This window comes from Spinacia oleracea, chromosome 4 (genome assembly GCF_020520425.1).
Source record: "Spinacia oleracea cultivar Varoflay chromosome 4, BTI_SOV_V1, whole genome shotgun sequence".
NCBI lineage: Eukaryota > Viridiplantae > Streptophyta > Magnoliopsida > Caryophyllales > Amaranthaceae > Spinacia > Spinacia oleracea.
Window position 1 is genome coordinate 110,481,709 of NC_079490.1, and position 72,089 is coordinate 110,553,797.

Here is a 72,089-nt window from a genome sequence, read left to right on the forward strand (position 1 = left end):
TTTTTCCATTTAATTTGTGGTTTATTAAATGATGAGTCCCTTCAATTTGACGATATATTCAAGATAGACTGTCAGGACCAGTCCTGTGACTAAGAAATGTCTATCAAGTGAACTTGAATGTCAAAGGTTGAAAATGGTCCCTAGTCGGAGTTTTCTATAAAATTGGACGCATAGAAAACGTTAGACGATTAGAATGCAATATGACTAGTAGTTCTGTTTCTTGAACTATGTGGACATGGCAATGTCATAATCATTTGCATAGATACTTACTTTGTGAAGACTAGTATCGGACAAGACCTATGAAACTTTACTGTAAGAGTTGAAAATCTGTCATAAGTAAATTTCATTAAAATTATTAGACACTAAATCCTCAATACCTGAGTGATTTGAGATTACTTGTTTGAGAACTGGTTGCTTTGACGTTGACCAACCGTCGCACCGTAAAAGGAGGCTATAAAGGCAACGCTCAGGTAATCACCTATCAAACGAAGTCTAATCTCAAGATCGCAAGATTGGGATTGTCCTCCCATAAATCGGGATGAGATGCTTAAAAGTTGTACAAGGCCACTCGGAGAGCTAGAAACTGTGAAATGCATGGCCGTGCTCGGATGAATCATAGGCTATGATTATCTGTTTATTTGATCAGTTGAACTCTGAAACCGAGGAACACCTCTGGACATAATAAGGATGACAACTCTTACCTTATGTTCAAGAGCAAGCATCGAGCGACAAAAGAATTAGGAAATGCACACTTGTCCCTAAGGACAAGTGGGAGACTGAAGGAAATAATGCCCTTGGTCCAAGTATGCATTCAATGATAAGTCTAATAAATGCGGTTCAGTATTAATTAACAAGTTAATAATTCAGTGAGATCAAGTGAGCTGAATGCCTAGCTAGAGGCCGCTTCAGTTCAAGTGGAATTAATGATATTAATCCACAGCTTACTCTTGACTGAACCCGTTGGGTCACACAAATAGTACGTAAATGGATCAAGTATTTATTGTCATTAAATACTCCATCTATGGATATTCGGAATCGACGGATCTTGGTTTCAGTGGGAGCTGAGATCGTATCAGGCAAGAAATGAATACTCCGGAAACGATGATATTGCCGGAAACGGAAATATGGATCGTATCGGAAATATAAATATTATCCAAGTCGTAGATGTTACCGGAAACGGAAACATGGTACGTATCGGAAAATATTATCGGAAATGGAAATATTGCCGGAATCGGAAATATTACCGGAAACGGAAATATTGTCTGAATCGGAAATATTATCGGAATCGGAAAATAATTCCAGAAACGGAAATATTAAATATTTGTTCGAAACGGAAATTAATTCCGGAATCGGAAATGTTAAATATTGTTCGTATCGGAAATGAATTCCGGAATCGGAAAATTAATCGGAAGCGCGTCGTACGAATTAGCATCGGACGAGCTTGCTAGACGAAGGCCCAGCACGAAGCCAGGCCCACGTCCAGCAAGGGAAACGCGCGCCACAACACGCCAGCCCAAGGCTGCGCCAGGCCCACCGCAAGGCAGGCCCAGCGCGCGCCCAAGGCTGCGGCAGTCGTGGGCTGCGATGCTCGGGCTGTGCGCGCGCGCATGGCGCCCCTCGTGGGCTGCTGTGCGTGCGTGGGTGTTTGTGTTCACATACGAAACCTAAAACGTACAGGATTCGTTTAATGATTAAAATTCCTAATTCTATTTGATAAATTAATTAAATAAGAGTTTCATTATGATTCTAATTTAATTAATTCGTATCCTAATAGGATTCCAATTCTCTTTCCATACCCCTATAAATATGTGGCCTGGGTTCACAATTTATAACAAGTTTTCAAGTATTCAAAAGTGAGTTTTGAGAGAAAAAATTCAGTCACATTCCTTGCTCAAAAGTGCCGAAATTTTTAGTACCTTAAGGGCGATTCTAGTTGGTCAATCTTAAGGCGGATCCGGACGTGCTGTGGACTATCTACGGAGGGACGACACTTGGAGTCCTAAAGACTTGTTCTTGTTCGGTTCGGGCGCAGCTCGGGAAGGCACGCAACAAAGAGTATGCATCTAAATTATGCTATATGATTATGTGTAAATAATATGTATTCCTGGCTAAATGGTTTTTCCGCATGATTTATGAATTGTCATATGTATCATAACCTAACACAATACAACCAATGCTTCCATCAAGAGTACCCGAATAATATAGCGTATCTGTTAGTTTTATCATGGCTTGGGTAGCATTGGGTTTATCGGATGAAGCAGGAAGCATTTGCAATCGCAGGAATTTCGTCACATGGGCATCGATATGAAATTCAGCTCTTGAAAGAAGCTTCTGTCCTTTCCAACTCTCAAACAGGTTTGGCGCATAGTAAAATACCTATTGGTGGAAAAATATTAACAAATGAGGGAAAACAGGTGTCACGATTAGATGAAGACGGTCTTATATAAGTTGCATGACAAAATAAGAAAGGCAACAATATCAGGTAAAAGAAAAACCATAGCCGTGTAGAACATATGAACAGCAATTCACTGCTCAAGCAGGAACTACTCGTGCAAACAATTGCTTTGAATGTTCCAAATAAAAATTAAATAAACAAATGCTTCATCACATGGAGCATGATTAAGAATCAACACAGTCGAGTATTGCTCAGGTGTATTCTACTCCATTTCAACAAAACATTACCTACAGTCGCCTGGAATCAGAAAAGAGCTATAAAAATACTCGTGTCAGATGAAGAAAACAAGAAATAATAGTTCTAGCTATCATGATTCATGCCCACCCCTTCAGCTATATGAAAGCAGGCCGAGCTCTATACACGAGCTCTTTTGTGCCTAAAAAGGAAGTTGTAAATGACAGCTAATGTCTGAAATTGACAGTGCCGAACAGAAATTGAAACACCAGTATCATCATGCAACACATTATCTCCCCAGAACATTCTTTCCAAACTCTTCGAGCATCCATCTATGAGTTGTTTTGAACAAAAAAATACAGTGTCGAAAAATAAAAGTTTGAGTTCCAATAAAAAAATATAGCATAACTAGCATGTCAATGTATTTATTTCTCTCTATTTCAATGGTGAATCAAGAAATTATCACCAGACAATATTTTCAAATGACCGAGACATGCTCTTTACAGATCTTTTCTTCACTCTCTCCAAATGATTCACCTCAAATCATCTATTAAAAATATTCATGAACACCAAAGTTTCAAATACTAATGCAGGCTATCAAGCATTGACTGAATATAGCTCAAATATCCTATAATTAACACATACTAATAACTTAAAAAACTTAATCTAAGAAAAACCATAAAACTCAAACACAAACACTAACTGAAGAAAAAATCAATAACAAATAGACACATAGAGAACAAAAAATATTCAAGAATTGGAGTACCCTTTGGTGTAATCAGCTACAAGAAGGTCAAGGTAAGTGTCCCATTTGTTTCATATTTTCGCAAAGTAATCAAAACGTTGAAGCCCAAAACCAATGCAGAAAAAACTTGAAAATTGAATAACTACAAAACCAATGCACAAAACTTGAAAATTGAATAACATATAAAAAGTGTAATTACATGGGAAACTTGAATTAAGAAGAATCGTTGAACGATTTCTTCAAATTAGAGCAAAACAAAGCTTCTGGTTGTGTGGGTGGATGGGGGGCGAATCAATATGGAATAACCTTGAGACTACATTCTTCATCTTAGAATCAGCGATGGAAGAAGCAGCGGCGGCAATGGCGATGGAGATGGCAGAAGCAGCGGCGACGATGGTATTGGTTGAAGCAGAACATAAGCAGAGAAGGGGAAGGGGAAACTGGAAAAAAATCACCGCTTTTTTTTGGGAAACTATTTTGTGTTCTTTATGTTTAGAGAAATTTTGTGTGGGTCATTTGTAAAATGAGCCCGCACTTGAACTCAAGTGCTGCCAATTTCCTAAAATGAGCCCGCACTTGTGAAAATGTTTTTTTTTTAGGTGTTCTCAAGTGCTGCCAATTTACTAAATGAGCCGCACTTGAAGGGAAGCACATGGCGATTTTTCTACTAGTGCTTGTCTTGTTGGCACACGAGACAAGTCTTCGTATAGCCCATCACATCTTCTTTTATTCAGGGCCAGTAATAGCCCAACGAGAGCAAGCTGAGAGTTCTCTGCCAACCGGGGTGACCTGCCCACAAGGTATCGTGACATTCTTTCAAGAGAATTCGGCGAAGGCCTCCATATTTCGGGATGAACAGTTTGTAGTCTTTGGTGTATATGAGATCATCTTCTATCCAAAAGCGTCTGGTCTTCCCCTCTTCTATCATCTTCTTTATGGTGTCCGTCATAGGATCCCCCGCAAGATGCTACTTGACTTAATCTTTGACAGATGTGGCCACGTTGCTTTCGGACAACGGGGCAAGTCTGCGCAGAGGAGCTAAGTCGGCACGCCGACTTAGGGAATCTGCAACCTTGTAGCTCACTCCAGTTCGATATGTAAATTCTACATCGAACTCTGCAAGTAACTCCTGCCATCGAGCTGAAAGAAATAATGCCCTTGGTCCAAATATGCATTTAATGGTAAATCTAATAAATGCGGTTCAGTGTTAATTATACAAGTTAATAATTCAGTGCGATCAAGTGAACTATATGCCTAGCTAGAGGCCGCTTCAGTTCAAGTGGATTAATGATATTAATCCACAGCTTACTCTTGACTGAACCCGTAGGGTCACACAAATAGTACGTAAACAGATCAAGTATTTAATGGCATTAAATACTCCATCTATGAATATTCAGAAACGACGGATCTTGGTTTCAGTGGGAGCTGAGATCGTCAAAGGCAAATAAATGAATACTCCGGAAACGATGATATTGCCAGAAACGGAAATATGGATCGTATCGGAAATATAAATATTATCCAAATCGTAGATGTTGCCGGAAACGGAAACATGGTACGTATCGGAAAATATTATCGGAAATGGAAATATTGCCGGAATCTGAAATATTGCCGGAAACGGAAATATTGTCGGAATCGGAAATATTATCGGAATCGGAAAATAATTCCGGAAACGGAAATATTAAATATTTGTTCGAAACGGAAATTAATTTCGGAATCGGAAATATTAAATATTGTTCGTATCGGAAATGAATTCCGGAATCGGGAAATTAATCGGAAGCGCGTCGTACGAATTAGAATCGAACGAGCTTGCTAGACGAAGGCCCAACACGAAGCCAGGCCTGCGTCCAGCAAACCCGCGCACCACACAAACAGCCAAGCCCACACCAGGCCCAGCGCAAGGCCAGGCCCAGCAGGCCGTGGCTGCGAGCAGTGGGCTGTGAGGCTCGCGTGGGCTTCGTAGCTCGCGTGGGCTGAGCGGCCGCGTGGGCTGTGCGCGGGCATGGCCTGCGCCTTGCGGGTCATGCTCGTGAAGTGTTTGTGCTTTCGTACGAAACCTAAAACGTATTGGAGTCGTTTAATGATTAAATTCCTAATACTAATGGATAAATTAATTAATAAGAGTTCTAATAAGATTCTAGGTAATTAATTCGTATCCTAGTACGATTCGATCACTTTTTCCATAGCCTATAAATATGAGATTAATGCTCACAATTCTTAACGAGTTTTAAGTATTCTAAAAGTGAGAATTTTGAGCAAAAAATTCAGTCATCTACTTTGCCCATATAGCCGAAAATAATAGTACCTTAAGGGCGATTCTAGTTAGTCAATCTTAAGGCGGATCCGGACGTGTTGTGGACTTTCTACGGAGGGACGACATTTGGAGTCCTAAAGACTTGTTCTTGTTCGGTTCGGGCGCAGCAAGGGAGGGCACGCTACAAAGAGTATGCATCCTAATTATGCTAATTGTTATGTGGCAATTAATTTGGAATCCCGGCTTTTATGGTTTTTCAGCATGATTTATATTCAATTATATGTATCATAACCTAACAGTGGTATCACGAGCCTCTACTTTATTCCATAATAATTTCTTAACATGGTTAAATTTTATAAGTTTGCAAAGAATTAAAGGGGTGATTAATTTTCGTAATTGTAATTAATTGCAAATTTGCGTTTATTTAATTATATGTACGCAATTTTTCGGCAGTTTCTTCGTTACTCAACGAAATCGAGTGATATTTGTGTCAATTCCGCATGTAAAAGGCATTTTAAAATTTTGAAAAAAGTAAAAAAACTCGGCCGAACCCAGAATTCCCAAATTCGAAGCTTAACTATGACTTTTCGAAGGTTTTAGTTTTTCGAATGCAAAGTTTGTAATTTTAAGATGTTAAATTTAAATATTTGCGATTCTTGTTGTTAAATCATAAATTTTTGATTGACCTACTGTATATGTTTAACAATTATGAATGCCTAAGCTTGTTAAATATACAACCTAATTTGTAATTGTAGTTAATTTGTTGAAATTCGAATAATTTAGAATTGATTTGATTTTCATAATTAATTAACAATTTAATTAGGTACCTATGATTAAAACCACCATAAAAATTGTTATTTTATGATAAATTTTAAAATTTTTATGACCTAGATTTGAATCCATGATAATCGGAAATTAATTGATTAATAAATTTTCGATTTTTCGCCCTAAAATTATGAAATTAATATGATTTATTATTTTTGATTAATTTTGAATTAAAAAGTTTTAATTTTTATAAAATTGCTCATAAAATCTTGCACGCACAAAGCAATGGATGCTACGTGTTACCCTTAAGGGGTGTTGTATAGTGCGGGCATGCGACGACGAGCAAGGGAGCTCGTCGCCAATGCGGTACAATGCAGCGAGCAAGGACCATGGCACACAAGCACAAGGCAGCACGCTGCCTTATGTCGAGTGTTGTGTGCAGCGTGGGCGAGTGGGCGAAGGGCAAGGCAGTGCAGCGAGCAAGGCAAGCACCCGTGGGCAGCGATGGATGTTGCGCCACAACGTGCGTTGCCTCGCCAAGCAAGCACGCCAAGGCAGCGCCAAGGCAACGACGTGAACGGCAGCGTGCCAATGCGATGGGCGAGTGGGATGCGCGCAAGCGTGGCTCGCTGGGCCTGCTGCATTGGTGCGTTGGTGTTTGGGCTTTGTCTTGACACAATTGGTTCGTTTTAATTTTAATTTTGAATTTTCAGTTCAAAAACGATTTTAATTAATTTTAAAATTCATAATTTAAATTGTTTTCTCGGAATTTAATTTTGAATAATCTAATTATTATAAATTCTAATTTATACTAATTATTTTACTAAAATTAAAACCTTTAATTAATTTAAATTTATTCAATTAATTCAACTGAAAATAAGTTAAAAGGATTCAATTATAAATTTATATGAGCTTTAAATTTTAATTAAATTTGTATGTTTCCGGTTAGACTAGGAAATACATTTTTATGTTTACAATTAGTAAAGCATGTAAATTTATTGGTTTAAGTGGGAGCGTTTTAGTCATAAACTCTTGATTAGGTCTACATTCGTTTAAGGTTAAAACAACTTGATTAGAATTAATAAGGATTGAATAATTGGTAGATTATTGGAAGCCTTGATTAATTGCTGCAAATATTTATGTGATGCATAACATGTTCTACTATCCAGCTATGTGGGCCATTCGTGATAATGAATGGGTGAATGGTATATATTGTATATGTACTGTTTTGCAGGTTATTGAAAAGTGACTAGTATGGCCCAAATAGGATAGAAAATATGGTCTGCGTACCATTAATTTGAATGTAATATTGGTATAAAGTACCAAAATTTATTGCTTTTAAATATGGTCTGCGTACCATCAAATAGTTGTAATTAGTTTAATTATAGCTCATCCTATTTGAAGAAAATGGCGCCTCCCATGGAGAATTCAAGACGAAGTTTCCAATCCATTGTCAAGACGGACTTTGAAGTTGAAGCTTCAAGATGAAGTCGGGCCATACTAGATCACATTTATATCTTATGCATGTTTTCAGTTATTTTTTGCTTTAAATATGTCTTAATTATGCATGAGATTATGGCTTGATTATGTTGCATGATTAAGGATTTTAGTTCACTTAAAATCTAACCAACATAGTAAGAGCCTTAAGTTCCAAACATAAAAATTGAGTTAAAAGGTGCCATGCCAAAATAACACTTACTTAGTTAACCTTTACATCAATCATAGTAATAGTTTTCCGCCATAGCGAGGTGTCACTTGTTGATTCTAAAGGGGTAAGGTACACAAATAATTGTGAGTACATGTTAGTTTTGGTGAAACTCAACGATATAAGAAAGGAGTCCTTTTATGTCGTGGCAAATGCGATAGGTTTACCTAATAAGTTCTTAGACGTACCTATCAACCAAGAGTAGTTTCTAGACTATTAGCAAAGGCTTTTCTTACCTAAAATATTTTAGAATTGAGTCTAAATACATATTGTGCTTAGTTCTTCAATGATTTAAGGATCTTGGAATCATTTTATTCACACCTGCCGGAACACATAACTTGAATAAAATGCTTAATAAATGATAAATTATGCGTGTATGCTAGAATTTAAAGTTTATTAAAAGAAACTGTGAATGCTTATTTATTTGTTTATTCCTTTTCAATTGTAGTTTTAACTATGGCAAACAACAATTCATTCAACATCCGATCAATTCTCGAAAAGGAGAAGTTGAACGGGAAAAACTTCCTTGACTGGCAAAGGAACTTGCAAATAGTTCTTATTCATGAAGAAAAGGAGTATGTCCTGGAAGAGGCGATGCCCGAAGCCGCAGGCGACGGGGTCACTCAGGCAGCCCTCAATCGTTGGATTGATGCCAACAAGGATGTGAAATGTCTAATGCTTGCAACCATGAGTGCAGATCTACAGAAAACGTTCATCAACTCAGATGCTTTCACGATCATCAGTGAGTTAAAGAACATGTTCCAAGATCTTGCTCGAGTCGAAAGATTCGAAACTCATAGGAAAATTCTTGAGACTAAGCTTAAGAAAGGCGAGCTCGTAAGTCCACATGTTCTCAAAATGATTGGACTCATTGAGAATATGAGTCTGCTGGATCAGCAATTCTCTCAGGAAATTACTGTAGACACCGTCCTCCATTCTCTTCATAGCGGGTATGATCAGTTCAAGCTGAACTACAGTATGAATAGTCTGGACAAAACGCTCACTGAGCTTCACGGTATGCTGAAGACCGCTGAAAAGACGCTCAAAAGTGATAAGCAAGATGTGCTTATGGTGCGTGGGAGAAAGTTCAAGAAATCTGGCAAGAAGAGGAATGCTAAGAAAGGTGGCAACAAGGCCAGCCAGACTAAGCAACATGGCGGCACCAAATCTGAAAAGAAGAAGGTGAGTCAACCCACTTCTGAATCTGAATGCTTCTACTGCAAGAAGAAGGGGCCTTGGAAGAGAGATTGCGTGAAGCTTAAGGAAGATCAGAAGAACGGAACAGTCATTCAATCTTCAGGTACTTTCGTTATAGACGGTGTACTTGCTATTTTAACTTCTTGGGTATTAGATACAGGTTGTGGCTCACACTTATGTTCCAATTCGCAGGGACTAAGAAGAAGTAGAAGGTTAAGCAAGGGTGAAGTCGACCTACGAGTGGGAAATGGAGCACGGATTGTTGCATTAGCTGTAGGAACTTATTATTTGTCGTTGCCCTCTAGGATAGTTTTGGAACTGGAAGACTGTTTCCATGTTCCAAGTCTTACTAAAAACCATCATTTCTGTTTCTTCCTTAGATGCTAAGGGATTTTCCTTTTCAATAAAAGACAATAGTTGTTTGTTTTATTTTAAAGAGATGTTTTATGGATCTGCTAGATTAGTCAATGGACTTTATTTATTAGATCGCGACAAACAAGTTTATGACATAAATACCAAAAAGGCCAAAAAGGATAATTCAGATCTCACCTATCTGTGGCATTGTCAATCAGGCCTTATTAACTTGAAACGCATAGAAAGACTTCAAAAGGAAGGAATTCTAGAACCATTTGACTTAGAGGATTATGGTAAGTGCGAATCATGTTCACTTGGCAAAATGACAAAGCAACCTTTCTCTAAAGTTGGAGAAAGAGGAAATGAACTATTGGGTTTAATCCATACAGATGTATGTGGAGCAATGAGTACAAGTACTAGAGGTGGTTTCAGCCACTTTATCACTTTCACTGATGACTTCAGTAGATATGGTTATGTCTACCTAATGAAGCATAAATTCAAGGAATTTCAGAGTAAAGTAGAGAATCAATTAGGCAAGAAGATTAAAGCACTGCTGTCTGACAGAGGCGGTGAATATTTGAGCTATGAATTTGATGACCATCTGAAAGAATGTGGAATTCTATCAGAATTGACTCCTCCTGGAACACCTCAATGGAACGGTGTGTCGGAACGGAGGAATAGAACCTTGCTAGACATGGTTAGATTAATGATGGGTCAGGCCGAACTTCCAATAGAATTTTGGGGAAATGCACTAAATACAGCTGCACTCACTATAAATAGAGCTCCGTCTAAAGCTGTTGAAAAGACTCCATATACGTTATGGTTTGGAAAGCCTCCAAAAGTGTATTTTCTTAAGATTTGGGGATGTGAAGTATACGTCAAACGATTAACTTCAGACAAACTTCATCCAAAATCTGACAAATGCATGTATCCTTGTGGGCTATCTAAAGGAAAGAAAGGGATATTTCTTCTAAAATACATCTGAGAACAAGGTGTTTGTTGCTCGAGATGGTATCTTTTTGGAAAGAGATCACATTTCCAAAATGACAAGTGGGAGAAAAGTAGACCTCGAAGAAATTCGAGTCGAACAACAAACTCTAGAGAATTCTCAAGATGACATTCAAGATCAAACTCAGAGATCTTTAGAAGTATCTTGTGAAAATCAAGGACCATCTAGAAATGTAACCCCGCGTAGATCGCAGAGATATAGATCTCAACCGGAAAGGTACTTAGGTATTTTGACGAACGAGAGCTATGAAGTTCTATTACTTGAAAATGATGAACCTGCGACTTACAAACAAGCTATGACGAGCCCTAGCTCCAAGCAATGGCAAGAAGCCATGCAATCTGAATTAGACTCCATGTCTGAAAACCAAGTTTGGGATTTGGTCGATTTGCCAGATGGCTACCAAGCCATAGGAAGCAAATGGGATTCAAACTGAAAAAGGACAAGGATGGGAAACTTGAAGTTTTCAAAGCTAGATTGGTTGCTAAAGGTTACAGGCAAGTCCACGGTGTGGATTACGATGAAACCTTTTCACCAGTTGCAATGCTAAAGTCTATTCGGATAATGTTAGCAATCCCTTCATAATACGATTACGAAATATGGCAGATGGATGTCAAAACCGCTTTCTTAAACGACATTTTAACAGAAACTGTGTTTATGACACAGCCTGAGGGTTTTGAGGATCCAAAGAATGCTAAAAAGGTATGCAAGCTTAAGAAATCAATCTACGGATTGAAGCAAGCATCAAGGAGCTGGAATATACGTTTTGATGAAGCAGTCAGTGACTTTGGTTTTATCAAGAACGCAGACGAATCTTGTGTATACAAGAAGTTCAGTGGGAGCAAAATTGCTTTTCTAGTATTATATATCGACGACATATTACTTATCGGAAATGACATTCCTATGTTGAACTCTGTCAAGATTTTGCTTGGGAAATGTTTTTCGATGAAGGATCTAGGAGAAGAAGAGTACATACTGGGCATCAAGATTTACAGAGATAGATCTAAAAGGATGATTGGACTCAGTCAAAGCACTTATATCAATAAGGCGCTTGAAAGGTTCAATACGGCAGACTCCAAGTGAGGCTACCTACCCATGTCTCATGGAATGACTCTAAGCAAGACTCAGTGCCCAAAAACACTTGATGAGCGTAGATGAATGAGTGGGATTCCATATGCATCATTGATTGGTTCAATAATGTATGCTATGATATGTACACGCCTGGATGTTGCGTATGCACTCAGTGCTACGAGCAGATACCAGTCAGACCCAGGAGAGGCACATTGGACTACTGCCAAGAACATTCTAAAGTACCTAAAAAGGCACAAAGATGACTTCCTGGTCTATGGTGGAGATGATGAATTAATTGTTAAAGGCTATACGGACGCAAGTTTCCAAACTGACAAAGATGATTTCAGATCACAGTCTGGGTTTGTCTTCTGCCTCAATGGAGGAGCAGTAAGCTGGAAAAGTGCTAAGCAAAGCACCATTGCGGAAAGGAAGCTATATGGCTAAGGAAGTTCATAGGTGAACTTGGTGTAGTCCCCTCCATTAAAGGACCAATAGCTCTGTATTGTGATAATAATGGAGCTATTGCACAAGCAAAGGAGCCTAGACACCACCAGAGAGTCAAGCATGTACTTCGTAGATTTCACCTACTAAGAAAGTTCGTTGAAAGAAAAGAAGTCGAGATAAGCAAGATTGGAACTGATGGCAACATCTCAGATCCATTGACTAAACCTCTGCCGCAAGCGAAGCACAACTCGCACACTGCAGCTATGGGAATCAAGCATGTTGGAGAATGGCTTTGATCTCATTATTTAATGTTTTAAAGTTTTAGAGTTTAATACTTGTAAAACATTATTGGTTAATCATTCACATTAATGAATAGAATTCATTTTTCCATTTAATTTGTGGTTTATTAAATGATGAGTCCCTTCAATTTGACGATATATTCAAGATAGACTGTCTGGACCAGTCCTATGACTAAGAAATGTCTATCAAGTGAACTTGAATGTCAAAAGTTGAAAATGGTCCCTAGTCGGAGTTTTCTATAAAGATGGACGCGCAGAAAACGTTAGACGACTAGAATGCAAGATGACTAGTAGTTATGTTTCTTGAACTATGTGGACAAGGAAATGTCGCAATCATTTACATAGATACTTACTTTGGGAAGACTAGTATCGGACAGACCTATGAAACTTTACTGTAAGAGATGAAAATATGTCATAAGTAAATTTCATTAAAATTGTTAGACACTAATCCTCAATACCTGAGTGATTTTAGATTACTTGTTTGAGAACTGCTTACTTTGACGTTGTCAACCGTCACACCGTAAAAGGAGGCTATAAAGGCAACGCTCGGGTAATCACCTATCAACCGAAGTCTAATCTCAAGATCGTAAGATTGGGATTGTCCTCCCATAAATCGGGATGAGATGCTAAAAGTTGTACAAGGCCACTCGGAGAGCTAGAAACTATAAAATGCATGGTCGTGCTCAGATGAATCATAGGCTATGATTATCTGTTTATTTGATCTGTTGAACTCTGAAACCGAGAAACACCTCTGGTCATAATAAGGATGACAACTCTTACCTTATGTTCAAGAGCAAGCATCAAGTGACAAAGGAATTAGGAAATGCACACTTGTCCCTAAGGACAAGTGGGAGACTGAAGGAAATAATGCCCTTGGTCCAAGTATACATTTAATGGTAAGTCTAATAAATGCGGTTCAGTGTTAATTATACAAGTTAATAATTCAGTGAGATCAAGTGAACTGTATGCCTAGCTAGAGGCCGCTTCAGTTCAAGTGGATTAATGATATTAATCCACAGCTTACTCTTGACTAAACCCGTAGGGTCACACAAATAGTACGTAACCGGATCAAGTATTTAATGGCATTAAATACTCCATCTATGAATATTCGGAATCGACGGATCTTGGTTTCAGTGGGAGCTGAGATCGTCAAAGGCAAATAAATGAATACTCCGGAAACGATGATATTGCCGGAAACGAAAATATAGATCGTATCGGAAATATAAATATTATCCAAATTGTAGATGTTGCCCGAAACGGAAACATGGTACGTATCGGAAAATATTATCGGAAATGGAAATATTGCCGGAATCTGAAATATTGCCGAAAACGGAAATATTGTCGGAATCGGAAATATTATCGGAATCGGAAAATAATTCCGGAAACGGAAATATTAAATATTTGTTCGAAACGGAAATTAATTCCGGAATCGGAAATATTAAATATTGTTCGTATCGGAAATGAATTCCGGAATCGGGAAATTAATCGGAAGCGCGTCGTACGAATTAGAGTCAGACGAGCTTGCTAGACGAAGGCCGAGCACAAAGCCAGGCCCGCGTCCAGCAAGCCCGCGCACCACACAAATGAAGGAAATATATCCTTCAACCAAGGGTCCAAGGTGCATTAAGTCTAATACCAAGGTTCAGATTAATTGCGAACAATTAATTCAGTGAGATCAAGTGATCGGAACAGCTAGCTGGAGCAATATGCTTCCGATCAGTGAGTTCTAATGAATATTAAGCTCACAACTTACTCTTGACTGAACCTACAAGGTCACACCAATGGCATGTAACAGATCACCGGATTAAATGAATCGGAAATTCATTTAATAGCTTTTCGGGAAATTAGTTCGGAAAACATAATTATACGATTTATACGATTTAACATTGGATCGTGAAATCGTATATCGTGATTGCGTATATTCGTAAGCTAGGCGAAACGAATAATCTTATCGTACGACAATGGATCGTCAAGTACGAAACGATAAATAAATTATCGGATGATAATTAAATGAAGCAAACACGGAAGCAATCCCACGAGCAAAGCACAAGGAGCAAGGGCCCATGGCCTTGCTGCCTCGGCTATGCCCGCGCACAAGGAAGCCACAGCAGCAACAGCAACGTCGGCCCAAGCCCAAGCGCTGCAGTGCTGTGCGCTTATGCGTGTCAGCGTGCTTTTGGGCCTTCCTGGCCGGTTGAGCCTTGTGCTTGGCCGGTTGGCTTGGCTTACTAGTTAGGTTATTATAATAACCTAATCTACATGTTTTCCTTAACCTAATGCAAAAATCAGATTCTAACCTAAGGCAAGAGAAACCCTAAACTCTGTGCCTCCATTAGAATTGTTCTTCCCAAAAGCACAAACTCTTGAATGATTGTCTAAGCTACGGTTGTCAAGACAGATCTGAGCATGTCGGTGAACCAAGTAGAGAAACGACAAGTGGAGTTCTTTGTTCGTGTTCGTTGAGAGATTACTCGGGAAAACACGCTTTGAATGTAAGTTTGCTTAATCTGTGCTTTATACATGCTTCCTGGCTTTGGGGATTGTTTCCGCACATGTTATTATGTTTAACTGTATTCCCCTACAGTAGTATCATGAGCCTTATGTATTCAAAGCATGTTTTAGCATGATTTATTTGTTTTTGCATCTGTCGAAATTTTAGAATTTTTTGTTGAATTTTCGGAATTTTTATGGATTATTGGATGAATTGCGTAATAATCTGTTCCGAAATCAAAAAGATTCTTTTTTTCGATTTTTAAAACCCTAATCTGATTGAAAACGATTTTCTAAGATCAATTAATGGGAACGGAATTGCAAAAACAGGCCTCGAAGTGTCATTTTTTGGGCGTTTTTGTTAATTTTTTAATAAAATTAAAAGTGTCAGACAGTAATTCAATTAAAAGGTCGACCTAAACTACTCGGAATTACTTGAAGTTTTGACACAGTGTTGCTGGATATATTCTTGATCTATGGTAAAACTTTCAAATTTTTCCGATAAGTATAAACCCTAATTTTTCCTTTCCCCAATTCGTAGAATTTGGAACCCTAATTGAATTTTAATTAATTTTGGTTTAATAATTCGGTTAATTGGGAAAGGGGATATAATTTCATGGGCCAGTGGCTAATTTTAAAAATTATTGGATTAAAATTTTGAATGGTTTCGTTAATTTTAATCGCACTTAAACCTAATTATTAAAATCTGAAATTTAAATGTTAATGAACGATTTAAAGTTTTGGATTTTATTATTTAAAAGTTCAAATTTTAATGTTCATTCATTCGTTCTTAAAAATTTGAATAATGTTAGCCTTTGATTTAATATTTTACGAAATTGGATTGTCGTTGAAGTTTATTAAATCGTTAAAAATCGTTGTTTTTCGAAAACAAAAATCGTAACTTTTTCAAAAATAATATTAATGCAAGTTCGTGCGAGCTACCATGCGCGACCGAGTGGCAGCGACGCGGGCAGCAGCATGCACGCTGCGTGTCGCGCGCGCTGGGCGAGAGGTAAGGGGCATGTGCTGCACGCAAAGCAAGGCGCAAGGCCTTGCGATGGTGCAGCGATGCGCTGCGACGAGTCGAGCAAGGCACGCAGGGGCAGCACTAGCGATGCTGCGGGTACGTGTGTACTGGCTGCGATGGCTGCGGGCTATGCTCGTATGCCTTGTAGGCCATGGGATGGCTGCGATGGCTGCGATGGATGCGGGCTATGCTCGTGTGCCTCGTAGGCCACGCAATGCTAACAGGCTGGGCGCAAGCCTAGCCCAAGTAAGCACATGACATTTTTTTTGTTGGGCTTGACTTATTTAAATTAATTTGGGCTAACGGGATATATAATTTAATATTTTATTTGCTTGGGTCGGGCCGTGAGTTTTACTTTAATATTTCATAATTAATTATCCGGAATAATTATTGGTTTGAGTGGGAGCCACTAAATGAAATTAAAATGAAATAATTATTTTTAATTATTTTCGTAGGTCGCATTATTTTAATTAAATTCAATTTTATTTAGAATAAAGTCTAATGATTAATAATTTGGAAATTGATTAATCTTTTAGGACGCGTTTATGTGAACGTGAATTTTAATTAATTCACGTAAATACTTGCATATTTATATGGGCCATTCGTTTTAGCGTACGAATGGATGAATGCATAGAATATATATATTTTATGTAATGCAGGTACTCCAAGTGACTAGTATGGCCATTTAGGATAGTTAAATACGGTGTGCGTACCTTTCTATCTTTGAATGTAAAGTTTTAAATATGGTCTGCGTATCATGGAAATTTTGATGTAATTTATTATTTTCACGAATTTCTAAGTTTAGAACTTTAAGTTAGCAATTGAACGAAGATTCAAGACGATGCCAAGCTAACAAGGAGGTGATAAAGATTGGATGCTTCAAGAAAAGATGTTTTGGGTCATACTAGATCACCATTTATTTATGCAATTTGATATATATGTATATTATGCGTGAATGTATGAATGTATGTATGCTTTGCATGAATAGGTTGTTTCATATGACTCGATTAGATTAAGTTCACTAAATAATCGAACCAACATAGAAACAACTAGGTCCTAAGTAATATTGAGTTTAAAATTGCCTTCCAAATCAAGCACTTACAAAAATCTAAGGATCTAAGGTAGTAGGTTTACGCTAAAGCGAGGTGCTATTTTAGTTGACTTAGGTGGTAAGGCGTCCTAAAGGAGCACGTTGATTGTGGTTTCAACTCAAACAACAATGGCATTATGTTGTGGCAATGGGATAAATTATGGTATTAATTTATTAACCAAGAGTAATTTGGAGATTACTAGCAATAGGTTTTGCTTACCTAAAATCTTAAACTACTTAAGACATGCTAAAGGTGCTTAAGGATTTAAGACTTTTGGGGTCTTGGAATCGTTTCATTCATTTTTGGACCATGTTTTTGCTTTTGCATGAATGAAATGTTTTAATAGCTTTGATGATTGCGTGAATGCTTTTATTTCAAGTTATTAAAGTATGATGAATGTTTTCTTTGCTAGTTCATTGTGTAGAATTGTAAATCTTCAACTCTATTGCGTTCGAATGATAGAACTGCGATATTTCCTCGATCGATTGGTAACAAATTTTGAGAGCGATTCTCAAAGAAAAGGAAATGAGAGCGTATCTTGAATGCTATTTTCTTATAGTGATCTTCATGGTTGTTTTCAAACTAAAATTTGAATGGTAGACCAATTGGACCTCATATATTCAGAATACTGGGTAGTTTTGAAATAATGAAGTATTGAGTTAAAGACTCATGTATAACCAATGGTTAACAACCAATTTTCTTTTGATTCGAAAATGAACTAGACTCATTGGATGCGGTCATTCAAAGTGAATAAAAGAAAGGGACTTTTTACGCATAACAAAATAAGAAGATCAAGCAAAGAGTAAAATCTTTAGGACTATAAGAAAACGTGCTAGAAAGGATAGGAAAGGGGAACAAAAGAAATGAATTCAATAATTCAATTTCTACCTAAAAGTTTGTGTTAAAGAGAAACGACTTAGCAAATAAACTCCTATGGTATTAGATTACCGCTTGAGGTTCTAAACTCTTGTTAAGAACTCAAATTCCGGGAGCTAAGTCTGGTTATTGACCTACAAGTGCGTAATGAAGCAAAGTTGTGCTACATTAATTGTAGGGTCATCATGTTTGTTTTAAAGTCCTTCTAAAGGCTGGAACTTAATGGTATTATGTTCCATTAATCATCATAATCAATTTCTGTTTGGACAACGGAAAGACTCACATTCAAAGTAAACAAAAACATTCGTTGAGTGTTTATTTGAATGAAATGGTCAATTAAGGGTTGAGTCATATGATTGATTAATAAACAAACGAATCTCTTCACACTCAAACTTCAGAAGGTTCAAATCAAACATTTTGATTTGTGTTCCACATATCTTTGGCAATGTCATACGACCATATCAACAAGACAACATTCTAAGATTCCATGGCATGGATTTCTGAAAGTTGGTTAATTTAAGACACGTGGGTCTTGCTTGTTGAACATGACATAGAAATGGACTATTGTTAGAAGTTTCTAGACAATGAAGTTCATGGGCCAAAGATGGATTTTATGACCTACCTATTTCACAAGAATTTGAGAAAATATGGCTATATTTACTCAAAGTGAAATATGTGAAATACTTCAATGTAATTCACAAAAGGGTATAAAATCAACTTGGCAAGAATTTTGGAACATCTAGGCTGGGTCAGGGTGATGTTTGCATGAGCCAAGAAAGATTATCTAGATTGTTTATATGGCATTATGACAATCGAAGCTCCATAAGAATATGGTATGTCCAAATGGAGAAATCGGAATCTATTCGATTAACGATAATCATGACTATTTTCCTATATAGTTTCTAAATGATACTCTCAAGTGACTATCACACTAAACAAAGTTTTCAAAGCTAAGGATAAGATGTCATAAGGATTGAACTTCGGTTCAGTACATCTTTTCAGTACATATATATCTAGGGTTGTCGAACCCAGTGGGAGTTAGTGTTTACATCAAACAAACTCAAGAATAGATATATGTTTCTTTATGAGCGACTCATAGAAACAAAAGGTATTGATTCTACCACAAATCTGAGAACATATGGTTGTTGCTTAAGATAATGTCTTTTAGGAAACCATCATATTTCCAAAAAGGCAAGTGGGAGAAAAATGACCTCGAATGGACTTCGAGTCAAGCAACAAACAAATGTAGGATACTTAGGAGTCTTTGGAAAAGCTCCTTACTTAGAAGCCTTTGGAAGAGCTTCAGGAAGACTTTAGAAGTGCTTCAAGAGAATCCTAATACTCAAAGGACTTGAGTAATGTCTTTATAGACACTAACGTTTGATGTTCAATACCTAGGTAAATCGTATAAGGAATAGAATTCAACCAAGATAGATACGTAGTTATCTTGAGGAATGAAAACTATGAAGACTTTGGAAAGTGCTTCAAGAACTTACGACTTACAGTTTAGCTACGACGAATTAAAAATTCCCAAGTATGGTTTGAGGCCATCAAAAACATAAGTATGGTTCGAGGCCATACAAAATGGTTTGAGGCCATTTCATCCAAAGTACATTCATCATAAAGAATCAAATCTATGATTTGGTTGATTTTCATAAAGGGTTCACTCCCATTAGTTGCAAACATGTTTTCTAAACGTAGAACGTTGATTTGCATAAAGGGTTCACTCCCATTGGTTGCAAACATGTTTTCTAAACATAGAGCGTTGATTTGCATAAAGGGTTTACTCCCATTGGTTGCAAACATGTTTTCAAAACATACAGAGATGATATTGTATACTCATACAAAAGAGATGCTAGATTGGTGGTTAAAGATTGTAAACAACTTCACGGCGTTGATAATGTTGAAATCTTTTTCACCAAGTCGGAATGCTTGAACTATTTTGGATAAATCTAGCAATCATTGCATATGGCAATATGGCAATTGGAAAACGAAACACCTTCCTCAATTGGACTTGTAGAAAGGAATTGTGTACATCACACAATGTAAAAGTTTTGGATGCTAGATAAAAGAGCAAGCTTAAGAAATCTATTCGTAGATTAAAGCATGCAAGTGGGAATTGGACCATATTTTTCTAAAAGGCTATTGAGCAATCATAGCTTTATGAAAATATGGATCATCTTATAGATGAGGAGTTTAGTGGGAGCTAAGTCATGTTTATTGGTTCTATATATATGAGATACATATCTCTGTATTGAAAATGACATTCAAATTCTAAATGGTTAGATTTGAAAGTATTTGTCAATATTAGAACCATGGCGAAACTTAGAACATACTGGGTTAAAGATCTATTGGATAGGATCTAAAGCGTTGTTTGGATTCTGTAAAAGTAATTACTAAATCAAACACAATGGAGAGACTCAAAAGAGACTCTCAACCCATATGAGTAAGTCTAAGTTATGAATTCTTTAACTAAGTATAAAGCTAGGCTGTTATCACTAGAGTTAAGCATGAAGAACCTTGAAGAGGTGCCTTCACCTTATATCACATGGCAATGCCAAAATTTTAGCAAGATTCAGTGTCTCTTGAAACAGAATGAAGCTAAAAGTTACATGGATGGATTTTAAAATGCGAATGGTTTTTGTATTACAATCAATCATGTATAATGTGATATATAGATCGCCAAGATAACTCGTGAACATTGGATCGTGACGAGTTTATACCAATCTCCATTGATCTGGATCAAAAATCATTGGAACAGTATCAAGAACATCCAATACATTTGGATATGTAGGATAAGCACTTGATAAGAGGAAGTGAAGATAACTAAAGTTTTGATGCTACATGCATTTGCCTAAGAAAAAGTTGAATCTTGTTGTTAGGCAAACCACAAACAAACACGGGCAATTAGGCGTCGTGATTAAAAGGTGGTTACATAGGTTCTAAACCATATGTGATGCATGGGAAACTGAATCAATGATTAGTTTCCAAGTTCTCAGTTGAAAGATGTATCTCCCACATCTATGTGAACTGGTTGGAGCATTCCAAAAGGAAAGCATCATTTGAAATTCTACATAATTGAAATGAATTCATTGTTGCCTAAGAAGAAATAATAGGGAATTGTTTTTAGTGGGAGTTCTTCAATGAACTCAGGTTGATCACAAGTCTGCTACCTGGATGATTTTCTATTTTAGATATGATTATCATTCTAAACAGAAACGAAAGACTAGATCATTCTAGAAACATATTCAAAGATCTTTTCATCTTACATCGAAAGGCTTTCGATAGAAAAGATACTAAGGATAGCAAAGTATGATAAACTAAACCTCTGCATTGAATGATACACAACATTCATATGCAGATATGGAATCAAGTTTGAGTTCCATGAATGTTTTAAGTATTGGGTGAAAGGCCTATATCTGTAAAACATTAAATGCTTGATTTGGGTTAGAGGCCCACAAATTGGTAAGCATTTGGTTTAAACATTTATCATTTATGAAATCATATTTCATAGATCATTTAATCTTGGTTTAGTATTAAATGATAAGTCCATGTGATTCAAATCATTCAAATGGGATGTCTATTGAAGTCATTAAGGATCCCTAATCCAGGTCATTGAAAGGTGGACGACCAATGACTAATAAAGATTAGATTGCAAGTAGATTTCTTAGTTCTGTTTATTGAACTAGAGTGACTGGATGTCAGAATCTTTTGCATAGATACTTATTGGATCTTGTATCGGATTGACCATGAGAACACTTTAAGAGATTAAAGCCATGTCATAAGTAGTTCTCATTAATGGTGATTAGAACCATTCCTCAGAACATGAGCGATTATGTTTGCTCGTTTGAGAATTAGTTCGCTTTGATACTAGCTAAACGTCGCGCCGTAAAAGGAGGCTATAAAAGCAATTATTGGGCGTACTATGATTCAAAGTGAGTGTTCATAGATTGCAAGAATGAATTGTCCTCCTATCTTTGATAGGATATGGTGTTGTTGTGTAACAAGGCCTCTCGGAGAGTTAGATACTGTAAAATGCATGGCCGTGCTCAGAATGGTTAAGGCTTAACCTTCTGCAAAAGTTTAACAGTTGAGCTCTGTACGAGAAACACTTCTGGACCTAATAAGGATGGCTTGGATCTTACCTTATGTAAGTAAGTAACACTGAGTGACAAAGGAATGTGAATGCACACTTGTCTGAATGACAAGTGGAAGACTGAAGGAAATATGTCCTTCAACCAAGGTGCATTAAGTCTAATACCAAGGTTCAGATTAATTGTGAACAATTAATTCAGTGAGATCAAGTGATTGGAACAGCTAGCTGGAGCAATATGCTTCCGATCAGTGAGTTCTAATGAATATTAAGCTCACAGCTTACTCTTGACTGAACCTACAAGGTCACACCAATGGCATGTAACAGATCACCGGATTAAATGAATCAGAAATTCATTTAATAGCTTTTCGGGAAATTAGTTCGGAAAACATAATTATACGATTTAACATTGGATCGTGAAATCGTATATCATGATTGCGTATATTCGTAAGCTAGGCGAAACGAATAATCGTATCGTACGACAATGGATCGTCAAGTACGAAACGATAAATAAATTATCGGATGATAATTAAATGAAGCAAACACGGAAGCAAGCCCACGAGAAAAGCACAAAGAGCAAGGGCCCATGGTCTTGCTGCCTCGGCTATGCCCGCGCGCAAGGAAGCCATAGCAGCAGCAGCAACGTCGTGTTAGGTTATGATACATATGACAATTCATAAATCATGCGGAAACAACCATTTAGCCAGGAATACATATTATTTACACATAATCATATAGCATAATTTAGATGCATACTCTTTGTTGCGTGCCTTCCCTAGCTGCGCCCGAACCGAACAAGAACAAGTCTTTAGGACTCCAAGTGTCGTCCCTCCGTAGATAGTCCACAGCACGTCCGGATCCGCCTTAAGATTGACCAACTAGACTCGCCCTTAAGGTACTAGAATTTTCGGCACTCTTAGGTAAGAAATATGACTGAATTTTTCTCTCAAAACTCACTTTGAATACTTGAATTAATCTCTGAAAATATGTGACCCTAGGCACGTATTTATAGAGTTATGGAAAGGGAATTGGAATCCTAGTAGGATACGAATTAATTAAACTTAGAATCCTATAAGAACTCTAATTAATTAATTTATCCTTTTAGGAATAGGAATTTAATCATATACTAATTCTAATAGTTTTAGGAATCGTGCATGAACACAAACTCACACACACACGCGGCAGCCACGATGGGCCGCCCATGCGTGTGCGTGCGAGCAGCAGCCCACGCAGCGAGGCCATGGCCTTGGCGCGCGCTGGGCCTGCCTTGCGGTGGGCCTGGGCGCTGCCTTGGCTGGGCGCGCGTTTGGCTTGCTGGGCGATGGCCCGACTTCGTGCTGGGCCTTCGTCCGGCAGGCCTCGTCCGATGCTAATTCGTACGATACGATTCCGATTAAATTCCCGGTTCCGGAATTCATTTCCGATACGAACAATATTTAATATTTCCGATTCCGGAATCAATTTCCGTTTCGAACAAATATTTAATATTTCCGTTTTCAGAATTATTTTCCGATTCCGATAATATTTCCGATTCTGACAATATTTCCGTTTCCGGCAATATTTCCGATTCTGGCAATATTTCCATTTCAGATAATATTTTCCGATACGTACCATGTTTCCGTTTCCGGCAACATCTACGACTTGGATAATATTTATATTTCCGATACGATCCATATTTCCGTTTCCGGCAATATCATCGTTTCCGGAGTATTCATTTCTTGCCTGTGACGATCTCAGCTCCCACTGAAACCAAGATCCGTCGATTCCGAATATCCATAGATGGAGTATCTAATGCCATTAAATACTTGATCCGTTTACGTACTATTTGTGTGACCCTACGGGTTCAGTCAAGAGTAAGCTGTGGATTAATATCATTAATTCCACTTGAACTGAAACGGCCTCTAGCTAGGCATTCAGTTCACTTGATCTCACTGAATTATTAACTTGTTAATTAATACTGAACCGCATTTATTAGACTTAACATAGAATGCATACTTGGACCAAGGGCATTATTTCCTTCAGTCTCCCACTTGTCCTTAGGGACAAGTGTGCATTTCCTAATTCCTTTGTCGCTCGATGCTTGCTCTTGAACATAAGGTAAGAGTTGTCATCCTTATTATGTCCAGAGGTGTTCCTCGGTTTCAGAGTTCAACTGATCAAATAAACAGATAATCATAGCCTATGATTCATCCGAGCACGGCCATGCATTTCACAGTTTCTAGCTCTCCGAGTGGCCTTGTACAACTTTTAAGCATCTCATCCCGATTTATGGGAGGACAATCCCAATCTTGCGATCTTGAGATTAGACTTCGTTTGATAGGTGATTACCTGAGCGTTGCCTTTATAGCCTCCTTTTACGGTGCGACGGTTGGTCAACGTCAAAGCAACCAGTTCTCAAACAAGTAATCTCAAATCACTCAGGTATTGAGGATTTAGTGTCTAATAATTTTAATGAAATTTACTTATGACAGATTTTCAACTCTTACAGTAAAGTTTCATAGGTCTTGTCCGATACTAGTCTTCACAAAGTAAGTATCTATGCAAATGATTATGACATTGCCATGTCCACATAGTTCAAGAAACAGAACTACTAGTCATCTTGCATTCTAATCGTCTAACGTTTTCTATGCGTCCAATTTTATAGAAAACTCCGACTAGGGACCATTTTCAACCTTTGACATTCAAGTTCACTTGATAGACATTTCTTAGTCACAGGACTGGTCCTGACAGTCTATCTTGAATATATCGTCAAATTGAAGGGACTCATCATTTAATAAACCACAAATTAAATGGAAAAATGAATTCTTTTCATTTATTGTGAATGATTAACCAATAATGTTTTACAAAGATTTAAACTCTAAAACTTTAAAACATTAAACAGAGACATCAAAGCCATTCTCCAATATGCTTGATTCCCATAGCTGCAGTGTGCGAGTTGTGCTTCGCCTGCGGCAGAGGTTTAGTCAATGGATCTGATATGTTGTCATCAGTTCCAATTTTGCTTATCTCGACTTCTTTTCTTTCAACGAACTCTCGTAGAAGGTGAAATCTACGAAGTACATGCTTGACTCTCTGGTGGTGTCTAGGCTCCTTTGCCTGTGTAATAGCTCCGTTATTATCACAATACAGGGCTATTGGTCCTTTAATGGAGGGGACTACACCAAGTTCACCTATGAACTTCCTTAGCCATATAGCTTCCTTTGCTGCTTCATGTGCAGCAATGTACTCCGCTTCAGTTGTAGAATCCGCAATGGTGCTTTGCTTAGCACTTTTCCAGCTTACTGCTCCTCCGTTGAGGCAGAAGACAAACCCAGACTGTGATCTGAAATCATCTTTGTCGGTTTGGAAACTTGCGTCCGTATAGCCTTTAACAATTAATTCATCATCTCCACCATAGACCAGGAAGTCATCTTTGTGCCTTTTCAGGTACTTCAGAATGTTCTTGGCAGCAGTCCAATGCGCCTCCCCTGGGTCTGACTGGTATCTGCTCGTAGCACTGAGTGCGTACGCAACATCCGGGCGTGTACATATCATAGCATACATTATTGAACCAATCAATGATGCATATGGAATCCCATTCATTCGTCTACGCTCATCAAGTGTTTTTGGGCACTGAGTCTTGCTTAGAGTCATTCCATGAGACATGGGTAGGTAGCCTCGCTTGTAGTCCGCCATCTTGAACCTATCAAGCACCTTATTGATATAAGTGCTTTGACTAAGTCCAATCATCCTTTTAGATCTATCTCTGTAAATCTTGATGCCCAATATGTACTGTGCTTCTCCTAGATCCTTCATCGAAAAACATTTCCCAAGCCAAATCTTCACAGAATTCAACATAGGAATGTCATTTCCGATAAGCAATATGTCGTCGACATATAATACTAGGAAAGCAATTTTGCTCCCACTGACCTTCTTGTATACACAAGATTCATCCGCGTTCTTGATGAAACCAAAGTCCTTGACTGCTTCATCAAAACGTATATTCCAGCTCCTGGATGCCTGCTTCAATCCGTAGATTGATTTCTTTAGCTTGCATACCTTTTTAGCATTCTTTGGATCCTCAAAACCTTCAGGCTGTGTCATAAACACAGTTTCTGTTAAAACGCCGTTTAAGAAAGCAGTTTTGACATCCATCTGCCATATTTCGTAATCGTAATATGCAGCGATTGCTAACATTATCCGAATAGACTTTAGCATTGCAACTGGTGAAAAGGTTTCATCGTAGTCCACACCGTGGACTTGCCTGTAACCTTTTGCAACCAATCTAGCTTTGAAAACTTCAAGTTTCCCATCCTTGTCCTTTTTCAGTTTGAAAACCCATTTGCTTCCAATGGCTTGGTAGCCATCTGGCAAATCGACCAAATCCCATACTTGGTTTTCAGACATGGAGTCCAATTCAGATTGCATGGCTTCTTGCCATTGCTTGGAGCTAGGGCTCGTCATAGCTTGTTTGTAAGTCGCAGGTTCATCACTTTCAAGTAATAGAACGTCATAGCTCACGTTCGTCAAAATACCTAAGTACCTTTCCGGTTGAGATCTATATCTTTGCGATCTACGCGGGGTAACATTTCTAGATTGACCATGATTCTCACCAGATTCTTCTAAAGATCTCTGAGTTTCATCCTGAATGTCATCTTGAGTATTCTCTAGAGTTTGTTGTTCGACTCGAATTTCTTCGAGGTCTACTTTTCTCCCACTTGTCATTTTGGAAATGTGATCTTTCTCTAAAAAGACACCATCTCGAGCAACAAACACCTTGTTCTCAGATGTATTGTAGAAGTAATACCCCTTTGTTTCCTTTGGATAGCCCACAAGGATACATTTGTCAGATTTTGGATGAAGTTTGTCTGAAATTAATCGTTTGACGTATACTTCACATCCCCAAATCTTAAGAAAAGACACATTTGGAGGCTTTCCAAACCATAATTCTTATGGAGTCTTTTCGACAGCTTTAGACGGAGCTCTATTTATAGTGAGTGCAGCTGTATTTAGTGCATGTCCCCAAAATTCTAATGGAAGTTCGGCCTGACACATCATTGACCTGACCATGTCTAGCAAGGTTCTGTTCCTCCGTTCCGACACACCGTTCCATTGTGGTGTTCCAGGAGGAGTCAATTCTGATAGAATACCACATTCTTTCAGATGGTCATCAAATTCATAGCTCAGATATTCACCACCTCTATCAGACCGCAGTGCCTTAATCTTCTTGCCTAATTGATTCTCTACTTCACTCTGAAATTCCTTGAATTTGTCAAAGGATTCGGACTTATGCTTCATTAGGTAGACATAACCATACCTACTGAAGTCATCAGTGAAAGTGATAAAGTAGCTGAAACCACCTCTAGCATTTGTACTCATTGGTCCACATACATCTGTATGGATTAAACCCAATAGTTCATTTGCTCTTTCTCCAACTTTAGAGAAAGGTTGCTTTGTCATTTTGCCAAGTAAACATGATTCGCATTTACCATAATCCTCTAAGTCAAATGGTTCTAGAATTCCTTCCTTTTGAAGTCTTTCTAAGCGTTTCAAGTTTATATGGCCTAATCGACAATGCCACAGATAGGTGAGATCTGAATCATCCTTTTTGGCCTTTTTGGTAATTATGTTATATACTTGTTTGTCGTGATCTAATAAATAAAGTCCATTGACTAATCTAGCAGATCCATAAAACATCTCTTTAAAATAAAACGAACAACTATTGTCTTTTATTAAAAAGGAAAATCCCTTAGCATCTAAGCAAGAAACTGAAATGATGTTTTTAGTAAGACTTGGAACATGGAAACAATCTTCCAGTTCCAAAACTAGCCCGGAGGGCAACGACAAATAGTAAGTTCCTACAGCTAATGCAGCAATCCGTGCTCCATTTCCCACTCGTAGGTCGACTTCACCCTTGCTTAACTTTCTACTTCTTCTTAGTCCCTGTGGATTGGAACATAAGTGTGAGCCACAACCTGTATCTAATACCCAAGAAGTTGAATTAGCAAGTATACAGTCTATAACGAAAATACCTGAAGATGGAACGACTGTTCCGTTCTTCTGATCTTCCTTTAGCTTCAAGCAATCTCTCTTCCAATGCCCCTTCTTCTTGCAGTAGAAGCATTCGGATTCAGAAGTGGGTTGACTGACCTTCCTCTTTACAGATTTGGCGCCAGTTTGCTTAGTTGGGCTGGCCTTGTTGCCACCTTTCTTAGCATTCCTCTTCTTTCCAGATTTCTTGAACTTGCCCTCACGCACCATAAGCACATCCTGCTTATCACTTTTGAGCGTCTTTTCAGCGGTCTTCAGCATACCGTGAAGCTCAGTGAGCGTTTTGTCCAGACTATTCATACTGTAGTTCAGTTTGAACTGATCATACCCGCTATGAAGAGAATGGAGGATGGTGTCTATAGCCATTTCCTGAGAAAATTGCTGATCCAGCCGACTCATATTCTCAATGAGTCCAATCATTTTGAGAACATGTGGACTTACGGGCTCGCCTTTCTTAAGCTTGGTCTCAAGAATTTGCCTATGAGTCTCGAATCTTTCGACTCGAGCCAGATCTTGGAACATGTTCTTCAACTCACTGATGATTGTGAAAGCATCTGAGTTGATGAACGTTTTCTGCAGATCCGCACTCATGGTGGCGAGCATTAGACATTTCACATCCTTGTTGGCATCAATCCAACGATTGAGGGCTGCCTGAGTGACCCCGTCGCCTGCGGCTTCGGGCATCGCCTCATCTAGGACATACTCCTTTTCTTCCTGCATAAGAACTATTTGCAAGTTCCTTTGCCAGTCAAGGAAGTTTTTCCCGTTCAACTTCTCCTTTTCGAGAATTGATCGAATGTTGAATGAATTGTTGTTTGCCATATTAAAAACTACAATTGAAAAGAATAAACAAATAAATAACCATTCACAGTTTCTCTTAATAAACTTAAATTCTAGCATACATGCATAATTCAATGTTTATTAAGCATTTTATTCAAGTTATGTGTTCCGGCAGGTGTGAATAAAATGATTCCAAGATCCTAAAATCATTGAAGAACTAAGCACAGTTTGTCGACTTAATCCTAGAACATCTTAGGTAAGCAAAAGCCTTTTGCTAATAGTCTAGAAACTATTCTTGGTTGATAGGTACGTCTAAGAACTTATTAGGTAAACCTATCGATTTTGCCACGACATAAAAGGACTCCTTACTTATATCGTTGAGTTTCACCAAAACTAACATGTACTCACAATTATTTGTGTACCTTGCCCCTTTAGGACCAATAAGTAACACCTCGCTGAGCGAAAACTATTACTAGATTGATGTAAAGGATATCCAAGCAAGTGTATATTTTGGCATGGCACCTTTTAACTCAATTTTTAAGTTTGGAACTTAAGGCTCTTACTATGTTGGTTAGATTTTAAGTGAACTAAAATCCTTAATCATGCAACATAATCAAGCTTTTGATCTCATGCATTTTAAGACATATTTAAAAGCAATAAATAACTTAAAACATGCATAAGATAAATGTGATCTAGTATGGCCCGACTTCATCTTGAAGCTTTGACTTCAAAGTCCGTCTTGAAAATCTCCGTGGGAGGCACCATTTTCTTCAAATAGGATAAGCTATAACTAATTACAACTATTTGATGGTACGCAGACCATATTTGAATTGAAAAATAACTTTGGTACTTTAGACCAATTACATTCAAATTAATGGTACGCAGACCATATTTTCTATCCTATTTGGGCCATACTAGTCACTTCATAACCTGCAAAACAGTACATATACAATATATACCATTCACCCATTCATTATCATGAATGGCCCACATAGCTGGTTAGTAAAACACATTATGCATCACGTAAACATTTGCAGCAATTAATCAAGAGCACTAATAATCTACCAATTATTCAGTCCTTATTAATTCTAATCAAGTTGTTTTAACCTTAAGGATTTGTAGACCTAATCAAGAGTTTTATGACTAAAAGGGCTCCCACTTAAACCAATAAATTCATATGCTTTACTAATTTTAAACATAAAAATGTATTTCAAGTCTAACCGGAAACATACAAATTTAATTAAAATTTAAAGCTCATATAAATTTATAATTGAATCCAAAAAGTTTAATTTAATTTCAGTCGTATTTAAATTAATTCATGATTTTAATTTTAGTAAAATAATTAGAATAAATAAAATTTATTATAATTACAATATTCAAAATTAAAATCCAAGAAAATAATTTAAATTATTAATTTTAAAATTAATTAAAATTACGTAAACTGAAAAATTTCAAATTAAACATTCAAAACGATCTAATCGCAACGCAAACACCCTACGCATTGCACGCCCATGGGCCGCACGCACACAGCCATCGCTGGCCATGTGCGCGCAGCCTATGCGCTCGTCGCATAGCTGCTGCATCTTCCATCGCAAGCCATCGCACGCTATGGTGATCGCTGCGCGCGCGCCAGCGCTCGACACACGCGAGCCATCGCTCGCTGTGCGCGCTCGCCAGCGCTCGCTGCGCGCGAGCCATCGCTCGCTGTGCGTGCGAGCCATTGCTCGCTGTGCGCGCGAGCCATCGCTCGCTGTGCGCGCGAGCCATCGCTCGCTGTGCGCGCGAGCAATTGCGCGCGATCAATCGCTGGGCGCAGCGCTCGTGGCACGCGAGCTTGCGCTCGCTGCGCGCGAGGCTGCGCGCGCTTGCGCGAGGCAGTGCGCGTCGTGGCGCAGCTCGCTTGCTGCCCACACGCGACTGCCTTGGCTTGCCTTTCGCCCATGCCCATTTGTTCATAGCTCGTGGCCCACGACACAAGGCAGGGCTGCTGCCTTGTGCTCGTGCACCATGCCTTGCTCATTGCATTCGTGCCGCACGGGCGACGAGCTCCCTTGCTCGTCGTCGCATGCCTGCACTATACAACACCCCTTAAGGGTAACACGAAGCGTCCATTGCTTTGTGCGTGCAAGTTATATGAACGAATCGCTTAAAAATTAAAATTTATATTTAAAATTAATGACAAATTAATAAATAATATTAATTTCATAATTTTAGGGCGAAAAAATCGAAAATTTATTATCCAATTGATTTCCGATTATTATAGATTCAAGTCTAGGTCATAAAAATTTAAAATTTATCATAAATTTACAATTTTTATGGTGGTTTTTAATCATAGGTTTCTAATTAAATTATAATTAATTATGAAAATCAAATTAATTCTAAATTATTCTAATTTTCAACAAATTAATCATAATTACAAATTAGATTGCATAATTAACAAGGCTAGGCATTCAAACTTGTTAAACATATACAGTAGGTCAATCAAAAATTCAAGATTTATCAACAAGAATCGCAAATATTTAATTTAACATCTTAAATTTACGAAATTTTGCATTCGAAAAACTAAAACCTTCGAAAAGTCATAGTTAGGCTTCGAATTTGAGAATTCTGGGTTCGGCAGAAAAATACTAATTTTGTCAAAATTTTAGAATGCCTTTTACATGCGGAATTGACACAAAAATCACTCGATTTGGATGAGTAACGAAGAAACTGCCGAAAAACTGCGTACGTATAATTAAATAAACGCAATTTGCAATTAATTAACAATTACGAAAATTAATCACCCCTTTTAATTCTTGCAAATTTGTAATATTTAACCATGTTCATGCAATTTAGATTATGAAAATAATAAGGGGCTCGTGATACCATCTGTTAGGTTATGATACATATGACAATTCATAAATCATGCGGAAACAACCATTTAGCCAGGAATACATATTATTTACACATAATCATATAGCATAATTTAGATGCATACTCTTTGTTGCGTGCCTTCCCTAGCTGCGCCCGAACCGAACAAGAACAAGTCTTTAGGACTCCAAGTGTCGTCCCTCCGTAGATAGTCCACAGCACGTCCGGATCCGCCTTAAGATTGACCAACTAGAATCGCCCTTAAGGTACTAGAATTTTCGGCACTCTTAGGTAAGAAATATGACTGAATTTTTCTCTCAAAACTCACTTTGAATACTTGAATTAATCTCTGAAAATATGTGACCCTAGGCACGTATTTATAGAGTTATGGAAAGGGAATTGGAATCCTAGTAGGATACGAATTAATTAAACTTAGAATCCTATAAGAACTCTAATTAATTAATTTATCCTTTTAGGAATAGGAATTTAATCATATACTAATTCTAATAGTTTTAGGAATCGTGCATGAACACAAACTCACACACACACACGGCAGCCACGATGGGCCGCCCATGCGTGTGCGTGCGAGCAGCAGCCCACGCAGCGAGGCCATGGCCTTGGCGCGCGCTGGGCCTGCCTTGCGGTGGGCCTGGGCGCTGCCTTGGCTGGGCGCGCGTTTGGCTTGCTGGGCGATGGCCCGACTTCGTGCTGGGCCTTCGTCCGGCAGGCCTCGTCCGATGCTAATTCGTACGATACGATTCCGATTAAATTCCCGGTTCCGGAATTCATTTCCGATACGAACAATATTTAATATTTCCGATTCCGGAATCAATTTCCGTTTCGAACAAATATTTAATATTTCCGTTTCCGGAATTATTTTCCGATTCCGATAATATTTCCGATTCTGACAATATTTCCGTTTCCGGCAATATTTCCGATTCTGGCAATATTTCCATTTCCGATAACATTTTCCGATACATACCATGTTTCCGTTTCCGGCAACATCTACGACTTGGATAATATTTATATTTCCGATACGATCCATATTTCCGTTTCCGGCAATATCATCGTTTCCGGAGTATTCATTTCTTGCCTGTGACGATCTCAGCTCCCACTGAAACCAAGATCCGTCGATTCCGAATATCCATAGATGGAGTATCTAATGCCATTAAATACTTGATCCGTTTACGTACTATTTGTGTGACCCTACGGGTTCAGTCAAGAGTAAGCTGTGGATTAATATCATTAATTCCACTTGAACTGAAGCGGCCTCTAGCTAGGCATTCAGTTCACTTGATCTCACTGAATTATTAACTTGTTAATTAATACTGAACCGCATTTATTAGACTTAACATAGAATGCATACTTGGACCAAGGGCATTATTTCCTTCACGTCGGCCCAAGCCCAAGCGCTGCAGTGTTGTGCGCTTATGCGTGTCAGCGTGCTTTTGGGCCTTGCTGGCCGGTTAAGCCTTGTGCTTGGCCGGTTGGCTTGGTTTACTAGTTAGGTTATTATAATAACCTAATCTACATGTTTTCCTTAACCTAATGCAAAAATCATATTCTAACCTAAGGCAAGAGAAATTCTAAACTCTCTGTGCCTCCATTAGAATTGTTCTTCCCAAAAGCACAAACTCTTGAATGATTGTCTAAGCTACGGTTGTCAAGACGGATCTGAGCATGTCGGTGAACCAAGTAGAGGAACGACAAGTGGAGTTCTTTGTGCGTGTTCGTTGACAGATTACTCGGGAAAACACGCTTCGAATGTACGTTTGCTTAATCTGTGCTTTATACTTGCTTCCTGGCTTTGGGGATTGTTTCCACGCATGTTATTATGTTTAACTGTATTCCCCTACAACAAACAGCCAAGGCCACGCCAGGCCCAGCGCAATGCCAGGCCCAGCAGGCCGTGGCTGCGAGCATGGCTGCGAGCAGTGGGCTGCAAAGCTCGCGTGGGCTTCGTAGCTCGCGTGGGCTGAGTGGCTGCATGGGCTGTGCGCGGGCATGGCCTGCGCCTTGCGGGTCATGCTCGTGAAGTGTTTTTGCTTCCGTACGAAACCTAAAACGTATAGGATTCGTTTAATGATTAAATTCCTAATCCTAATGGATAAATTAATTAATAAGAGTTCTAATAAGATTCTAGTTAATTAATTCATATCCTAGTAGGATTCGATTACTTTTTCCATAGCTTATAAATATGAGATTAATGCTCACAATTTATAACGAGTTTTAAGTATTCTAAAAGTGAGAATTTTGAGCAAAAAATTCAGTCATCTACTTTGTCCATATAGCCGAAAATAATAGTACCTTAAGGGCGATTCTAGTTAGTCAATCTTAAGGCGGATCCGGACGTGCTGCGGACTTTCTACAGAGGGACGACGCTTGGAGTCCTAAAGAGTTGTTCTTGTTCGGTTCGGGCGCAGCAAGGGAGGGCACGCTACAAAGAGTATGCATCCTAATTATGCTAATTGTTATGTGGCAATTAATTTGGAATCCTGACTTTTATGGTTTTTCCGCATGATTTATATTCAATTATATGTATCATAACCTAACACGAGCCTGCCTACCTGTCAACTTGGCTGGGTGAGGAAGTGGATGGCTGCTGTGTTGTCCGTGCGGACGATGAACTTCGAGCCCAACAAGTAATGTCTCCATCCTCTCAAACAATGAACAATGGCTAGAAGTTCCTTCTCTTGTGCAGCATACTTTCTCTCAGCCCCATTCAGCTTTCGACTCCTGAAGGCAACTGGATGCCCTTCTTACAAGAGCACTCCCCCTAGAGAAAAATTGGATGCATCTGTTTCTACCACGAAGGGTTTGTTGATGTCGGGGAGAGCGAGTACTGGTTCCTTCATCACTGCTTCTTTCAACTTGCGAAATGCTACTTGATGGGTCTCTGCCCATTTCCAGGAGTTATCTTTTCGCAACAAGTCCGTGAGAGAGCTAGCTATCTCTGAGTACCCCCTTTATGAATCTTCGATAATAATTTGTTAGTCCCAGGTGAAGGAAATAATGCCCTTGGTCCAAGTATGCATTCTATGTTAAGTCTAATAAGTGCGGTTCAGTATTAATTAACAAGTTAATAATTCAGTGAGATCAAGTGAGCTGAATGCCTAGCTAGAGGCCGCTTCAGTTCAAGTGGAATTAATGATATTAATCCACAACTTACTCTTGACTGAACCCGTAGGGTCACACAAATAGTACGTAAACGGATCAAGTATTTAATGGCATTAAATACTCCATCTATGGATATTCGGAATCGACGGATCTTGGTTTCAGTGGGAGCTGAGATCGTCACAGGCAAGAAATGAATGCTCCGGAAACGATGATATTGCCGGAAACGAAAATATGGATCATATCGGAAATATAAATATTATCCAAGTCGTAGATGTTGCCGGAAACGAAAACATGGTACGTATCGGAAAATATTATCGGAAATGGAAATATAGCCGGAATCGAAAATATTGCCGGAAACGGAAACATTGTCAAAATCGGAAATATTGCCGGAATCGAAAAATAATTCCGGAAACGGAAATATTAAATATTTGTTCGAAACGGAAATTAATTCCGGAATCGGAAATATTAAATATTGTTCGTATCAGAAATGAATTCCGGAATCGGGAAATTAATCGGAAGCGTATCGTACGAATTAGCATCGGACGAGGCCTGCCAGACGAAGGCCCAGCACGAAGCCGGGCCATCACCCAGCAAGCCAGCGCGCCACAACGCACCAGCCAAGGCTGCGCCAGGCCCACCGCAAGGAAGGCCCAGCGCGCGCCAACGCTGCGGCAGCGTGTGGGCCTCGCAGCAATGGGCTGCGAGCTCGCGGGCTGCGCGCGCGCGCATGGCGCCCCTCGTGAGCTGCTGTGCGTGCGTGTGTGTTGGTGTGCTATACGAATCCTAAAGCTATCAGGTTTCGACTAATGATTAAATTCCTAAACCTAAAAGGATGAATTAATTAAATAAGAATTCTATTAGGATTCTAATTTAATTAATTCGTATCCTAATAGGATTACGATTCCCTTTCCATGCCTCTATAAATAAAGGCCTAGGGTCATTATTTTGTATAGAGATTTCAAGTATTCAAAGTGATTTTTGAGAGCAAAAATTCAGTCATACAATTGCCTATATGTGCCGAAAATTCTAAGTACCTTAAGGGCGATCCTAGTTGGTCAAGCTTAAGGCGGATCCGGACGTGCTGTGGACTATCTACGGAGGGACGACACTTGGAGTCCTAAAGACTTGTTCTTGTTCGGTTCGGGCGCATCTAGGGAAGGCACGCAACAAAGTGTATGCATCTAAACTATACTAAATGATTATGTGTAAATAATATTCTTTCCTGGCTTTATGGTTTTTCCGCATGATTTATGAATTGTCATATGTATCATAACCTAACACCAGGAACGACCGTAGTTCAGAGGCGTTCTTTGGGGCTTGCCAATCAGGTATAGCTTGAATTTTCTTTGGATCCATTCTAATACGGCCAGCTCCTACAAAGTGACCAAGGAAACTAATCTCTACCTGCGCGAACGCACACTTTTCTCGCTTCACAAACAAGTGATGTTCCCTCAGTTTCTCGAACACCTTTCTCAGATGATCAATGTGTTCTTCAAGTGTCTCGCTATAGATCACAATGTCGTCCAAGTAAACCACTACAAACTTGTCGAGGTATTCATGGAAGACTTGATTCATGAGTGTGCAGAACGTAGCTGGAGCATTAGTTAGCCCGAAGGGCATGACGAGCCATTCAAACGCTCTATATCTCGTAAAACATGTTTTCTTTGGTTCGTCGCCTTGGGCGATCCGAACTTGATGGTATCCCGATCTCAAGTCTAACTTGGTGAAGTGGACTGCATCCCCCAACTGGTCGAACAAGTCTGCCACTAGTGGAATTGGATAGTGGTTTCTCACAGTCACCTTGTTTAGCGCCCTATAATCGATGCACAAGCGGAGACTACCGTCTTGTTTCTTCTTGAAGAGTACCGGAGCACCGTAGGGATCCTTAGAAGGGCGGACAAATCCACCTTTCAATAAATCATCTAACTGTCTCCGCAGTTCAGCAAGCTCTGGGGGAGCCATTCAATACGGACCTCGTGCCGGAGGCTTGGCTCCGTGCACTAGCTCAATCTCGTGATCAATGGCCCTCCTCGCCTGGAGAACTTTCGGAAGTTCCTCTGGAAGGATATCAGCAAACTCTCTAAGTAGGTCCATGAGATCCGGTGGGGTATCTCCTTGTGTTTCATCGTCTTTCATCGACAGAGTGGCGAGGAATGTAGGCTCATTCATCTTAAGACCTTTCTTCAACTTCATAGCTGATACCCCTTTTGTTTCTTCATCTCTTTTCCTGAGGCACATGTCTTGAGAAGGCAGGGTTGCTGCCCTGCCACCAGTAAGGAACCCAGGTGTGGCATCGGGACGGCCTTGCTGGCACGGAGAAAGTCCATGCCCAACACCAGATTGAAGTCGTCCATAGTCGCCACTGTGAAGTTGAGATGTCCACTCCAGTCTCCCAGCTTGGTGGGAACATTCTTTGCAATGCCGTGAATGGGCCTCGCTGCCGAGTTGACAGTTTTCATTTTTTCCCCTTCACGCATCAACTTTAACCAGAGCCTTTTTGCTTCGCTTTCAGTAACGAAGTTGTGAGTGGCACCTCTATCTACTATAGCTCGGGCTCCCTTCCCATTCACCTGGGCTTCTACGTACATCAAGTCAGTACTTTGGGGTTTTTCTCCTTGGGATTCTTTTCCCATGGCATACATCATGTGGACGGCGCCCAGTTTTGAGGGTTCCTCTCCACCGTACTCTAACTCTTCTCTATCATCTTCTTGAGTCGGCTCTAAAGTGGTCATGGTGAACAACTTCTTCTGAAAACTATCAATTTCTCCTTTGTGCTTGCATTCAAACCATTTGTGTGGTCCACGACACAATATTCAAGTGAGGTTTTTGTTCCACGACGAAGATCCGGAATGATCTCCCCCTTTATTAGAAGAGGAGGAACCACCGTTTCTCCGTGAGTCTTCTCCCCCACTTCGGTACTTGTTCCCCACACTGTTGAAACTAGCTTGGGAGCCATTCCCTGAATTCTTAGGAGTGCTCGCCGTAGAGTTGTTGTTCCCCTTCTTCTGAACGGGTGCTTTATCGGACGAGTAATCCATCAATCTTTCTGCCGCCGCAATGGCCCCTAGTAATGTGTCGACTTTTGAACGCCAGATCTCACGCTGAGCCCACTCCTTCAATCCCTTAACGAAGTTGAACAACCGATCCTTCTCGGTCATGTCTTTAATGTCGAGTACACGCGGAGTACTCCTTCACGTACTCACGAATGGAGCCCTTATGTTGCAAGGTTGTTAGCTTCGTCCGAGCGATGAATTCAGTGTTTTTAGTATAAAATTGGGATATGAGCTCTGATTTGAACTCTTCCCATGTGTCTATCACCACCTTCTTGGCTTGGATGTCGGCATACTTACAACGCCACCAGAGTATAGCATCATCCGCCAAATACATTGTTGCAGTGTCCACCATCAGGTTGTCCTTCAATTGGCAAATCCTGAAGTATTGCTCCATGTCGAAGATGAAGTTGTCGACCTCTTTGGAGTCCCTCGCACCACAGAAGGTATGAGGCTAGGCGGCTTGATTCGGCTTGTACCGCCACCATCATTGTCTCTATTAGCACGCATCAGAGTAGCGCAATTGTCCTGTGAGTCATCAACCATTCCTTGTACATAGTTGAGATGCTCGCGCAATGAGTCTCTTTCAGCTTTTGGTTCTTCGACGTCGGCCTCAAGATCGTCTAACCGCTTATCTTGCCTGATGACGATCTCTTCGGTCTGGGTCCATGATTCAGACTTGCCCTCCAGCCAGGCTAGTCTTTCCAGTATTGCTTCCATCTTGAGGTGCTCCCTCAGGTCACTCGGGTCTAGGTTTGAGCCTTGGCTCTGATACCAACTGTCACGGTCCGGATGTTTTGGGCACCGGATCGTGCGGCGCGCTCCTACCTAGTGGGCGATAGGGGCGCAAGCCTTGTGCTGAACGAATTCAAAGGCCTCGTAAAGCACGAGCAAACAAAGTTTCTAAGAATGAGCGCTCTAGTCTTTTGGCGACAAGAAAGGGACGCGGGCGCCGATTGGGCACTTGTCTGCGCACAGCAGTCACAAGTGGGGCCGACGACGTGAGTGTATCTGTTTGTCGGACTTTGTTGAGGCAAGAAAGTTTAAAAACGAGCGACAGCAAAATATCTATAAAGGCATACAACAACGCTAGTGATTAAGCAAAAGCAACTTTTGGTGAGAGGTATTGAGTCATACCTCTCATAGAGGTTTATTTTGAATTAGCTAAAAACTGCCAGTGAACACTTAAATGACAGTAACATAATAATCTTATCTAAAGCCTAGAAACTTCAAAAAAAAAAGTCCTAGAAAGTTTGATAAGATCAATACAAGGAGAAATAAGAAAAAGTACAAGGCAAGGAAGGTTGGATTCTAACACAGCAGATACAGCAAAAAATTTGCGCCCTAGCTTGTCTCTTGGAAGATTTTACATGTTTCCCGATTCCCATTATTACGTACCTGAGAAACATCATTAGCATGGAAAGGTGCAACAACCTTAGTTGATTCCACGATGTTAGGTAATGGAGTCTGGACCACCGTGTTGGGCTCCCTTCCATCAGTACAAATAGTCTGCCCACCACCCATATATTGTTAAGGTCGGAATCACCAATTCTTTCATATCGGACATCTATCCACTTGGATAAATCTTATGGTAATACCTCTGCCGTAGAGGTTTATCAATCTCCAACAATACCTTGATGCGAATCTCCTCCTACCAACCTAGCGGATCAGAGTCACCATAGTCCAAAAATCCTCCAAAGTCTTCTCCGACATCATAGGCTACTACGCTAGGTCGCTAGCATTACTTTTAAGTAATAGCACTTGATCGTTAAAAGGTCCAATGGCATCCTGTAACCAACTTGATATTTGCGTCCTCGAATCTTCATCATCCACCCCTTCAAACTCTCCTCCTACAACTCTGCTCTCCTCCTCTGTATTCTGTAAGATGAAATTATTCCCATTCATCCAACAAAGCATCCGCCATAACTTCAAAATCGTTCACTGACTATTAACACAAGAAAGAGAACAAATGTTTCCCCAATACACGAATCACAACCTAGAACCCGAATTGAGGCTCAACAAACCCAAAAATGGGCACTTTTCGCACTTTCAAAACCCTACTATTACTACTTTGTAGTATCATGTGCATCATGTCCTCAGAAATACATTAAATAATTTGCGAAACAAGTACGTAGTACGTTTTTTTTAGTGACTTTGGTTGGTGTGTTCATTTTGGAGCATGCTTTGCTCCCCCTTTTTCTTTTTCTTTTTCTTTTTCTTTTTCTTTTTCTTTTTCTTTTTCTTTTTTCATTAAAAGAAAAAGCACTTTGCCTTGCAAAAAATGTAGCAACCTTATTAAATGATCTATATTAATTGTCTATTGTGAAAATTTCTTTAATAAAAGATCATATCAAAGATCATATAGCAACCTTATTCTCAATTCTCAATTCTCAAATGTGTTTTTCATGAAATTTTCTTACAGATCATTTCTATTAAGAGAAACACAAACTTGAAGACGGAATTGTATAACCATCATTTCTAACCATAATTATTTATTATACACAAACTAATTACAGTAACCGTCATTTATCATATCAACCAAACGGGTCATACGGGGAACGGTTCATCTATGGAGAATTACGGTTAAAAGACTACATGCGTGCAGTTGTTCCCCTGTAAACTTCCAATGCAGACATGTTCAATGAAAACATCATATTTTAGAGTCATGCAATTTATATTGCAATAAAAACCAAACAATTTACACGACGATCATCTAAATAATAAAAAATCTTTTTTAAAAAAAAATGAAAGTTTGTAGGATATGTTTATAACGAAAATACAATGTTGAGGTTGGTGGATGAATATGAATATGCTTAGCCTATAGTTTTTCGCCACATCACGTGATATCCACTGGCCCATCATAGTACAAAAAGTGCAAAAAGCCACCCTATCCAATTCAAATTCTGACTAACAACATGTGTGGTTAACATTGCATTGTTTTCCAATAAAACTTGGCATTTCTTGCTGCCAATAGCACTTCAAATTTGATCTTCCATTTTAAGTTAAAAGTACATCAAACCAAAATCATTCATTTGCAGGAAGAAGGGAGAAAGAGATGGAAGCTTACCAAGACGACCGAACTTATTCCACTGACGAAATCCAAGCTCTTTACCATTCCCAAAAAGAGTTCTTTGCTCCACAGTAACAAGCATGGCACTTCACCTTCCATCAAATGTAAGTATCTCCCTGGATCATCATTTTCCGAACTACGTATAAAATCTGCATCAGTTCTATATATCGTTTAGCAGCAGGCATATCAACAACTTTCTGCACTAAATTGTCTGTGATTTAAGGTTATGCACACATATATGAATGATATGATAGGATGCAAGAGTTTTCACAACTGACAAGTAATATTGCATTAATATTCTAACAGAATAGACAAACAATTCCACAAAAGTAAAGTAATGAAGTAGGATATACGGGATGTTTCAGGGTTTTTATTCAAGTTCCTGCCAAAATTATAACACCAGTACGACAGTACATGAAAGCATGAAGCTATCCATCCCCTCATCTACCACGATTATAAGGTGGACACCCTATAAGCCTCCTCCCACAAGTCGGTAACTTACCTAAGCTACCCCTCTTCCCCCAGTATCCTTAGTGACAAGCTGACAACTTAAACAGAGAAGAACTGAAGACCCTGAGTCCCAAAGTTTCACCTGGTCAGTCTGTTGCTATAAATAATTGAGCAGTACTTGATCATTGTCTGTGGTGTGAAAGCACAACAAGAACAAAAATAGCTAAATTTCTTTCACATATCTAATGTAGGTTGCCAATTGGGATCCTCGTCATCTAGAGATGAGGACATAAATCCCACCCTCAGTGGGGATTGGAGATCATTCAGAGCAAAGCTTGTTGCAGCAGAGAAAATATCGATGCCTGAAGATCTCACCACATCATCATCAGCATCAACTGAAGTTGATCCACCAAAGCTGACTGTAGGTGCGAATTGGGCTCACAAAATTCATGAGCCCGAGAAAGGTTGCCTACTCATAGCAACAGAGAAGCTTGACGGGGTACACATTTTCGAGAGGACGGTGGTCCTCATCATAGCAACTGGGCCTATAGGGCCAACTGGAATCATACTAAACCGCCCGTCACTGATGTCCATAAAGGAAACCAAATCGACAGTGTTGGATGCATCAGGCACATTCTTGGACAGACCCTTGTACTTTGGAGGTCCCTTAGAAGAGGGACTGTTCCTAGTTAATGGCCCAAAAGAGGAGGACGATGGTGTCGGTAAAAGTGGGGTGTTTGATGAGGTGATGAAAGGTTTGTATTATGGGACCAAGGAGAGTGTGGGATGTGCTGCTGAGATGGTGAAGAGAAATGTGATTGGGTTGGATGACATTAAGTTCTTTGATGGATATTGTGGGTGGGAAAAGGAGCAGTTGCAAGACGAAATTCGGGCCGGGTACTGGACTGTAGCTGCATGCAGTCCAGGTGTCATTGGGCTGGAAAATATGAACAGTGGAGGTATGTGGGAGGACATTCTCGGGCTAATGACTCAAAAAAAAGTATGGTAACTGCTGTAAAGCTTGACTATATTAATTATATAACTGATGCTCAGCAGGCTGCAGGATCTGCAATTCTGTTGATGTTGCTGGATCCAACGCATTTTAGTTCTAGTTTAAGTTCAACTTGGGAGAAAAAACTGATGTAAAAATGGTGTATTATATAATACAGTACTTACTAAATTAGCAACATGTCATGAAATGTTCAACAAGATCTGTGATTTATCAATTTTTATGGGAAGATAAATTCTCACTATCTCTACCACATCAACCATATTTCTCCCCTTATTCATACTATTTTCTAACTACTTAGACTCTATCTATCTAGTTTTTTTTTTACACATTTAGAGTGTGTTCTCTTTAACTTATAAGGTCTGAACTTATCTCAAACTTATCTGATCTTATAGGACCTTATTTAACTTATAGAACCTTATAAGACATTAGAGGACCTTATAGGAACTTGTAAGACCTTATATGATCTATTAGACTTATTTAAAGTTTATTAGATTATTACTAAACTTTTAACCATTAGAATATTGATAAAAATTATCCAAAATTTATCAAATCCAAATAGAGATTTGACCGATTTGTAAAAAATTATTTGTGATTAACTCTATAGTAAACCTCTTTATACTCTGTAATGGAACTTTATCACGGCCGAAAAACAATTATTTGATACTCCCTGCGAGTATCTCACAACTCGTAAGTATAGGAAAATAAAGTATTATTCGAGGGAAAGACCGGGCGGCCAAGGAATTAATTAAATCAAGTTCCACCAAAATTTGAATACTTTAGGGGAAGGAGTTCATACGTACTCTTAGGGATTGTCCATTGATTTGTGATGTACACGTAATTTTAAAAGTGTTCATTAACCTTTTCCCTTATACTCCCTCCGTCCCTTAATACTCGCACCGCTTTCCTTTTCGGGACGTCCCTTAATACTTGCACCACTTCTATAAATGGAAATCTTTACCAATATTATATTATTTCTCACACTTACCTACTACCCCACCTACACCCCTACTCCCACAAAAAATTATTTAAAAATCCACATCCCTCACTCACCACTCCCCACCCCTTACACATTTCCCACTAATTATATTAAAAAATACCCCACTATCAACTACCACCCATTAAATTAATAAGTCAATTCAAATGTCATAAACTCCGCACCGGTGCGAGTATTAAGGGACGGAGGGAGTAGTTATATAGATAATTAATAGTAACATATTAATTAATACTTAATTACATACCATTGATAATTATCAACTTCAATTAGTAATCACAAATTATTTTAATATAATAACATAAATATGATTATTTAATATAACAACGCAAATAATCATAATATTACATATTTTATTTAAGATCTTATTGGAACTTATACGACCTTATTAGGGTGTATTCTATTCACCTGATTTTTACTTATTTTTCCTAAACTTATCTTATCTGAACTTATTATAATTTATCAAAACTTATTTTAGTTATAAATTGTACTTGGGTCAACCCTTATTTTTCCTTATTTTTCCTTATCTTTTCTGAAATAAGTGGAAATAAGGTGAACCGAACAAAGCCTTAGAACTTATAGAGCCTTATTAGAACTTATAGGACCTTATTAGAACTTATAGAACTTTATTTAACTTATAGGAACTTTAGGAACTTATCTGAACTTATCCGAACTTATATTAAGATCTTATAAGTCGAAGAGAACAAGGCCTTAACCACCTTTTGACCCATCACCAAGTAGTTTTCTTAACCCCTCAAAAAAACGTAGTTTTCTTAACCCCTCAAAAAAACGTAGTTTTCTTAAAATGTATCTCAAAACCTAAGTGAAAGATAAGCTTCGGACAGAGGGAAGATACCATCTCAAAAGACAATCACTGTTCAGCAAAAAATATAAAGTGCTAGGTTTGATATAAATAAACATAAAACACAGAATGTTGTGCACAAATTGCTTAAAAAAAAGGCGGGAAAAAAAGAGAGTACAGGACAGAATGCTGAGAACAAATGTTAAGATCATGTACCTGTAATATATGAAAAATGCAAAACCTCGTTCATACACATTAAACCATGTTCAGGTTTAGTCAAAAGTACCTATGCTCTGGGTTAGAAGCCTTAGAACATATCAGGCGCTTCCCGCAGTGTAACTCATCATGATATTCTTCTAAGAAGCTTATACAAGCCGAAAACATTTCTTTCCTGCCAAAAGTATGGTATGAAGAATGACCGATGCAAGGGTGGTGAGAACTCTCTATCCAAGTAAGGCACTGCCGCAACAACCTGCTTATGTGTTCAACTTCAGCATAAAAAGAGAGAGCACTCAAAGATAAGATTTAAAGAGTGAAATACTAGAGCAGAATCCAACCTCCCATGTTGACAAGTCACTACCACGATAAGCAAACGGACGTTTCAAGTGAAGCTCAACAAGCAAGGTACAGGTTTCAAGATCCTGGAGCTGCACATTGACGGCAAGGGTAACTGAGAGTATGAGACATAAGATTTAACATTCACTCTTGGGGCATTCTCAGATTGGAGGAAATGAATTAAAGAACAATAAAAGATAAAATAAAAAGAATAGGTTGGCAGAGATGATGGTAGTTAAGAGAGGAAGAAGAGGAACTAGTACTCCTCGACTAAGGGTAATAATTCCCCACTCCCCGCCTTAAGACTAGTATATGACTCCCAAAAGGGCCAAAACGAGGGTTATAATTCCCAAATCCCTCCTCTTCCAACCCCACTATTTCATCCCAGCTACGGGGGGGGGGGGGGGGGGGGGGGGGGGGGGGGGGGGGGTGATTTTGAAGTTCATTACATATTGTTTGTCGGATGCTTTGTTTTTGTTATTAAAATAAGAAGGTGCTGCTGAGGTTCCACCGAGCGTTGCATTGAATGGGAAAGGAAGAAGACCCCGGAATCCATCATCAATCCAGCGCACTTGAGCTACATAGTCAGGGATAAAAAATGAAGAAGGAAATCTGTGCCATTCACTTCCAACACAGAGCGTAGAACCTGCAATGACAATAAATCGAAGTTAAAAGAGAAAATCTAAAAGATCGTAAGGTTCAAGTACCTTCCAAACCAAAAACAAACTGTGAGACCTAAAACATTCCTCAGAACTTCTACTTTAGTTTGTTCATTGTCCTACTTAACTAATAAATGCATACTTTCGAAATCAGCTTTCTCTATCCGCAATTCCCCACTACACTAACATGTTACTCCGTATTAGTTAATGGCTGTCAGTGTGTCTAAACATTTAGGATGAAGATAATATGTTTTAAGTCAATAGAGAAGTCAATGATTGCCCAACCAAAAATTAGAACTGTGCAATTTGGCAAAGCATAAGCCAACTTCTAGAGCTCACCATATCCAGCATCTTCATGATACTGCAAATGCTTATAGATCTCAAGAGGAGCTGAGTAGCCATGAGTCAAGGAGAAAGATCGTGAATGGGAGACGCATAATATAAAGCCAAGGATCAGTGGCCTGATAAATTTTGCTATCTGTTAAGCAAAACAGAACTTATATATTAGAGACCATCACAAACAATGGCAAACCCAATGCCGGGCGTTTATGAGGAATTGCCAAATTCTCACCAACACAAGCGCAGAATTATCATTAGGGTTGAACCTATCACGGAAAAAATCAGGCATACTTTCAATAAACGCTGATGCAGCTACACAAATTAGTGGATAGATTGGATAAAGAAACCTGCAAGAACACAAATTGTCAGGGTAAATATTTCTAGAAAGGCAACATAGCCAACAAAGATATCTACAATCGGCTTAACCAAACAAAAACTCTTACATGAATGATAAACATAATAATTGATTAACAATGATTGACCAGAACTCAAAGTTCTGAATCACCAATTAGACAAGCAACACAGCAAAGAAACCTGCTATCAATAAAACTATACTACGGATTGACTGGCACTGCTAGAAATCTTGGCTGACCAGAAAAACAAGAAAAGGAAATCTCGGCATCTCATCTGCATACTGCAATGCAATCCACTAAGCACTAGATGGACATTCATAAGCATCCATCTCAGCTTATAAAAACACTACTCCGTATATTGCTTTTACGTAACCACTTGTATAAAAAGAAATGTTCTCTTCCCTCCTTTTTTCTCATTAAAGAATCTTCTCTCCTTCACTCTCTCTATTTTACTTTCCTTCCCCCTCAAAGCCTTAATTTCTCCTCTAGAATCTTTAAACACATCCTAACTCCAGGCATTTTCCGACTAATGTAACAAGTTAAGAACAGAGATTCTAGTTTGATCAGGAAATCGAGGACCATCACATGTTGACAAATTGCCTTCTACAGTTCATATTTAAAATCAGCTCATTCACCTACAGAAAAGTGATGTATTGGCCTAAGAAAGATTATCACTCAGTATCACTGGAATGAATAAATGGCAAGCTCACCCAAAAGAGAACTTGAAAGCCTCCTAAACCCCACGTCCGAGCATGATAAGGAAGACCTCAAGTCCAACTTTGTAGGGTTCAGCATTAGACATGAAAACCAGGTCAAGCAGACAAGGTCCATCCAGATTGATTGCTCGCCTCCAATATGACCTACTTCATCTTTGACACCATACAACAAAAATCTCTCTCTCTATCTATCTTCACGTGTCTCTCTATCTCAGGCACGCATGCAATTCGACAGCTGGTACAAAAGGATGACTTCGGAAAAAGGAGGGAGTATTCTCTATCAAACACGCACAAAAAACACACATTGTCACTTTGTCCAAAGGGATAGCTTAGGCTTTAACCGAAGGGAGATGGTATCCTGAACTATCCTTAAGGTCAGATGTGATCATCTTGAAGGTACAAGTAGGAAGAGAAACAAAAGACCACTCAGCTCATCCTCTGCCACCTTACTACACTACCAAATCCTGACGACCATTACAGGAATACTGGTCAGTGACTTCGCACTTCACATAAACAAAAAGCAACCATGAATTATCAAAAATGTCAACACAATATATATTCCCTACCTGTTCAATTACCACATTGAGTTTTAATTTCAATAATCTAACTCATCCAAACTCACACTTCAGGGATTCATGATTCATGAATGATTCAAAAAAAAAAAAAGATAAATCAAGGATTGTAAGTTTGGAACTTTATAAGTATCTCATGAAGGGGAAAGAAGAGCAGGCCAAATAATGATAAACTCGTAAATCCATGCCAAAAAACTAAGATTCCAGAAAACATAGGGGGTAACTACCAGACCTTTCTTCCTTGTGTGGCTGCAAGGACATGAATACAAGCCAAATATATACAGGTGAGATGATAATTAACAACTCCGGGACATACTTCCTCCGTAAAGTACGCACTAACAGTGTCACAGGAAACAGCAAAGCAAGGACAAAGCAGAAGTTGAAATTATTGAATCCATTCCGTAGATAAAACAGTGGGCCTTCAACCCCATACAAGTGGCTTTCACCACCTCCCAGCACATTATACAATAGCAGATTTAACACGGACGATGTCCACCTTTTGTAGTAGTAGTGGTCAACAACAGCTGAAAGAGTCTGGGACAAGCACACATTGGCAAGATGTATTTAGTATGCATGTATTTAGTATGTATGATATAATAAAAACTCACATTGAAACCACAAATGAACTCACTAGTGGTCAGAGATAGAATATAAAAATAAGCTTAACTTACCAGAAGCGCAACAGTAATGACCGTTCCCGACACAAATGCTCGTTTCAAGCTCTTACGCAAAGAGAAAAATGTAACAGGCAGAAAAGCTAACACTGAGAAGGGCCATCCAAGAATAACCCCACCAGCTGAAACAGCAACTGCCATAGCTGGTTTCTCCAAAAGAGCCAATGCGGTTGCAAGGGACATAGCATACATAGAGAATGAGCTTGGCAAGAAACCTGGAATTGTGGTCTCAAAATCATAAATCAGACACTTCAAAGACAAAATGACTGTAAGAGTTATTTCAGTCCTCCAGATGGAATTTAACAGCATCATTTCCTCTTAGTTGATACTCGAGTGGAGTAAATTGGATGATGAAGAAAAGCAGAGAACCAAAAGAAACAGAAAAGGACAAAATAACATCCTAGAAACAAAGAATACTGGGAGTGTACATACTTGTACTAGCAAAGAAGCATCCACTGGTTAAGCATAGCATTGCTAGGGTGTAACAGCCAAGACGTTTCCCGTACTTCCTGGAAAGAGCTACAACAAGAAATGCATCTGTGACCACAGAGATAAGCCCTAAAAAGAGCCTCACGGCATAAAATACTTTCACCTGAAAGGGGAAGGTTTAGACATATCAACAAGCCAACAACGTTCAATTTAAGACACCTGCCAACAATCACCGAAGGCACAGAACTTACCTTGTCCTCAAACAAAAAAGAAGCTGGTCCACCCACAATAGCATGGAATATGATGTACAAGTACGATCTCAGAGCATACTGAGAGCTGCAAATTGCATAGAGAATGACAATCAGTTTGAAAGCAGAACTATTCGCTAATCTTTCATTGTTTCCCAACTCAAGCCCCGACTGACACAAGTAATCATCAAAGATACTACTTCCTGGCAAGTGCCAAATCAAATATTAAGAAAAAGTAGCCTTTCTTTACCACACTGTCCCAGAAATATTTTTATCCTCCATCATTCCAACAACAAGCATTTAGTCGCCTTTAGAAATGGTCATCGAAAACCACAAATTTATGCTTCTAACATGAATTAACATATGAACGAATAATTAGCATCAATTCAGTAATCAAATATATTAGCTGGTAAACCTTGACACTAAGCATTCACTAAAACACCCCAATATAATAGTTGGATGATTCCTAATCAACAACTGTTATTTATGAATAGTACAAATCACATTACATAAACCTTAAATAAATTGACTTTCAGATATTCATTTAATCTCAATTTTTATTCATTCAATTCGCTATTTTCGTTTCTTTTTTTACTTCCACCTCCTTTTTTGTTTGTTACCGATTTAATTACGAAAAATGCCATGTGATTTGCACTATTTACATTTCAAGTTCCCATAAAAGTTCGATTGCATTAACTCGAAAACAATGTTCCTAATTCCACCAAAACATCAATAGCTACAATCACTTAACCATAAATTTATCGAAAATACATCAATACTAGCTTTCAGACCCTTGCAACGCACGAACTAGAAAATAAAGGATAAAAGTTAACAATGTCACATTAGTTCGTCAACTTAAACATTCTGCCCAATCAGTGTCAAAACATAGAAACAAATACAAACAGATATTTCGAACTACAATTTCTACAAATTTGACGAAATTGAAACTAAATTAATGCAAAATGAAGAGGAGAGAGAAAATGGAGATAACCTGTACTCCCAAGTCTGGAAACCAGACTTGTAGAGGAGAAAATGCAACGGTTCCCAGTAATTGAAGACTTCATCGCAATCGTGAACGATATTGGAGGTGGCGCTCATGTATCTTAGCATCCCTAGGGCAAAAATTGGCAATCCCCATCCTAAAGCTCCGTCTGAGCCGCCGATACTACCGCCTCCGCCGCCGCCGGTATTAGATGGCTTTGAATGTTTAGAGTATGCAGACGGAGACAGTTGATCTGATGGTTGCTGACGCCTTTGCCGCGTCGTCGTCGCCATTTTTGTCTGTCGAGCAGTGAGAGTGTCGCTTTTGGGTTTTGCTTCAGGTTTACTTCTCCGATAGAGCACCAAAGATGCGCAAGGGCAAAAGGGAAAAGCCGAAAGTGTCACTTCCGCACTGATGTGAGCATCTTGAAAATTTGATTTTTTCTGTTTTTTTTTTTTCCTTAATTTCAGTTTCAGTACCTATTTTGCAGTTCTGTTTAAAATTCAGGCCCTGTTCTTCTGAGCTTTATTTGGCTGAACTGAACTGAACTTAATGGAGCTGAACTGAACTGAACTAAATTTAACTTAACTTAACTTAACTTAACTGAATGGAGCTGAACTGAACTGAACTGAATCGAACTGAATGGAACTGAATGAATAGTAAATAATATAAATAATAAATAATAAATAATAACTACTCCAAAAAAATAATAAATAATATAATGGGAAAAAAAATATAACTAAAAAAAAAATAACTCTTGATAGATTACTACCACCCATCATAATCATAATAACCAAAGGCCAAAAACTCATAAAACCAAACCCCAAACCTCTACCTCTCTGTCACTCACCTTCCCATCTCTATTCATGGGTAACAGCTACTTCTCCTTACAATTTCAACTTCATTTATTACTACTACTACTCTGCTGTAATTTGATACAATTAGGTGAGTTATTACTACAATACTACTACAACTCTGCTGTAATCTCGACTTCATTTATTACTACTACTACAATTGCATTATGATCAAACTAATACTCTTCAAGTCTCCCCAACGTTTATGTATCTCTCATCTCTCATCTCCTTCATAATTCAAATACCCATCTCTCTCCTAAAGGTGCCCCTACTGATCAGCACCGTCCACATCGTTCGTCTGACGTCCCAAGGTAAACTTATTCTTTTTTGATTAAAATCTTGCAATTATAATTTATATTTCTTCAATTGGTTATTAATTTGTGGTGATTTATGTATATGTCTTGTTATCATGGGGATATAATCACTTAAATTTAGTTATTTTGGTATTTTGGTCGAATTTGTGGTGATTTATGTATATGGAGTTGGGTGGTTTTAAAGAAAAATGGTATGCTTGGGTTATTGTAATTCTCTGTTACAAGTGGTGATTTATGTGAAATGTTGGTTATTATGGGATATAATCACTTAAATTTAGTTATTTTTTGTTGAATTTGTGGTGATTTATGTATATGGTGTCGGGACATAAGATGATATTATTGTTTTACTCCGTATGTGACTATGTGAGTGATGAATTTATTTTTATGGAAATTCGCTTGTATGGTTAATATATAGATGACGTTTTTCATCTAAACTGAAATTAAGAGAGATGGGATAATAGATAAAATAAAGAGGAATCATATAGAGATATAATGTGATGAAAGAAGATGGTGGAGACTTCTACGTGGGTGGGTGGGTGGGTGGGTTGCAAAATAAAAGTTATTTCAATTAGTGATATCTAGAGACCATATAGAGACCATATTTACACGTTATTTAAGTTTTAGTGATATCTAGAGACCATATCTAGAGACCATATTTACACGTTATTCAAGTTTTATTTTCCGAAAATATGAAAATCACATTTTAAAAAAAAAACATGGTTTCTTTGCTTTATTTCAAATTAGTGATATCTAGAGACCATATTTCTTTTGCAATTGGTATCTTATGCATTTTCTAAGAAACCACATTTCTTAATTATGTGGCATCTTTAAATAAGAAACATTTTTAATGACTTAAAGGGTTTCTTATTTGTGGTTCCGTATCCTATTTTTGTAGTAGTGTGAATTGTGGCATTATTGGTTTAGCCGATTTAGCATTTAGGATAGGGGAATGGAAGTAGCTCAAAGTAGGGGGTCATGTTGGTTGGTACTCACATCAGACGACATTCTTTCAGGTGTGATAATGGGAAGGGTAAATTGGACAGATGATTTATCAAAAATCTTGCTCACAATGTTAACGGATGAGAAGGACAAAGGAGTTAGCAAGTTTAATTGGTCAAACATCACAAAGTCCTTTAATGCACGATCTCAGTTAGATGTTCAAGGAAAACAAGTGCAAAATCATCATGGTGATTTGAGGAGTCAATTCAAATGTTGGGAGGAATTGCAAGGTTTAAGTGGATTATCCTTCAACCATAGGACTAATAAGGTGGATGTTAAAGAAAAGCATTTGGACAGGTGGAGAGCTTTCTTGCAGGTATGAGTTAGTGGACTAGTAACTTTAAATATTAAACTTTACATTTGTTATATAATTATATTCTAATATGAAGTAGGAACTTTTGTGTTACAGAAGCATAAAAGGTATGGTTTGGCAATGGCGAAGAAGAACTTGCCAAATCAGGAGTTGTTGATTAAACTCTTTGATGGTACAACTGCTCATGGAGTTGGTGGTTGTTTTTCTCCGGGAATGGCGCTAGGAAATTCATACTTGAGTAACGATATTGAGGACTTCACCCTTGATGAAGATGATGATACATTGGAAGGGTCTGGGGATAATGAAAATATCAATGAGGGTGGTGGAGATACTATTATTCTCCCTGTAGCTGAAGAAAGTAGGTCCCCTCCAAGGTCTGTTGTGCGGAAAACTTATAAAACTAAAAAGAGAAAAAGTCAAAATTCCGTTGATTCTGATGAACTTAAACGTAGAAATGCTAGTTTTGATAGTGTCATTAACATGTTGAATGGAGCTGGTTTTAGTCAAAATGCACCACCAATTGTTCTTACAAAGGCTCAGATGGTTCATGAATCTCTCAAAAAAATGGGAGTTGTTGAAGAAAATGGTGATATATAATTTGTGGCTGCTATTAGGTACTTGAGTTATGAAAAACTTGCTGATAGTTTTTTATCCCTTGAAAGTGATATCCATAAATGGATATATTTGAAGGGTGGGCTTGAAGGATGATGCTTTTAGTAGTTTGATGTAGTAGTTGTTTGAACTCTCTTATGACACTAATTCTATTTGCAAGTTGTATTTTAATTGAAAGTCATTTTGCTTGTTGTGAAGACACTTTGAACCTTCTAAGTTGTTATATTATTTGTTATAATATGTCGATCCTTTATTTGCATTTATTTATTTTAATTCTTTATTTGCATTTATTTATTTTAATTCTTTATTTGGGGTCCAACATGTACCACATAGATGGATGATACCATCAGACGTGCATCTGTAATTATTGCACTAGAAGAATTAAGGAGATCATTTCAACCACCAAGTGAACCATCGACACAGCAGCCTGCGAGAGTAAGGGGTGAAACTGGTGCTGAATTTATACACAGATTGTTAAATGATAATCCTGCAGAGTGCAAAGTGCAGTTAAGACTTGACCGAGATATGTTTCTACAACTAGTTCGCTTGATGGTTGACAGAAATTTGTTACAAGATGGCAAATATATAACCGTAGCTGAACAAGTAGGAATATGTTTATACATATTGGCTAAGGGGGCTTCTTACCGTGATGTTCATGATAAATTTATGCATTCCATATCTACCATAAGCCATTATTTCAAGCAAGTATTGGATGCATTGACTAGATTGTCCATTGATATCATACGACCGCATCAAGATTTATCAGAGGTGTCTCCAGAAGTAGCGAACAACTCACTGTATTTTCCTTATTTCAAGGTAACGTTCTAAATTATTACCTTGCATTTGAATCTTTATTGAATGCATGTGCGTATATTTAGTTAATTTCTTGGACCATTGAGATCATAGGGAGGTTGCTTTCGAAAGGAAAGATGTATGTTGGAAGGCGCTTGTATATTGAATTAAATTGCTTATGTTTCTCAAATTATTTATTAGGATGTTATTGGGGCTATAGATGGAACTCACATACAAGCAAGTATAAGTGATATGAATGGTGTGCCATTTCGAAATCGTAAAGGGACGAAAAGTTGGAATGTTTTGGCTTGTTGCTCATTTGATAAACTTTTCACATTTATTAATGTGGGATGGCAAGGAAGTGCACATGATATTACAGTGTGGAGAGATTCTTTAACTAATTCAAAATACGTATTTCCTCATCCACCCGAAGGTAAATAATATATTTTTCTGATACATTTATCTTGCTCGTTATAACTCAATGGGATTTATGCAGAAATATTAAATATGTCATACTTTATAGGAAAATATTATTTGGTGGATACTGGATATCCGAATACAGTTGGATACTTTGCACCGGTTAGCGATCAAGGAGTTAGATGCCATGTTTCGGAATATAAGCATGTACCACCAAATGGAATGTTTGAACATTACAACTACAGACATTCATCTTTGAGAATGTCGGTTGAAATGTCGTTTGGTCATTTAAAAAAAAGGTGGAAGGTTTTATATAATATGCCTCAGATGTCAAAAAAATATCAAATGGCTATTATTGTTTCCACTTTCACACTTCATAATTTTATAAAAATGCACACATTAGGGATACCAATTGTACAACATGAGATGGTTCAAGGCGAAGTAGATTTTGGTATGCTTGATGATGATCGAAAAAATGAAATGTTATTGGTTCGAGATGAAATAGTGAGACAACTATGGGAAGATAATCAACCGGTTAATGAAATTGAAGATGAGGTTGAATTTGAAGATCCAGTGGGAGATAATGCTGAGTTTGTACATCAAATGGAAGAAGATGATCAATGGATAGATGAAATGCTACAAGATTATTGAAGATCCAGTGGGAGATAATGCTGGGTTGGTAGATCAAATGAGAAACAATTAATAGAAAAATATGATGATGAAATATCATGCAATTTATTTATCTATAAATTTGTGTTGTACTTATGATGTTTATATAGAAACATTTACATCGCTATTTTGCAATTTTACTCGCGCATATGCCGTTATTATAGTAGTGATAATATTAGAAATATCAATAATAATTAAAAGATTAAAAGTAATAATTATAATGTTAATATTTATAACGATACTCATAATAATAAATAATAACTACAATAATCATAATTATTTGTTAATAAAAATAACATATAATATTAATATAATAATAGTAATATTTAAGTAATAATATATATATATATATATATATATATATATATATATATATATATATATATATATATATATATATATATATATATATATATATATATATATATATATATATAAGTATATATATAAGTAATAATTGTCAATTTTAATTGCAATAAAAATAACTACAAAGAATGATGAATCCGTTCTTTTGAACTGAACTAAATGGAGCTGAATGCAGCTGAACTGAACTGAACTGAACTGAACTGAATGGAACTGCAAAAAAGTCCAAAAGAACAGGGCCTCAGCTCAAGAGCATTCAATTCAGTTTAAATCTATTCATGAGCATTCAGTTCAGTTCACGAGCATTCAGTTCAGTTCAGTTCATGAGCATTCAGTTCAGTTCAGGAGTATCCAGTTCAGTTCAGTTCAATGCAGTTCGGTTCAGTTCAGTTCGGTTAAGTTCTGTTCAATTCAATTCAACTTAATAATAATAATAATAATAATAATAATAAAAATAATAATAATAATAATAATAATAATAATAAAAACACTCTCAAAATGGGCGATTAGGGCGCTTATGAATGCGATTATGGCATATTAGGGCACGTTCTTCTTCCGGCGGAGGCTACGGTGGTTTGGTCCGACGAAGGCTTCGGCAAAGGGTAGGCGGTTCTCAGGCGAGATATACGGGCGGTCCTCATGCAAGATTTAGGCGGTGTTGGGTCAGTTTTATCTATGTTTTCTACCGTAATTAGGGGCGGTTTTCGGCAGTTTCGTGGAAGTTTTCAGGCGGCTTTTGGTGCAGTTATTGATCAGTCTCCGGTAACACATTACCGGCTTACGAAGGTGTCTTTCCAGGTGGCTTTTTCCGGTATCTCCTGGCGGTTCCCGGTTCTGTTGTGGTTCTGTTTGGTTGCGGTGCGGTTGTGCTGTTGTTTCGTGTTTGTTGCGCTTCTGTTTTGGTGCGGTTGTAGTGCCTCGACGGCGGAGTTCTGCTGCGGAGTTGTTGGTGCGATGGGTGGGCTGCAGTGGGTGTTGCTGCGTGGTGTTTGTTGCTGCGTGGTGTGGGTTGCATTGGGTGTTTCTTGGCGGTGTGGCGATGTGGGTAGCATTGATTGCATTTGATGTTGCTTGCTTGGTGGCATTGCGTAGAGTTCTTGTTAACTTGGTGATTTGTATTTGCTTTGAAGTGTTTGGGGATCAGTGTGTCGTGTGGGTTTTATTGCATAGAGTTCAAGTTTTTGCTCTATAATGTGTTAGGTTATGACAAATATAAATCATATATTTCATGCGGAAAAACCATAAAGTCAGGAATCCAAATTAATTTCCACATAGTCAATTAGCATAATTTAGGATACATACATGTGATTCGTGCCTTCCCTAGTTTCTCCCGAACCGAACAAGAACAAGTTTAGGACTCCAAATGTCGCCCATCCATAAATAGTCCACAGGACGTTCGGATCCGCCTTAGATTCAACCAAATAGGATATTCTCTAAGGTATTACGTTTATTCGTAAAGCTTAATTATATATTTAGGCAATTTATTAAATTCGTACTTGAACTTAATCTATGTGAATACTTATTGAATTGTTGTGTATAAATTGTGATTATGAACCACGTATTTATAGGGAGGAAATAACGGACTTAGATTTCTACTAGGATTCAAATAACTAAATCCATTAGGATTCTAGTTAAATTAATCCATTAGAATTTAATGTTTAATCAAACACAAAAACATTCAATTCGAGTAGAATTAGGAAAACGATATTAAGCAAGCAATCCTAAACGACCAAGGACTCGGTCGTACGTAGCCTTGCAGCCACGCGGCCCACAAGGGGCGCTGGTGCGCGCCTCGGCCCAAGGCTGGGCGCTGGCAGCACGCGACCCGTTGATGGGCGCTGCTGCTGGGCCTGCCTTGCCGCTTGCGCTCTGGGCCTGCTGCTTTCTTGTGCGCGCGGGCTTCGCTAGGCGCGGGCCTGACTTCGTGCTGGGCCTTGCGTCTAGCAAGCTCGTTCGACGGTCGTTTCGTACGTCGCGCTTCCGATTCGTTTTCTGATTCCGGAATTCATTTCCGATTCGAACAATATTTAATATTTTCGATTCCGGAATTTATTTCCGATTCGAATAAATATTTAATATTTTCGATTCCGGAAATTTATTTTCGATTCGAACAAATGTTTATTATTTCCGATTCCGACAATATTTCCGATTCCGGTAATATTTTCGTTTCCGGCAATATTTCCGATTCCGGCAATATTTCTATTTCCGATAATATTTTCCGATACGTACCATGTTTCCGTTTCCGGCAACATCTACGACTTGGATAATATTTATATTTCCGTTATGATCCATATTTCCGTTTCCGGCAATATCATCATTTCCGGAGTATTCATATTTTGCCTTTTGACGATTTCAGCTCCCACTGGAACCGAGATCAGTCGATTCCGAATATTCATAAATAGAGTATTTAATTCACTTAAATACTTGATCCGTTCACGTACTATTTGTGTGATTTCACAGTGCAAATACTGAACCGCATTTATTAGACTTAGCATTGAATGCATACTTGGACCAAGGGCATTATTTCCTTCATTCTAATGTGGTGCGGTTTCATTGCCCATTTGTGGGTCTTAATGGGTGTCAAGATGGCGGGGGAAATGGCCTTACTAGGAGCTCTTTGATCACTCATCTTTATGATCGTCATTGTAGGGATGGTGCTCAAGAAGTCACGTGGCACTCACTAACCACCGACTTGGATAATTTTACCAAGGCCGAGTTGACCTTCCGACGTATGGGGATTTGGCTTTGCGGGGAATGTTTTAAGACGCATGCTATTCGTTCTAAATGTCGTCACGGTGATGGTTCTAACTTTGTGGCCCCACCTGATAATGGGGATGGTGTTGTTCGGTTTGTGCTCTATGGTCTTTCTAAACCGCAACTTAATTCTGATGTACCTAGTCATGTGGATACTACGGTGCAAGAATTTGATTGTGGTTTTACCGTCACTCTTCTTGACAGATTTCTTTCTGCACGTCTTTGCACTGTGAAATCCATCCCTCCTAAATGTCGTTTGGGTTTTTCCCGGGTATTGAAAGGCGCGCTTGATAAGGTGATTTGCATGCCTGACGACATCTCTTGTTGGGTTAGTCTTCTCGTGTTTCCTCTGTGTATCCTTAGGACCTTTAGTCCGAGGAGTTATCGCGAGTGTTCTTCTGCCGTTAATCGGCAACGACAGGAAGAGAGCATTGGTAATTCTATTCGCACTTGGAGTGAATCGGGTGGTAGTATGCTGCTTTTGCGGGAAGCTTTGGCAGCTGGATCCCCTACTTTGATTGATGTTGATGAGGGTCTTGATTTGGCAGAGCGTAATATCAAGCAGTGTCGTAGGAAGATTTGTGATGGTCATTACACTGCTGCAGTCCGTGTTCTTTCCTTTGCTGGCGTTGCGCCTTATAATGAGGCCACTCTTGCGGATTTGCAGGCGAAACACCCTTCGTTTCCAACTCCGTCCTTGCCTGATATTCATGTTGATGACCATCATCTCATGGCTACTTCTGCTGTTGTTTTGGATCGGATTAGGAGTTTTCCACGTGGCACATCTTGTGGGAGGGACGGTTTACGAGCTCAGCACCTTATGGATTGCTTGGGTGGGGCTGCTGTGGCTGTTTCTGATGAGTTAGTTGACTCCATTTCTGGGGTGGTTAATCTCTTTTTATCTGGGAAGTGTCCTATGGGTTTGGGCGAGTATCTTGCTAGTGCTCCCCTCACACCTCTTGTCAAGCCCGGTGGTGGTATTCGTCCTATTGCCGTGGGTACTGTTTGGCGACGTCTGGTTTCGAAGGTTGGTGCTGTTATGGTTGGTCCGTCTTTGGGAAGTTATTTTAATGGTCTTCAATTTGGTGTCGAGGTTTCTGCGGGTGGTGAGGCAATTCTTCATGCTGTGAACCGGTTGATTGAGGATCGGGGTTCTGATGTGGGTCTTTCGATGTTGTTGGTGGATTTTCAAAATGCCTTCAATTTAGTTGATCGACCGGCCATGTTACGTGAAGTTCGACTTCGTTGTCCGGGTATTTCGCGATGGGTTGAATTCTGTTACTCTACTCCAGCCAGATTTTATTATGCAGAGCACACGTTATGGTCGTCTCAGGGGGTGCAGCAGGGTGATCCCCTGGGTCCTCTGCTCTTTGCTTTGGTTTTACAACCGCTGGTTTGTAAAATCAGGGACGCTTTTGATGTATGTCTCCAGGGATGGTATTTGGATGACGACACTATTATTGGTGACACTTTGGTGGTTGGGAAGGTTCTGCAGCTGATTATGGAGGACGGGCCTTGTCTCGGGTTACATCTTAACGTGGAGAAGACCGAGGTTTTCTGGCTTACAAAGGACCCTCAAAGCAGGCTTGTGGGAGTCTTTCCTCCTGATATTGCTTGTCCTTTGCATGGTGTTAAGTTGCTAGGTGGTCCCGCTAGTTCCAATCCAGTTTTTAGTGATGAGCTTGTGATGGAGAGGGTGACCAAGACCATTGGGCTTATGGATAAGGTTGCTCAGCTTGATGATCCTCAGTGTGAGCTATTGTTACTTAGGGTATATACCGGAGTTTCTAAACTCTACTTTGATTTGTGTACATGTCCTCCTGGTATTTTTGAGGCGGCTCAGCGCACTTTTGATGAGGCTCTTCAATCTTCCTTGGAGCGCATTATAACTGCTTCGGGGCCTGGCTTTGGCGATTGACAGTGGCGTCTTGCTACCTTACCTTTTTCTTTTGGCGGACTTGGTGTTTATTCCGCAGGTGATGTTCGTCATTATGCTTTTGTTGCTTCTCGATTGCAGTCTTTTGGTTTGCAAACAAATCTTCTACGGCATGCTGGTATTGTTGGTCCTGGTCGAGTATTTGAGGATGCGTTGAGTCAATTTAGTAGAACGGTGGAGTATGACATTCTGAGTAACCCTAGTGAGGTCGCTGCCCCTAAACTCATGAAGAAATTGGCAGATATATACTTCACAAAGGTTACTGCATCTGCAGAATCCACTTTCTCTTTATCTTCTCGACAGTCGGCGTTGTTGAAATCGTAGCAGGGAGATCACACCTCTGCTTGGCTTCGTGCGGTCCCCATATCAGGTTTGGGACAGACGATGCATGCTAAGGCTTACCGATGTGTGTTGTGTTACCGGTTGGGGGTTCCTTTGTTCTCTGTTACGGCGCCATGTTCTGCTTGTTCCAGGGTCTTTGCGGGAGACATCTTTGGTGATCATGGGGTGTCATGTGCTGGCATCGTGGGTATTAAACATCGACATAATGTGGTTCGGGATACCCTTGTTGATGTTTGTTATCGCTCTGGGATTTCGGCGCGGAAAGAGGTTGATATTGGTCTATCTGGAGCGAACGATGGAGCTCTCCGACCAGTAGACGTGTTGCTCTACTCTTGGGACTGGGGCTGTGATGTGTGCGTTGACTTGACGGGATCATCTCCTTTGACATAGTCTGGGTTGTCTGGCTTTGCTCCGAGCCGGGTTATGACTGATGCGGCTATTCGGAAACGGGTCAAGTACGAAGCACGTTGCAGGGCCATCGGTTATGGATTTCTTCCGTTCGCTTTCTCTTCTTTGGGGGAGCTGGATAAGGATGCTGTTGCGTTGCTGAAGCGGATTCAGAAGTTTTCTAGGACACAGGACATTGGGGCTCGTGCTGCTGCTCATATTTTCACTAGGATAGGCTTTGCTATAGCCAGGGGAGTGGGGTCCCAGATTGTATCTCGGCTGCCCACTAACTATTTGTAAAATATTTGACTTTGTTAGCATTTGATTTATAATAATAATAATAATAATAATAATAATAATAATAATAATAATATTATTATTATTATTTTTATTATTATTGTTGTTTATTATTATATTACTTATTATTTCTATTTATATTTATATTATTATTAAATATAACTAATTATTTATTTTTAATTACTATAATTTATTTAATTATTTAAATATTTATTATTTATTATTTAGTTATTAATTAACAATTTTTATTATTATTTTGCAATTAACTAGAGATTACTAATTATTAATATTTAATTATTTATTAATTATTATTTATTATTTATTTCAGTAATATTCTGTTAATTTAAGTTAAGTTAAGTTCAGTTCAGTGCAGTCCAGTTCAGGAGCATTTAGTTCAGTTCAGTTCAGTTCTAAAGAACAGGGCCTAAGTAATTTCAAGAGAAGAGTTGAATATTTAAGGCCTTGTTCGGCATTGTTTTAGTTTATTAGTTTTTTGTGTTTACAAATCCAGAAACTGATTATCGTTTTGGTTTTTAGATTTATTAAAACGAATATTAAAACTCACTAGTCACAACTGTTATGGAGTATGTTAGCCCCGCATAGGATTTAATGGGAGTTTACAGAGTATTCCGTATCTAGCCTAAAAAAAGGCTGAACAAAATATTACTCTGTATCAATTTATACTTCTAGTCTATCACCATCTCACACCATAGTTCTCTCACCTTTCTCCATCTTTAATTTCAATCCCAACTCCATTTTCAATAAGCCATTATTCCCAGAAGCATAAAATTAATTACCATAAAATTATATAAAATCTATGAATTTCAGGCCTAAATATTACAATTAATTTCTATTTCGCTGGAAAGCTTGATTAATCACACTTCAATGGTTTATTAGAAAAGAAAAGCACCATGTTCACCATTACTATCTTCTTTTTCTCTTTCTTTTAGATGGAAACGGGAAATCTCTATATTTCAAACATCTGGAATTGGTTACCTTCAAATAACTTCTTTTTCATAAACAAGATATGGAACCTTTCGCGATGAAATATGCCGATAAGAGTAGTTGGAGGGCCATCGGGTTACCGGGGATTTGGGGTTGCTGGTAGGGCTGGCGGTGGAGTGAGAAAGCAGTAGAAGTTATGTAGTTGGGGATATAGGGATACTGGAGTTGTTTTATAAAACGACAAAATCACAAAATGTGGTTTGCACTTTTCCATTTCAGTTTCGGTGACTAATGGTGAAAATTGTTTTTTTAAACGAAAATAACGAACAGTTTTGTTTTTTTTTAAAAAAACGAAAATCGGGGAAAATAATCAATGTTGAACAACACCTAAGAAAATGAATAAATTCAGTTGGTGAGTGGAGATATTTTTTTTCGTTTCACAAAGATAGTGAGTCCTTTAATTTTGTGGTACGAGGGAGATGATTGGGATTATCATTTATTTATTATTGTTGCACAATTTATAAAATATCGGTAGTGACCAACGGGAAGGGAGAAATAATAAAATAAATGTGGTCTCTCACCAATAAGTGTTGATCGAAAAGGCTAGTGTTACGAGTATTTTGAAACAGAGGGAGTAATACGGATTATTGAGTATATAATTTCTCTGTCCATGAAATATTGTCCTGCTTTTTGACATCTATCCAAGATCCATTTTTGTCAATTGTCAATAGGATATCCACCATATTTGTTTACTTTATTAACTACCCTAGATGTTAAATGAGAAATCTACAAAACTTCTCAATACAACTCTTCACAAAGTAAAAAGGAAATTAGGGAGATGGAGCAATTTTTAAGGGAGTGAGCTAGTAAACGTTTGGAATATCGAAATTACAAGCAAACATATAAAAAGGTTGATGTTATCAAAAATAAGTATATGTTAGTTAAAAACCCGTTTATCAATGTTGTAATCTAAGATCACATGTGATGAGTTAAAAAGTGATACCGCAAGTGCACGGTGTTTGTTGTTAGCGGATACTTAACAAATGTGGGTCGATCCCACATGAAGACAAGTTCTATTAGTTTTTGCCAATTATTATAAACTATTTCAATAAACGATGTGTAAATTTTGATTTATAAACTAATGAAACTAAAACAATAATATAAATGTATAATGATCATTGAATTAAAAGTCTAGGGCATCTGTTCGGTCCACCAAGCTTATACCAATCCAAGAACGCAAATCAATCCGATAATGAATAAACTAGGTCGAGTAATCAAAGTATATGTTAATCCTACGGTCGGGTCTTAACACTTTCAATCCAACATATGCAGTATGGTCCAATACATAATCAGAATTGCCAATTGTACCAAGCTTATAAGAATATGATCTTTCAATTCTAATTCTTATTAGCTAGATAATCAATCCATGATATTGGCCAATTACATGAATCAACAATTAATAACAAATCAATTAGAATTACTCAAATATAATCTATAAATTTACAAACTTTAATACATAACAATCATGGTATAAACAGGCTTCTCTTACTTAGCCCTACAAAACGATTACTCACTCATAATTGAATTAACAAGCATGAAAGAAATTACAAATACGAATTTCATAATCAAAGGACAAATTAATCTAAAGAACAAAAATAATAGGAATGAATTAAAGCAAAAACAATTATAAAAATGCCTCTAGATTGATGGATTGAAGAAAGGAAAAATCTAGGTTCAACAGAAGAAAGAAAATAGAATTTGAGCGTGAAAAAGAATTATAGGAAATAAAGCATAAGGGAAATAAATTAATTCCCTTGGAGTATTTACATGCTTCCTATATTCTAATCAAAATAAAATTAGGAAAAGAAAAATAATAATTACATAAGTTACGATTTAAAAGGACGATAGACGATCACTAGACGAAGGGCATCGACGACGAGTATGCACGCGAAATCCAGCGGGCCCGCTGGAAGGGCGCTGGTTTTCGCGCCAGCGACTGGGTAGGTGGAAAATCTAGCGTGGGCACTGGATTTCCAGCGGGCACGATAGAGGCTACAATAATTGAGGTCGACGAGCCAACGGGCTCGCTGGGAGGGCGCTGGTTTTCGCGCAAAAGTAGAGGAGTTGGGCCTGCGCGCAAGGGAAAGAGCGTGGGCCATCTTGCAAGGAAGAGAGCTATTGGGCCAGCATGCCATCAATTTCAAGGCATTGTCGTTGCATTCCTATGGCTCATCGCCGCAAATCATTCCCGAAAAACTCCATTCTTCGATCAAACACATCGTCTTCAACACGAAGTATCCGATAACCATTCACATCACCTCTAGACACTCTAAAAACCTCCAAATGATCGTAGAATCACCTAAAATATTATAGAGAACACAAACGGAGCGTAATAGAATACGATAACGACAACTTATTCAATGTGACCCTAAATGCAACTAAATGAGACGAATGCCTAGAAATGCAACCTAAATGCGCCTAAAACACCCTATATAAATATGATTCATGAAATTCCCCAGGCTAGATTGTTGCTTGTCCCCTAGAAACACTAAACCAAAGATAAAGAAACGAGACGCACATGACTTCCATTAAACCATGGTAAGATAAACCCTACTCTCGAGCAAACAATCAAACATCATTAGTGAGAAAGAAATCTAGATAGGATACAAATAGAGGAGAAATAAAGGATTGAGAGTAGAGGAGACCGAAAATGGTAGGGGGTGTTGGGGTTTTTGATTTCGTGGAGAAAGAAAGAGTAGAGAGGAAATGAGTAAACTCGGGGGTGGCCAACAGAAATATTCGGCGTAAGTTTTGGTGCGGGCGCACCCCTTCTGGTGCGAGCGCACATACCCTGTTCATGTGCGGGCGTACCACCTTTTGGTGCGGGCGCACCGGAGCAAAAACATCATTTTTGCAGAGATCATAATGTTTTTGAGTTTCATTTCTGTGCAGGGGAGGGCACACCTCTCTAAAAACTGTCTTTTTGAGCCGCTACTTAAAATGTCCAAAAAGTTGCATTTCAAGTCCTGTGCGGGCGCACCTTAGCCAATTCTTGAATTTTCCTGCAGTTCCACCCATCATACACAAGCTAAAAAAAAGAATTAGTAGTACAATGAAATAATAAAATCAAAAGAAAGAAAAAGTTAGAAATTACGGTTTGCCTCCCGAGTAACGCTTTTTTAACGTCACTAGCTTGACGACTCTCCCCAAATGCATGGGGGGAGGAGAGAAATAACACCAATACATGGGTTTCCTCCCGGAAGAGCTCTTTTACGTCACTAGTTTGATGGTGCCCCCCAAATTCACGGGGGGTCCATTAGATCAACAACGGCAAATGTGCCGTGAGAGTCTCCTTCAAAATAATGCTTGAGTCGGTGTCTGTTGACTTTAAAATTTCCGAAGTCATCAAATATTTCAACGGCACCTTGAGGAAAAACCTTCAAGATTTCAAATGGACCACTCCAACGGGACTTGAGTTTGCCCGGAAACAACTTGAGCCTAGAGTTGTAAAGGAGAACATTATCCCCTTCCTTGAATTCCCGCTTCTCAAGCTGGACATCATGGTATTGCTTGGAACGAGCTTTGTAAATTCTAGCTGGATCATAGGCGTTCTTACGAAGCTCTTCAAGCTCGTGGAGGTTAAGAAGACGTTGCTCAACCGCACAAGTGAGCTCGAAATTCAAGGTCTTGATGGCCCACATGGCCCTATGCTCAAGCTCAACCGGCAAGTGGAAATTCTTGTCATAGACTAACTTGTATGGGGTCATTCTGATTGGTGTTTTAAATGCCGTCCTATACGCCCATAAAGAATAATCTAGCTTGATTGCCCAATCCTTCCGGTTCTTAGCAAACGTCTTTTCAAGAATCGATTTGATCTCCCTATTGGTGACTTCCACTTGGCCACTTGTTTGAGGATGGTAGCCTAAACCCACCTTGTGGTGCACACCATATTTTTGCATAAGGGCCTTGAATTTCCCATTAGAAAAGTGTGATCCTCCATCACTACGGCTCTAGGGACTCCGAATTTAGGGAAGATGATTTTCTTGAAAAGAGAAAGAACCACCTTGTGATCGTTGGTAGGAGAGGCTATTGCTTCCGCCCACTTGGAGACACAAGGATATAAAGATTGCTAAAATAATAAGGAAAGGGTCCCATGAAGTCGATTCCTCAAACATCGAATACCTCCAACTCCAAGATAGGAGTTCGAGGCATTTCATGCCGCTTAGAGACATTTCATGTTCGTTGACTTGATCACAAGATTTGACAAAGGCCCATGCATCCCGGAAGAGAGTAGACCACCATAGCATACTTTGCAATACTTTTGAGGCGGGATTATCCCCCCCCCCCCCATGTGCCCTCCACAAGAAGAGGAGTGACACATATGAAGGACACTACCGACCTCATCATTAGGCACACATTTTCTCAAGAGACCATCGGGACCCCTCCTGTACAATATGGGCTCATCCCAAATATATTTCTTGGCATTATGCTTCAACTTTCGCCGTTATTGAGTGGAGAAATCATAGGGGATCTCCCCAGAAGCCATGTAATTCACAATATCGGCATACCAAGGCAAATATGAGCTTTCAACCTGTAACACCCCGACCTCTAATTCACTTATTAAAGCATACTTAGCAGCGGAACTAACCTAATTCGGTCGGGACATTACCTGCCGTAACTCCCTCTTGGGAATTACAGGGCAATCATCGATCATAAGCTATTAAAACTCCAAGTTAATATAATAATCCTTTATATTCCCAAAATAAAAGTACATAACTTACTAAAAGTCTTTAATTAAACTATTATAACTTTAAGCATAAACTAGGTGAAAATTATTAAAGTGAAATTCCTCGCCTCTACTCGTTTCCATCGTTCCCCGCAGTACCTAAAATGGAAAACAAAACGGTGAGCCGAAGACTCAGTAACGACGACCCTAGCAACGTAAATTCATTTCAATTCATTTTATTTAATAACACAGGGAGAACAGAATAAGTAAAACATTTAATAAAACATCATATTTAATTCATTCATAAACTTTTAATGAAAACGTTATTCATAAGCTCTTTATTAACATGCTAGTTGTCGGCAAGTACGAACCATGAAGGAATTCTCCACTGGGCCTGGGCCCATAAGAGCCCGGGCTCATCATCGTAACATGGGCCTGGGCCCTGAGCCTGGGCTCATAAACCATGGGAGCCTGGGCTCGTAATCCATGGGTGGACAGGTGTCCGTGGTGCATGCATGACCGATAGATAGGAAGATAGTAGTTTATATACTGCCAGACAAACTAGGTCTTTTACTTTCATTTATCATGTTTTCATGTAATTTTACTAAGCCTTGGCTTTTGTATTTCAGTTGAAATAACATAAATCTTTATATCATAAATCATCATTTTGATCCTGGGATCAATAAAATATCAATTCTTTCATAGCATTGCATAAACATCATTTTATGAGAAAACATAATCAAATCATATTATAGGAAACAATTTCAATCAAATCATATTTCATCCCACAATCCATAAAACACATCAAAACATTTAATTTATACATTCAATCATAACGTCATAATTTCATAAATCATATTTCTAAGGGGATTGCGGGTACTAGCAATAGCCGTTACCTCAACCGTAGTTTTATACTTCCCGTCTGATGGATCGTTCTTCCTGAGCTCCAAGTCCGATTTCTTTCAGAATGTTAAATTAGTGAATTAGTACTACAACGATAAATAAGCTAACATTAATATTTTATAAATAATAAATTTTATAAGTAAAGAATTTATGATTAACGAATTGTAAGAAAAAGTTTAATTTCGAATTTTAATGAAAATATTATTATTAAACGAAAATTTAAATCGAAATATATTTTATATTTCATAAGCCGATTTTCATGAAAATAAAACTTAAGTTCCATTTTTTTGTAAATTACAGCTAGTAATTTATTTTAGTAAAATCAGTAATTAAACCTGAAAAATAATAACGATTTATTAGTGAATAATTATATCGAAAACAAAATTTATAAATATGGATTAATTGAAAATCTGAAAATTCATATGTCTTACCCAAAGCCCAAGGATCTAGAGTTGGGCCAGCTTGTGATTTGGGTTTACTAAAGCAATAAAAGAAGGTCACGTAATTGGGTTTTTGGTTTCCTGGGATTCGACCAAAAGAGAGAGGGGGTGCGAAACAGGGGAGGGACGAAGGGGAACAGGGGTGGCTGGGCTCGGCTGGGCGGCGGTCTGAGTGTCGCAGAAGCACGAGACCGCGCCGGAGCGTGACGATAGGGAGACAGAGGTGGTGGTGGCCGTAGGGTGGCGCGTCGCGAAGGAGAGGGAGGACGAAAAGGGGCAGAAAAAGCAGGGGAGTTTGGGAGAGCTGGGAGGTTACGGGAGGAGGTAGGGGCGGTTCGCTGGTGAATATGGAGGCGGATATGTGTCTAGGAGGGGTGGTGAGGTGGCCGAGAAGTGGTGGCGCGTCATCGCCGGTGCAACAGGGGAAAACGAAAGAGGAAGCAGGGGAGTTCGGGGCTTCGAGGAGAGGAGAAAAAAAATATGGAGGTGTCGGGCCGGGTTTTTGCCGGTGATGATGATGGAGGTGAGGTGGAGTATTTTGGTGGTGACGGTGGGCGGTGATGAAGGTGGCTGGGGGTGGTGGGGGTTGGTGTGCAGCGGGGAAAAGAGAAGGAGAAGCAGGGGAGTTCGAAGAGGAAAGGGAACAGGGGAGGGATACGGTGGGTGTGCGGTGGTGGAAAGTGGCAGTCAGGTGATGCTGGGCGGTTGGTGGTGGTCGATAGTATGGTTTATGGTGGTGAAAGATGGTGGTCGTTGGTGGTGGTGGTTTGAATTATAGATTGAGCTAAGAGAGTGGAATTGAATTTTGTGTTTTGTTGGTTTATTGAAATTGGGTTGAAAAATCTGATTTTGTAAATAGGTAGAGTGTAGGAGAAGGAGAAGTCCTTGCTCCCCAAGGCATGAATTTAGACTCATTTTTAGGTAAGGGAGTGAAGAAATACGTGGAGAGATGCAAGAAGAAGAAAAATGGATCTTTTTGCTCTTTCAATGGCATTTTAGTAATTTTCACTAGTTAGGCAAATTTCTGAATTTTAATTGCTATTTTAGGAAACTACTAAAAATAGAAATGTTTAGCTAAAATAATCCTTTATAAAAATATCGTTAACGAAAAATAAATTTTGTTTTCGTATAAAATAAGAACGTTCCGAGATTATTAAAATCCGAAATAATTACGAAATAATTAAGATTTAAAGAGTAGCTTAAGCTCGTAAATATGAAATTAAATTATAAAATCTGAAAAAATAAATCATGTAACAATATTAAAATTCCAACCAAAATAAAGCTTCGTTAAATTTTTTTTAAAAAAAAGTTTGAAATTAGGATTTAAAACGATTTAAGCTAAATAAAAATAATTAAGCATAATTAATCGAGTTTTAAAAACTCGGGTATTACATTCTTAACCCCTTAGAAAAAGTTTCGTCCTCGAAACTTGAAAATTAGATTTATAAAAATGATTGATGAAATTGAAAATACTCGAATGAAAGTATGATGTTTTATTTTAAAAACCAAGATCTCTTTTAAATTCTGACAATGTCTAGCCTTCATTCCGCCGTCATCTTTTAGGACTCCGCTTCAACTCGAGACCTAGAATCGGAGAGTAAAGAATACAAAAGGGGCAAAATTATATATTAATCCTTAATCGTCATTAATGTCAATTACATTCCCCACCGTCTTTCGTATCTCTACTTTACTTCATAAAATAGGATCGAGGAGCAAAGAACATAAAAGGGGCAAACTTGTTAGCATAGACTAGGTTCCCGTTTTACTTTGTGAGATCCTGTTTGAAAATATTTTCTACCAAAATAGTAACATTTGATGCAAAATTATAACTCTGAAAATATATGTATAAGGAAAATAAATATTTATCTATCAATTGCATTACTCAAATAATTGTAAAAGTTATTTATTATCACAATCTCGTACTCTGAGCTCAGGAGAACTTTCATCGGAGACGGCATCCATGTATAACAATTAGATTACCAGTACAATCATGTCAGCAGAAACATAGTCCATATCATAGAGACATAATTCATAAATTGAAATTTTCAATTTCAATATAAGCATAACATTCATATTCATTTGATCTAACACACGAGCATGGTTGACCATAACATAATCATTTATAGAAAACATAGCCATTCATACATCATATCGTTTATGGGAGAATAATTGGAGACATTTCACTTTCATTTTCTATTGGCTCCTTTGCTGCAGAAATCTTTGTCGTTGATTTTCATTATTCGATTCGTTTTGATTTCGATCTCCGATCTTTCTTCTATGTTGAGTGACTTCGTTAATTGCGTTCGTTCTAGGGGTTCGAATCCAATCACGTGACTAGAAATATATCGTTAGACATACGACTTCGTTACTTATTCTTGGGTCGAAAAACCTCGTATTTTGCGGATAATGCTTAGCCATAAGCATGCATTTATCATAAACAATCTAGCTTCTAGAAAACTTAGTTCAGACTACCTGGTTCTATAGACATGTCATTTTGTTGATTTCCTATTCTCAACTCCATTACATTCCTATATCATTCATAATTCTTTTCGAATTTCAAAGCATTCAATGATATCATCAACCTGATAGACAAACTAATTCTCAGTAACTTACCTTGGTAAGATCCTTAAAGCTTTATGCCAACTCGGTTTCATGTTTCCACCATAAATCATAGATATCATCTTTGTAATTCTCTAGTTCCACTTCCTTTATGGAGATTATCAAGCATCCTTTTACATAAATACACAAAAATAATCCCTATCAAAGATGCGGAAAGGTAAACCAAGAATACCATCAACCTAACTAACAGACTAATTCCCGATAACTTCTTTTGGTATAATCCTTAGAATTTCATGTGTAAATTCAATTTCATCTTTCCAACATAAATCATATTCTTGCATAACTTTTAAAAGTTCTAGCTTAGCTTCCTTAACATATCTGATGCACACTTAGGTACCTACAATCACAAAATAATCATTATGAAGGGTGCGGGAAAGTAACCCATAAATCAATGTTAACTTGAATGCTCTAAACCTTGAATAACCTTAATTTAATTGGTGATTCGCCACTTATAAAATACAAACTCATGCTCTTTCGGTACTCTATCCTTTAACCTTATCGACAGACTAATTCTTGATAGCTTATTTTGGTAAAATCCTCAAGATCTTATTCATGTGTCAACTCAATTTGGTCCTTTATCATATCTCTTGTTGGGTCCATGACTTTTCTGTATAACTTCTTAGCTTCCTTAATAGAGGCATAAGGCATACCAATCATCTCCTAGATAATAGACTTTAGTACTTATAAACATTAATACATTCACCATGGGGAGGTAACCCTAGAATCACTTTTATTCATAACTTTAACTCTTTAAACTTCGAATAATCTTAACTTAATTAGTGATCAACCACAACCTTATGCTCGTTTGGTACTCCTAACGTTTATATTATCCTTAAAGATTTCACAACCATCAAAAATTCCTCAAAACCATTCATATCCACAAAATCTTTGAGTTCGCACCGTGCTTAACTTAACTTCTTCTAAAATGTAATGCTTAAACTTTTCCTAGTCTATCTAAGGTAGAAAACTGATAACATGACATGTGACGATAAACATAAAATCAAGGGAAGTTCGATTCTAAAGCAAGAGAGAGCTAAATCAAAATAATATCAGCGTTGGCGTCGTCTTCGCCTTTTATTATATAAGCACTTACATATGTTAGTGGGGGTGATGGATTATGATTATCCTTAGCATTGTTGTTTCATTCATGATTGGTCGAGGTTGATGTTCCGGCATTCGTTGGAGGTGGTTGAGGACAATCTTTAACGAAATGATCTTTTCTTCGACATCGATAACAAGTATTCGTTTTAGCACGATATCCGCTTCCATTCGTTAGAGAATTTCGAAAGTCTTGAGTAGTTGATCCATATGATTAATCTAGTCTTCAAATTCCATCGAATCGGCTTACGGTCATAGATTGGTGGATTCGGAGGTGAAAACTTCTTACATAGTGACGCATTTTCGTTTGCATTAGTGACTTTCGTTTTCCGAGAATCTTTGACCACTTCAGTTGACAACGTACCTGCAGTTCTTAATCGTTCCATCATCTCCTTGTGGTCTACTATAGATTGCTCGTCATAGAAATCATCATAGGAAATCATTGTGAGCGACGTTATCATGAATGTTGCGCTTTGTTGTGAGCTTCGTCCGTGGCACCGTTGGTAAGTTCGATAATCCCTATTTCGCATAACATATTCAATCAGAAAAACATACATAACAGGAGAAATGAATCCCTTTTATCCCGT

At 38.5% G+C, this 72,089-nt stretch overlaps 3 protein-coding genes and 1 long non-coding RNA gene across 9 annotated transcripts; 2 read left to right on the forward strand and 2 right to left on the reverse strand.

Moving 5' to 3' along the window:
• Nucleotides 1-2,081: 2,081 nt before the first annotated feature.
• LOC130460050 (uncharacterized) lies at nucleotides 2,082-3,841 on the reverse strand. The gene is made up of 2 exons (XR_008919900.1): nucleotides 3,574-3,841; nucleotides 2,082-2,376 (listed from the first exon to the last, which is right to left on the reverse strand). It is a non-coding gene; the product is annotated as an uncharacterized lncRNA (long non-coding RNA).
• A 35,809-nt stretch (nucleotides 3,842-39,650) lies between these two features.
• On the forward strand, nucleotides 39,651-42,643 carry LOC110789581 (uncharacterized). The gene is made up of 3 exons (XM_021994279.2): nucleotides 39,651-39,743; nucleotides 40,909-41,044; nucleotides 41,642-42,643. Exons 1-3 carry the CDS (start codon nucleotides 39,651-39,653, stop codon nucleotides 42,397-42,399), a joined length of 987 nt encoding a protein of 328 aa, XP_021849971.2. The 3' UTR covers nucleotides 42,400-42,643.
• LOC110789580 (dol-P-Man:Man(6)GlcNAc(2)-PP-Dol alpha-1,2-mannosyltransferase) lies at nucleotides 40,585-50,138 on the reverse strand. Of its 5 annotated transcripts, none has more exons than XR_002533620.2 (11): nucleotides 49,732-50,138; nucleotides 48,744-48,828; nucleotides 48,496-48,655; nucleotides 48,061-48,278; nucleotides 47,622-47,923; nucleotides 45,981-46,095; nucleotides 45,749-45,887; nucleotides 45,200-45,396; nucleotides 44,753-44,842; nucleotides 44,482-44,667; nucleotides 40,585-41,089 (listed from the first exon to the last, which is right to left on the reverse strand). XR_002533620.2 is itself a non-coding variant. In XM_021994278.2 (10 exons), exons 1-10 carry the CDS (start codon nucleotides 50,013-50,015, stop codon nucleotides 44,539-44,541), a joined length of 1,719 nt encoding a protein of 572 aa, XP_021849970.1. In that variant the 5' UTR covers nucleotides 50,016-50,138; the 3' UTR covers nucleotides 44,271-44,538. The 5 variants fall into 5 exon arrangements, 1 of the variants encoding a protein (XP_021849970.1); XR_002533622.2 differs by having other exon boundaries at nucleotides 40,585-41,100; XR_002533621.2 differs by having other exon boundaries at nucleotides 44,412-44,667.
• Nucleotides 50,139-50,274: 136 nt separating this feature from the next.
• On the forward strand, nucleotides 50,275-54,813 carry LOC110789574 (protein ALP1-like). Of its 2 annotated transcripts, XM_056826346.1 has the most exons (4): nucleotides 50,275-50,887; nucleotides 53,148-53,630; nucleotides 53,808-54,039; nucleotides 54,130-54,813. In XM_056826346.1, the coding sequence occupies exons 2-4, from the start codon at nucleotides 53,148-53,150 to the stop codon at nucleotides 54,672-54,674; spliced, it is 1,260 nt and encodes a 419-aa protein (XP_056682324.1). In that variant the 5' UTR covers nucleotides 50,275-50,887; the 3' UTR covers nucleotides 54,675-54,813. The 2 variants fall into 2 exon arrangements, with proteins under 2 accessions (XP_056682324.1, XP_021849972.1); XM_021994280.2 differs by lacking the exons at nucleotides 53,148-53,630; nucleotides 53,808-54,039; nucleotides 54,130-54,813 and adding exons at nucleotides 51,904-52,205; nucleotides 52,299-53,073 and having other exon boundaries at nucleotides 50,422-50,887.
• Nucleotides 54,814-72,089: the final 17,276 nt, after the last annotated feature.

Excerpts from the sequence above, each read along its gene's own strand:
- LOC110789581 (XM_021994279.2), top strand. The coding sequence starts at position 39,651 with ATGGCATCCTGTAACCAACTTGATATTTGCGTCCTCGAATCTTCATCA. Across the intron at positions 39,744-40,908 it reads CAACTCTGCTCTCCTCCTCT|GAAGAAGGGAGAAAGAGATG; the intron begins GTATTCTGTAAG and ends ATTCATTTGCAG. Across the intron at positions 41,045-41,641 it reads CACTTCACCTTCCATCAAAT|GTTGCCAATTGGGATCCTCG; the intron begins GTAAGTATCTCC and ends TATCTAATGTAG.
- LOC110789580 (XM_021994278.2), bottom strand. The coding sequence starts at position 50,015 with ATGGCGACGACGACGCGGCAAAGGCGTCAGCAACCATCAGATCAACTG. Across the intron at positions 47,924-48,060 it reads TCATTACTGTTGCGCTTCTG|ACTCTTTCAGCTGTTGTTGA; the intron begins GTAAGTTAAGCT and ends TGCTTGTCCCAG. Across the intron at positions 45,397-45,748 it reads TCATGAAGATGCTGGATATG|GTTCTACGCTCTGTGTTGGA; the intron begins GTGAGCTCTAGA and ends TTGTCATTGCAG.
- LOC110789574 (XM_056826346.1), top strand. The coding sequence starts at position 53,148 with ATGGATGATACCATCAGACGTGCATCTGTAATTATTGCACTAGAAGAA. Across the intron at positions 53,631-53,807 it reads TGTATTTTCCTTATTTCAAG|GATGTTATTGGGGCTATAGA; the intron begins GTAACGTTCTAA and ends ATTATTTATTAG. Across the intron at positions 54,040-54,129 it reads ATTTCCTCATCCACCCGAAG|GAAAATATTATTTGGTGGAT; the intron begins GTAAATAATATA and ends CATACTTTATAG.